A 65955-nucleotide genomic window follows, 5' to 3' on the forward strand; every position below is an offset into this window, starting at 1 on the left:
GAATTGCTTTGTTTCCTCAAGCATTCCATGCAAATGGCTGGAAATGAGAAAACATAACCATGCATTTTCAAACCCAATTGCACCCCAATATCAACTATTCAAAGTGTCCATTGACCTCATCACCATTCTCTCCCTCTCACTTCTCACACACACATTGTATTGCTAGTGCTTGTCCTTTGCCCACCAATCCCCAGTGATGGTCTCATAGATTATCTACTTGGAGAATAGTACACCACTTTTCTTCACCAATTCACATGTATGTTTGCCTTTGCTCTTGAATATTCGACAATCCATTATTTAATTGAATTAGTCCTTTGACCATACACTATAGTTATGCATAGTTTTAAGAGTAATGATTTGTGGACTCCCCCACGTGGCATACTCGAAATAATCTCCTGATGTGGCATGTGTTAGAATCATAGATCTTTTACCCTCGGGATTCACAACTGTACATATTTATGGGGATGTAAAGATGTGTATCCCAAGGCATAAAATCTATGATTCTAGCACATGACACGTTAGGAGAGTATTTTCAGTATGCCAAGTGGGGGAGTCTATCATGACTAGTTTTAAAGCATGCTAAGTCAACTCGAAACTCTGCCAAGTCACCTCGATTCTATTGGATTTCAAGGTAAATCAGCCACCAAACTCATTGGAACCAACTCAATAAATTATCAAGGTAACTCATAAATTTGGTCGACTCAGCTCAAAAATGTATCGAGTCAGGTTCAGAAACTTGATTGAGTTACATTCTTATATACAAGATTGAGGGACCGTTAAGAAAGAAAAAGTTTACTAAGTAGATTATCAACCTAGCACCCAAATGATAGGAGCTATTTAGAGAAAAACCCTTCCCACAGGGTCTACTAAGTAATTTTCCATTTTCTTAATCTAAAGGTTCAGGAAAGAAGAAAGAGAGAGACACCTGAAGAATTGGAAAATTAATTCAGAAAGTATTTCCAGATTGTATTGAGGTGGATCCATTCTAAATGCTAAATGTTAAGTCAAAAGGAATTTTTTTTTTTTTTTTTTTCACTTGGATTTCAAAGTATAGCAAAATAGTTTGGCAAATTTTTGTAAAACTTAAAAAAAAAAAAAAAAAAATCACAGAAAAGGAGGTCAGCCAATTTAAACGACAATTAATTTCATAAATAATATTTGTCGATCGATTGAAAAATTGCCAAAAATCTGCTCCTACACATAAAAATAGCTGAATTCTTTGTGAAAATTCTAAATTGAATTGATTTTAGATGATTAATTACACAATCCTAATAGGATTTATATAAAAATAAAGAAAAACCTAACTATTTTGATAAACACAATCTAATCCTTTCTAGATCTCTATTAATATGATTCGGTGTATTGCACTACACCTTATTACTCCGCCTCATATTAATACTCTAACATCCTTCCTCAAAGTTATGGTGATCAAAGAAGACTTACATTTGTTGAAAAATCAATAACTTCAAAAAGAATGATAGTCAAAGAAGAGCCTCCAATGCTAATATGAGTTGAAGAAAGGATTTTGATGCCACCGAAAATTTGCTTAACTTGCCGTGACTATCTACCAGAGTAAAATAGTGTATCCTGATGAGAGGAGAAGCTAACCGCTCAACTCAAATGGGCCTCAATTGGGCCATGATCAATTTAGGCTTAAATTGAAACCTGTCAGATTTTAATCTGAAAATGTGACTTCTAGCGGACCAGAAAAATGAGTTCAATGTCAATTTCATGGGATCAATCATTGGCAATAACCTCTATTGGGCGTTAAACATGAAAGTAGGTCTCTATGGACCATAATGAACTTTATCATAATCGATTCAATGGCTCTTGTGGATTTGGGAAACTTTGGGCAAAATATCAAAGCCAATTAACATCTTTTAAAACACAAGATGGATCTTGGATTGAATCATATGGGCAAAAGAAAAACCCTTTTTTTAAGCGTGGGAGTTAGAAAATATAGTAGATGGGACGAATAAATAGAGGACTAGCTTTGATACCATGTGAAAATTCTAAATTGAATTTATTCTCGATGATCAATTACATAGCCCTATAAAAGAGTTTATTTAGAAATAAATGAAATCCTAACTAATCTGATACACATTGTCTAATACAATCTTATCTAAATCTCTAACTAATTCTATCTAAATTTCTATCAATATGATTCAGTGTATCGTCGTATATCTTATTACATTGTTTCAAATCAATACTCTTTAACACTTTCATCCTACAATCCAACATACATCGATTTCTAACAAACAAAGATTTGTACTCAAATGAATGGCAACTTCTCTTACTGAGTTATTCTTTTTCTCTTTTCTTTTCTAGTTCTTATTCTTCTTCGATTTTACGAACCAAAATTTTATTTGAGTGTTTTACGCCATTAGATAAAAAATTTGGTCCAATTATGTAATCAAACTAACCCAATTTTGAAATACTTACATATCCAGGTAAATGTACTGTCTATGTAAAATCTTTTGTATCCAATTTGCCTTTATGCCCGTTTGATTTTTTAAAATTACACCACCAATATTTTAAAATCAAAGGGGTATAAAGGTAAATTCACTATAAAAAAATTTTACGTATCTGATTCAATTTCTATATTTGAAAAAAAAAAAAATCTTTTTGAAAACATTTTTTTTTATCAGTAAGTCTATTTTTAATGTGTTCATTAATCGATGCTAGCAGGATTTGAACACAGGTATCTACTATCATCACCCAAAAACTTTACCAACTAAGCTAGCTGGCGCCTATTAAAAACTTGTCTTATTTACTGGTGCAGTGGTCGCATGACACACCTTAACCAACTTAGCTTAATTGGCACCTTCAAAACATGATATTTTGACCCTGAGATATTGAAGCCGCACAAGGGATTTGTGGTCTTCTTCATATTTTCTGAGACTTAGGTGAACTTGATGTCAAAGTCCCAATTATATCAGTTTTCCATTCCTAAGAGAAACATGGGTCCCAATGGCAGTCTTATGACTTCTAAGCTTCCTGATTGGTAAAGTAAAATCCATGTTAAAGAGGCATACAAATACTTTGATACAGTAAGTCGTAAAAAGTTCAATCTTTTTTATTATTATTTTTTTAATTCAGTAAACCAAATACAAAACACTTGATTATAATATGGATATATAATATGGGGCGGATCATGGGACACATGTAAAAATAATGTACTAATAATAATTTTTTAAAATATGGGTTAAAAGTTTCATAATAATAATTTGTAAATCACTATCGTGTGAAGATCATCCTTAAATAATAAAAAAATAAAAAATCAGTCCAATCTGAAAATTCTAACCCCATCAAAAGTGATTTAGTATGTGGACCATTGATTTTTTACCATTAATTTGTAAATCATTTTTGATAAATTTAGAAGTTTCTGATTGAAACTTCTAACCCATATTTTGAAAAACCATTGTTCTGTCTGTGTATATATATATATAATCATTCAATTTTATTTTATTTTTCTATTTTCAGATAACCTAATGGATAATGGTATTTAAAAGTTCGGTTCTGATTTCAAGGGTATGGTTTCTCACTCAAAACTAATGTTTCAAAGGGAATTATATATGTTGAACCAAAACGATGCTGACCCATTTGACTCTCCTAGACCAAATAAATTATATAGACAAATGGAACTGGCCTCAGTCCTCAAAATCGTCTCTTTGGTACAGGTTAGGTTCAAATTCTATTCGTCACGAAATTCCATTCCATCTACTTATTCAATGTGAAAGAAAGATGTTACGAATGAATCCCAGAACACCACTACAAGCCTAAACTCGTGACGACTGAGGACTAGGGCTGAAACTTGTCGAAGGTATTTTATATTCAAAATTGTCCCAAGGCAGAACGCTATGCAACAAGTCAAAACTGAATAAGGCTTAGATCCTAAAGAACAAAACCGAGGTTCCCAAAACAGGATCAGAACCAATAGTAGTTTTGTGCAGTTGGGTTTTGAATGGTCATGGAAATAGAGTACAATTAGAAAAGTGAAGAGTTATAACAACAGATGACACCATGGTTTAAAGTTTCTTACCCTTGGGAAAGTCTAGGCCAGGAACAGAATTAAGCATTGATCCTGAAACATACAAAAATTCATTGAATGTTTCAGGATTGTATCAGAATATCTCATCAGTCAAGACAGTCTTGATTTTTCTTCAAACCGAAACAGTGCCTCACGACAATCACAACAGAGCACTTACCGTTTCTGAATTTGTCAAGCAAAATCAAAAATCAAAAATCAAAAAACGAAAACAACATAAACAAGCAAGAACTAGAAAAGAATTACCCACCCCCTATCAGACTTCAAATTAGAGGCTGCATACAAAGTTGGCCCCGTATACAATAAATAATCTTCCATAGGCATATACATGAATCAGGGACAGAGCCACAAATAAGTTCTTTTGTTTTTGTTTTTGTTTTTGTTTTTTTCTCTTTTAGCAAACAAGCACACTCCAACAACCTTCTTATATGCATATTTATTTGAGACGACAGGAACTCACCCACTATTTATAAAACTTACCTTACGAAGTTGGCTCACCAGTAGTCTCTGAATGAGTAGCGGACTATGCTTGAGATCAGCCTCTTCCAGTGTTCCCATGTCGCTGGTTTCTGAAGTAGCTAAGAAGTGACTGTGCCTACAAGGAATCAGGAATTTCTTAAGTCAAATGAGAGTTTTCTTAAATCAGTTTTGCTAGAAAATAGTCTCTGACGTAATAAATCTCACTAAGATTGGCTTATTTTCACTTAAAAGTGAATGCTTTCAATGGCTCCTACTGGTGGGTTTGAACTTAAGTATATCCAACAACTTTGCTCAAAAACTTTAAAACCTGGCCCCACATAGTCCCACAATTACACTGTGGAAGAAAAATTCCTGACTCTCCAGCTCAATATGGTCTTGCCCTCTAGGCCCTCCACATGGAATATATGTGATAAAAGTGATTTGATTATTGATCACATGGACCAAAATATCAAAGCAGTCCAATTACATCCCATATTTCTCTCTTTTTAAATGGTTCAACTTCATGTTTAGAAACCCTATCCAAAAATGGTCTTTATTGGACTGTTACAATATACAAGCAGTGACATTTAGGCCATTGGATCACCTACATAGAGCCCTGATCCAGATTAGTTCAGTCGTATAAAGTCATGAAAGTGGTCGATTATTTTCCTCCTTTCTCAAATTTTATTTTAAGACATTGTTTTGTCTGGTTCATGATAAAAAAAAAATCAAATAGCATATTCGATGCTATGGGATCGCAAGATAGCATGGCATTGCATATCAACTAAATTTTAGATCTAAATTGAATAATTAAGATTATCTGATCAATACAAAGCGTTATCCTGTGGCCCACCAATTCAACTACTAAGCTTAATGTAAAGGCAGGTGGGCTACAACATAGTTCAGCTTCAAAGACAAGATTTCCTCATGTATCAGGACTTATTTGTAATTTAAAATATTGATCAAGGGTTTTGAAGATTATATAGTAAGAAGAATAATTTTGTAATTTTGGAAACTAATTAACGTGATTAGCGACGTGGGATTGCAATTTTCACTATTTTTTACCAAAATGACCCTGATAACATTTGGTTTAAATGTGAAGATGGGGGCATTTTTGGTTATTCATATTTTGGTGTCAAACCACTTCTACTCCGCCTTCTCTCATTATAATAGTAAAGATATCCCAGCATACCTTTTCTTTAGCTCGTGGTGTGCCTGATTGTGACAGTGCCACCAAAGGCGGTACAGCTCCTTCTTGAAGAACCAGACTACAGAATCTACTACTGTTTGTGCAAAGCTGTAACAGCGCCGCAGCGGCATTTTCCTTCCCCCTCGCAGAACCCAATTCAACAACCTCAACAAGAACAGGAATCCCTCCCCCCTGACCAATCGCAGTCCGGCCCTCAGGTATCGTTGCAAGGTTAGCCAAAACTGCAACCGCTTTATCAACCATTCCAGCCGCCGGGTCCATTAGCTCAACAAGGTGTTTCACCGCACCAGCCTGCACAATTCGGGCCTTGTTCTCATGAAAAATAGACAAATTAAACAAAGCTGTAGCCGCATCTTTTTTCCCTCGAGGAGTCCCGTTGCCCAATAAATCCACCAAAGGTCTTATTGCCCTGGACCTCCCGATCCTAACCTTGTTCTCCTCAATAACTGAGAGGCTAAAAAGAGTTGCAGCCGAGTTCTCCTTAGCCTCGGGGCTACCCGTCTCAAGAACATGAATGAGAGGATCAATAGCATCAGCATTTGCAATTGCAGATTTGTTGTTATCGTTGATCGATAAGTTGAGAAGTGCTGTGACAGCATTCTCTTGGATCGTTGTGTCTGGAGAGTGAAGCAGACCAACTAACAAACTTATGGCCCCACAGTTTGCAATTACAATCCTATTATCCATATTGTGCTTGGCGAGGAAGCGGAGTTCGGCCGTGGCAGCCGTTTGTAAATCAACTGAAGTACTCTGCAAGTCCTCAACCAACTTCCGAACTTGGGTTTCAATACCAGAGAGATCCGCTCTCCTGTCAATAGCCGAAGAAGAAACTATCCTTGGGACAAACCTCTCACTTGGACGACGCCAGATGGTTTGACTTCTAGAACGTGTTTCCAATCGAGGTGAAAACTCGGGTTCTCTCTGTGGGGCTGAGGTTGCAAGAATGGGAGCCTCCGAAGTCAGTTCATCCGAAGCATCACTGCTGTAATGGGTCAGATCGTTGGACACCTGTGAGACTACATTTGCTTCTCCCGTTGTTTCTTGAAGATAATCCCTATTGGAAACCATGCTAGAAACTGAAGCACTTCGACTATGGCCCTGACATTTTTCATCATCATCTCTACTAGCTTCAGAAACTTCTTTTGTTGATGGCGTCGAGGATTGGCCACTTGAACCAAACTTTCTCTCTTCCGTGTGAGACTCCCTCTCTTCAGAACTCCCTAACGATGCATCCAACCCAAAACCATTTCCAACCCTACTACCCAAGGCACCCTCTGAGTCCGAACGAGAATGTGAAGGAGATGTATTCTCTAGGTGGTTTCCACTAGACGAGAATAAGCCTTGACGTGGTGAACTTAAGGACCTGGTCGACTCGGGTGACCTTGGAAGGTTGATTCTGGTAGGAGACTTGGCCGAATGTGAAATAATATTTGAATCTCTGCCACTAGAATCTGCATGGGCAAGAAGAGTTGCCGTCTGGTTAGAATTAATACACTTCACCGGATCAGGAATCTTCACATTGTTCGACTCACACCAGTTTGCAATTAGTGCCTTTACAGTGTAATTCGGGATTAGATTTGTGTGGCCGAGTGTCTGACGGGTTTTAGGGCAAACTGTGAGACCAAGATCTAACCATTTCCTTATGAAAGTCCGCTCATAAGTTTGTCCAGATGCAACTATTACCGGATCTGTCATCAGTTCAAGGGAGAGAGGACAGCAGAAATCAGCAGGAATTGGAACTGAGTTCGTGCTCTGGGACTGTTTTATTTTAACAAGGAGGGTGTGCATGTGTGTGACAAGATCAATCATGTCATCAATGTACTTGACCTCTCCATCTTTTTCATCTTGTTCAGCTTGCACCTTCACCTTTTCAAGAGCCACAGCCTCCATTAACAGTTCTTGGTTAGAGGTCAAGCTCAGAGTGTCTGCAAGCTTCACCATGTTCTCTGAACTGGGTATGGAATTCTCTACTTGGTCTCTTATAGCTTCTTTGATAACAGTAGATGTCTGGTCAAATCTGATACATCGAAGTTTCTGCATACATTGCTGAAGTTGATCAAGTAGAAGGGACAACGTCAGAAAGGGATGTTTTTTCATTCGATTGGTAACCATCACATCAATCCGGTCAGTTGAATTGGTGAGACAAATTCCATTCATTTTAGACATTCTTAATAAAATAAAATAAAATTTTAAAAAAAAGGCAGCCACTTTTTATTTGAAATTGAGGACTGGTATCAATCTGATGGTTAGAAACATCTGACAAATACGATTCAAGTGGAGAAGATGCACCAAATGAATAGTGGATGCATGGAAGTATGCCTTTTACATGATACACAAAACTGGAATAAATACTCAAATGTTTTTCATTTGGTACCTCAACAGATGTTAAATTCAAATCAGCTGGGAGATACTGATGCAAAGAGTTCAGTAGCCGGAAAACATCAAGGCAGGAAGCCTGAATCCTTGTTATTAATGGTTCAATTTGTATAACCTGAACAGAACATCAAACGGTGCCAGTTAGGAATTAATGTTGTAACAACAAAAACTTCTCGATAGTAAATGTTCAGCCATTAAGCATACTAAAATAAATATGCCACGTGAACAAAGACTATAAGGTGGTTTATCTGTGATGTTTATGTGGAGGAAAATGCTATTAGATGGCATCATCTCTATGATTTTCAGCATTAAGAAATTCATGTTCTTACTATCAAATAGATGACCATTTTTTATGCTGGGTAAGCCCCGGCCATCTGGAACTGTTCATTCTAGTTTCACTTAATCACTAAAATGAAGAGTACAGAAGCTAATACCATGAGCATCAATGTAATTTCACAAAATGAATATAAAAATCTTATCACAAAGAAAGGAATGGGGCAAAGATACATGATCACTAAGTTCGTCATAACGATGCACCCATTGAGAAAAGTCAACCATCACTAAGAACAACTTTCACATAACACAGGTTTCATTGTGAAAATTTGTAACTGCAAATACAAACACTTGTAGGCTGTGGTCACCCCAGCAACGGTAGTCGCCTACCTCATGCTATACTCTATCCCATATTCTTGGGCCATGTTTAAAAATGTGAGGGCATAACCCTCAAAGAATCATTATCATGCATCTCAAAATAAATAAATTGGCAAAATTTTAAATTAATCCTGACTATTTGTTTGTATCATTTACAGTAGACAAGGAACAACTATCTGAGTCACACTACCATACATAAAAAATCAGACAGTCCCAAACCGAGGGTGGCACACTACATAGGTCACCCAAGTTGTATCAAAGTCCCCTAATGCGACCGGACCACACTGGACTCTTTTAGTTCTCTAAGACTTGAAGAGTAGGGCTACTTATGGTTGAGGTGGTCAAAGTACGTAAGTTTAAACCATAGTATTAAATTCCGACATATTTCCAAGAAACATGCCAAAAATTTTGCATTTCCACGAGTTCCGACACGAAATTAACTGACAATTTCTCTTTGTATATGTTTCAGTGGAAATCACTATTCATTTCGCGAAATATTTTGATGAATAGTAAACTTCAACCTAAATATTCTTTTTTGAAAAACTTATAACTGCTTTTAGAAAGAACTTGTAAATCGCACATATCACTAATAAAAAATTGTATATAATATTTATCCATTTGTATAAATGAATTATGATTAGTTAGTTATCTATTTCATCTTATTTTAGGCATATTAGTACGTTTATATAAGCACGCATACAATCAACCAAGTGTTAATTAGTTGGATACATTAGCAATTTATCCATACTAAAGAATAAAAGAAAGATAATAAAACATGAGTGCAATACTTAACAGTTTCTTCATTTCAATGTTTTACATATTAAGTTGTATGTAGTTAACGCAACGTTATCATTGTTATTTCCATTGTCAGACTCTCAATACTTACACTTATGTGTAGCAAAATGTTGCTGACCTTGAATTTCACACTCCATATGGTACTTCATTGTATTATGATGACTTAATGAATGTGTTTTAATGCCTATTTTATCATTTCCTATGTGGTCAATGAAATGAAAACTTCTTCAATAATTCTGTCATTTCCATCATTTCCAAATATTGTATTAATTTTCACACTGGCAAAATATTTTCATTTCTAGATTAACAGATATAGACACCGAAATTGAAATTTAATACCTTGATTTAAACTATTCATTATGAGGACTAAGGTTATGGATTTTACAAGCATTGTCAGTGCAATGGAATGTGTTGCTGTCAACATTATCTGACCTTAGATTTTTGTTCCAGCAAATCACCTCCAATTTGATCAACTTTTGATATTCTATCTTAAGCTTAACCCTCTTCTCTCCTCCAATGACAAATCCAACCCCTCCTTTGTATCAATCAAGGAAATTCCTTCTATGAACAATCGATTTCTAAGATACACTCTCCCATATTCCTCCCTGTTCCAAGAAATCTTTTTATAGGTACTTGTAACTTTTCCTAAAAGAATTCCACCAATCCTTGACCCTCTCCAAAAATCCTGGAATTTAAGCAACATATACTTGAATCAATGGGAGAGGCAACAAGATATATTACCACAGTCCAGCAGAGGAGTAACAGTCAGATGATGATCCAGGAAATGCCACCTGAGATACAGTAGAAAACAGATCTCCCTAAATCCCAATGATCTAAAATCTGTCCAAGTTGCAAAGCAATAAATTTTCTTAGTTGTTAAACAATGTCAATAGTCCTCCATGAAAAAGTTTCTATGGACATTTCCAAATTCTCTCGTAATTATAGTTACTCTCAAAGGAAAATATAATAACTTTAAAATCTTCGTCAATGCACTATAAGAAGACCCACAGACCCGATACATCATCAAATTCCTTATAAAAAATAAATATGAAAATAATTCCTATCCATGCGCGAAAAACACTAGTAAGACACAAGTTGCTTCATCTCATATACAATACAAAGTACAGTGACTGGAATAGCTCCCACCAGCATTTCAACCACATAATGGATTTTTTGTTACTATGATCACTATCCCACTTGTCCAACCCATAGCCAGAAAATCACACCAACCAAATCTTTATTTCCCCAAATATTTCCAATGATTGTATCATCCATCTTTTCCATTTTGGTTTCATGAGTAACTGTAATTTTTTCTCCCAAACTCCGGATCAGGCTTTTAACAACTACTCACCATCTCAATTTCCTAGACCCATAACATTTAAAGCCATGATTTTGAGATTCATTGATTATCAATATACTTTCTCCCTCTACGACAACTGAAAGTTTTAGAATGTCCACCATAATTCAAACAATTTTCCAAGCTCTGGATCACCCAAGATAATCTCTGTTTTCCTTCTGCTAGATTGAGTGCTCTTAGGTTCTAGTGATAAATAAACCTATAAATTCACAGGACAACAGACTTCAATCTCCAAATCATTGTGCCCAACTACAAGATTCAAAACTCCATCTGACCCTAAATGCTCCTCGATGATCACTATAAAGTTTTGGACATAGGTGTAAAACGGAACAACGTGATCTAATGGATGTTTTGAACATGGGCGATGCTCAATGTGATGGTGACCTTCACATTGAAGTGTTTAAGTTTTTTTTTATTTCCCAACTGTCTGTCCTGTATCAGAAAATTGGAGAACAAAGTAAAAAAAGGACGGAAAACAAACAGCCAGAATAGAATCATATGAGATGATAAAAACATGCTTTGTTATGCAAAATAACCAATTGTTTAACGCAGTAAAAATTTTGAATGTGGAAACAAAACTGCATGCCATTTGTCCCTTTGGATGATTTCCCAACATTCAGAGCACATTTTTATAAGAACCTAAGATTACAATAAAAATTACAGAGCATCACTCCAAATATTAAAATATAAAAATCCTATGCACAGTTAAAAATAAATAAATAAATGGATAAGAAGAAAAAGATACGCAGGCCAAATTCAATGAAGCAAAAGCAGTACCAAAATCCATACTACCCACCCAATGTCATCCCACCATAAAGATATCGCATCAAACAGGATAATCCAACACAAAGGCCCATAGCAACGACTGGAGTAATGATGGGGACATCAAAGCTTCAAGAGTAGAGTTTTTTAGGCTTCTATTTTTCTGGTTTATTTCTAGCTAGGGACCTTATTGTTATTATATTTACAAACCCTAGGTTTTTCACAATTATTAGAATTTTAAGGGCATATAACTAATTTCTATTAGTTATAGGAGGTAATAGTAATTTAAGAGTTTTATTTCTGTTCTTTTAGAAACCCATGGCCAAGCATAGTTAGTGTTCTGATTTTTAGAAATCTGGTACATGGAGATCAAATCCTTGTTTGATTTGGTTTCTATTTTAGTAGTCTAATCTTGTTAGGAATCTTAGATTAGGTTTCCTTATTTGATATCTTAGTTTTATTAGGATTCTTAGATTAGATTTTACTTAAAAAAACACATGTAATAGGATTATTTGGAGAGAAATGAATGAACGAATACCGAATTTTTTTTACAGAAATTCCAATGAATGGTGTGAACCCCTGGAGCGAGACCATTATTGCCTTGGAGTGATTCCTTGCTAAGTTATTCTCCTCTCTTTTTTTTAATAAGTATAAAAATTTTAATAAATCAAGAAAGAAAAGGAGGTTGAGATAGCCCCAAACACAAGCAAAATAAAACAAAAGAAAAGAAGCAAAAGGCCGAAAGCCACACAAAATGCCCCAGACCAACTACATAGCACACAAGGAATCCCACTTGAACACAAAATCCTCAAAGGAAACTCCTTCAAAATCTTTACTTAATTTAGTCCAGTAATAAAGAAGGCCAAAAATCTCCAGGATCGCAGCTTGGGGAGGATTTTCCTTTCCCTGGAACACCCTTTTCATTCCTATCTTTCCAGAGGCCACAGCAGATGGCAAGAGGAAGAGTAGCTCAGAGGTATCTTTTTCTATTGGAGAAGACATTGTGAGTCCACCCTTCTTAGTCTTAATCTTCTTCTTTTTTATTTCTTCTTCTCCTATATCTTCTGTTTCTATTTTCTGATTTTCTTCATCCAATCAACCCTTCAAAACCCTACCCTTGCTGTCCATATCTTTCTCTTCATCTTCTTCTTCACTTTTTATTTTCTAGTTTCAACATCTAAACCTAACCAGAACAGACCCAATAACCCTTGCTGAAATTCCTAGTCCAGCCACCAAAAACTAACTGAATTACAACCAAGATCCAGTAGAACTTTGTTGCTATCCTTACCCTACTTTTCAGCCACAAAAGCATCATCAGCCATTAACTATTGACTGAACCTGCTGCTGCCCTTTTCCCAGTTCAACAAAACCACTTCACAACCCTAAACACCTCTCCAAAATCATCCATATCTTAGCCAAACCTACCCTACCCATGTTTACATCAACCAAACTACTTAGCCCATTGCCCTTTTCCCTCTCGTCCTGCATCATGTAGCCTAAACTGCTGAGGATATGATCCTGAGTATAAGTGACAATCTTTTGGATGGGTAAAAATATATCATTTTTATATTGGTAAAGGGAAAAAAAGTATATCACTATTGACACAATGGCCAATCCTCACCACCAAACAGATCATATTCTTTTGAATTAATAAAGAAATTTCATGTATATGAATTGCAATCCAGCAGATTATTAAGATCATCGAACAAGTGAATTTAGGCTGTCCAATACAAGAGCTAATTCATTGAAATGTCCAGGCCAATGAGACAGTACAAGTGATTGGTGAATGAAGGGAAGTGATTATTCCAGAAAATTATGATTGAATAACTGCAAGATATATTATAATTACACATTTAATGCATACAGAAGTTTTGCATATCTTCCAAAGATCACAAATTATCACTGCAATTGTAAATTGTGAAACATACAAAATAAAATTTACTCGTGATTGGATGCCAGCATTCAATAAGCTCCCTAGCTTCATTAACAAGCCCATCCAGTTCTTCGAATGCCTTATTAAGTTCATTTGAAACTACATCTGAATCAACAAGTACATCAAGTATTGGCCTCAACAGCTTCAATATTTCATCTATCTTTTGGTAGTACTTCTGGACAGGTTCAGAATTTATGTTGTTACAAGAAGATAAATGGTTGAATCGAGAGAGATTGTTGAGGAGAGCCTTTAACAATGATATCTCCATCACACCTGTTTCAAGAACAGAGTTAAAGAAGGGCCCCCTTAATAATGGAAAAGCAAATCAGACGAAATTTTCTTTAATGGCAGTTGGCCTAAATACCATATGTTAAAAGCAACTACAAAATTACTAGAAATTTTGTTTAACCGCTTAATGCATGTTTATCAGAGGGCATTCAACAAAGTGGATAATGATTTGAAATGCTTTCTTTAAACTGCCAGGTAAAATTAGTGATCCAACTTTTACTTATTTCATCCCAACCGTATTTAAAAATAAAAAATAAAAAATTAATAGAGTGAGAAATCATTCTCTTACTTTAGGAAAGGAAATTAGGTCCGACTATTTTCTTCTCTTTGATGGAGAGATGTCGAAGAGCGAAAAGAAGAAGATCAACATCAAGAGGTTAGAGTAGACGATCATAGTTGATGTCAACTAGTTCTTTTTGATGGGTTATTGTCGATAGTAGTCATTCATGGCGTTTTTATCTTGTGCAAGTACAACGAAGAAAATATTAATGTGAAAATGTTAATTCCTATTTTAAATGGTGTCTTAATTTTCAGTTGGGTTGTGATCATAGTATTAAATTTTGACATATTTCCACGAAATATCAAATATTTCCATTTCCACAAGGTCCGACACGAAATTTAACAGACAGTTTCTTTATGTATATATTTTGGTGGAAATCACTAATCATACCAAATATTTCTATGAATAGTGAATTTCGACCAAAATATTCAAATGGTAGTTATAAATATGCAAGATTTCAGTGGAAATATTTTGATGAATAGTAAACTTCAACCGAAATATTCATATGAGTATGTACATACAATCATTCATGTTCTAATTAGTTAGATATACTAGTAACTTATTCTACATATTTAAAAGATATATATAATGTGAGAATGTATTTTTTTAATAGATTATAATAATGTGATAATGTAGTATATATAATTTGTTCTACTTAAGAAAGTGGTACTTCTTAAAGTATTGGTAGTTACGTGGTATTACTATTCTAATTTCCTAAAAGCATATAGTTGTTTTAGGTGTCGGACTCTTAGATACTCATGTCAACGTGTAACAAAACGTTACTAATCTTCATTTCTATAATTCATATGATTGTTTATTATAGTTTGGTGTGTGTTTTCATATATGTTTTATCATTTCCTACACTTCTAATGGAAACTTCCGCAAATTTTCTATCATTTTATAATATTTTCATCACTTCCTTAAATTTGTATTGATTTCCCGAGCTGGTCAAAATATTTCCATTTCCAAGATGACCAACATAGACATCGAATTCGAAATTTAATACCTTGGTTGTGATAAATAATTGAGGTAATTGGTGGTGTAATAAGTGAAAGTTGGGGTGCCAATAGAATTTCTCTAAACTTATTACTGAGGTTGACTGTTGACCAGCTTCCTATAATGATCCAATGAATACAAGATGCACTACCTTAAGCCAATAATCAAGAAGTGACGGTCTCATATAGAAATCAACCTCTCCAAGTCAATCAAAAGCTGTACCACATACACAGGGTTGATGGTCATTATGACAAAAGCTGAAACGCTTTTCTTCAAGAACCACAAAGGAATTGTTCATCAGATAGGGAATTTGATGCAAATAAAGGAATGAGCTTGAAGTGCCAAGATTTTCAGGAAAACATAACATGAAAATTTATTCAGGATCAAGTATCAAGCCTTGAAAGGTCCTTAAATTGGCACTGATTAGTGAGGGTCAAAACTTTAGTTCGCAGCCGCTATGATGAACTGGAGACCAGAACATGGAGGAGCGATAACCTGGGAGCAATGCATTAAAATTTTGATTCATTTATCATTTGGATCAGCTGCAAAGGGAATCAGTTCCTAGAAATGTCTCAAATAATGAGAGAATCATACCATTCATCCATGGAAATGATGGATTTTTTTTTTTTTCTAAATTTTATTCTGATTCTTTAGGAAATGATAAAACTAACAAAAAGGACACAATGCTATGTTTTGTTTTCTTTGTTTTTGTAAATAAGAACACACTATGCTATGCCATCATAAGGATTGTGGGTATGAAGATCCATAGCATTTTATTACATACTGAAGCAGGCATTGAAGGGAACTTAGAAACAATTGTAACTAAACATGGAAATGGCCATAACAATCAATCAAACATTGATTCATTTATCATTTGGATCAGCTGCAAAGGGAATCAGTTCCTAGAAATGTCTCAAATAATGAGAGAATCATACCATTCATCCATGGAAATGATGGATTTTTTTTTTTTTCTAAATTTTATTCTGATTCTTTAGGAAATGATAAAACTAACAAAAAGGACACAATGCTATGTTTTGTTTTCTTTGTTTTTGTAAATAAGAACACACTATGCTATGCCATCATAAGGATTGTGGTATGAAGATCCATAGCATTTTATTACATACTGAAGCAGGCATTGAAGGGAACTTAGAAACAATTGTAACTAAACATGGAAATGGCCATAACAATCAATCAAACCATGCCCCCGCATATAGAAGTAAAATATGTGAATGACACATGAACCACAGAGATCCTCAACCTATAGTTTATAATATGGCAAGAACCCTCAAAGAAATGACTCACTACAGTATGTTGAAAATCCCAGCTTGAGGAGACAATGTTCTCCAATTCAAGAATTAAGCCTTAACTAACTAATAATAGGCCTAAACCATCCCTCAACGCTAAGGCCTCGACTAAGCAGGCACATACATAGGCTGAAGATATCAAAGCTTACTTGTTAAAAAAAATTCCTATTAATTCCTCAAAATACCCCTCCCATTTGTTTTATATGCCAAAAACAACTGTATAGAGTTAATATAAGGCATCATCTTACTTTCATTTATAATAGTAAATCTGATACACAAGATCAGGGTAGCTTTAGCTAGAAGTGTTTCCAAGTGACCACATTTCCATAGTAGGGAAGTAATTTCTCAACAACAGGTGGTATGCATCAATAATATAGACACAGAAACTAATGTGGGCATTCATTGTTTCTTTAAAAGGCTGCGGGTCCCATTCTTGGTAACTAATTTCTTGACCGGGTGGTGAGATGCCTATGTTTTGATGGTATGGATCCAGCAACTTATATCAGCACTCATTTGAGTGGAAATTGTTTCCACTTAAATTCCATTTATTTCTCTTTCTGCTTATTGCCATGTTATTTTTTTACCAATCAAGCAAAATCCATGTTCAAATACTTGGACAGTTACCACCACAGATATAGTTTTAAAAATCATTGTCAGAGCTGAAACCTTTCGATGTCGTACCTAGTCCACTCGAACAATCTGGAGCCAAATCAATGTGAGCCAAAAACTAAGGCAAAGAACAAGTCAAGACCACAAGCCAGGGATGAGATAAGCGGAGTCAAAAACCAAGCAATGCCGAATATAGACAGGGCCAAGTCAAACAGATAATGTTGCAGAATAATGATGACCCAGCTCTTAGTGATAAGAGTTGGCTCGAGCGAGTCAACTTGGTATCAAGCAACCGTGCCTAAATCATCTCTTGTTTGACAATATTGCTTGTCCTACATTAGAAGTTTCGTAGAAAGCCAGGGATAATGACAGAACAGCATGCCTATAACAAAATCGTTATATACAATTTATAAGAAGAAATGTCAAAATGCAAGGGACAATAATGCAAGATGGGAGCCCAATCCCACAAGCAATGTCAAACTGAAATGTGCAGAAATCTCTGAATGTGGGATTTGCTTGATTAAAAGTAGAGTAAAAATAAAAAGATGTAGAGAGAGAGAGAGTGTGTGTGTGCATGTGGAAAGATCTTGCACTTCAAAGAGGCACAAAATCATGTTTAAAGTAGAACCACACCACTTACATGAAAAATGAATGAGACACGCTGCACCAACTGAATGTTGCCAAACTTGATGGAGTAGCACCACTGAAGAAGTATCACTCCTCAAGTTGAGAATTCACGCTATACAAAGTGGTGATCCTACCAAAACACCAAAATTCATCATCTATGAAATAAAGGAGTAGATGGTGTACTTAAAGAAGTGTAGCATAGCATCTCTAAAGATCTAATCCTATATAAAAGAAGTGTGGCATAGCATCTCTGAAGATCTAATCCAACTTAAACTCAAAAAACAAAATCACCAACTAAAAAAATAATACCAAAAATAACAACTCGTGTCAAATGCACAAGTATTTGTATTTTGTATGGCTTCTATTGCTTAGTTTCTCTCCAACAACAATGTATTTGCCCATTCTTCACTAGTACATTTGTGATGTTTCTTCGTGAAGATGGTAGTTTAAGACTTGAAGTCATTCGATCGCACATTTATTTGAAAGATCAGCATGGAGAAAGCATATGTTCACATATGTTGCAGCTTCTTGGACAGATTAGGCATAAAAAGAAGAAGTGGATTATGAAGTTTGTAATCCGCATCTTTTTTCTGTTTTGGTGAATGGGAGCCCATCCAGACTTTTAAGAGCTCTCGAGGGTTGAAACAAGGGGACCCCCTGTTTCTATTCTTATTTCTTATGGTATGGAAGCCTTGGGTAAGTTAGCAAGGAGTGTAACCAATTTTATTCAATTCTTTCCCACTCTTTTAATCTTTCCCTAGGAACTATCATTTGTGAAGCTAGTGTTCCATCTAAATTTTCTGTTTCGTTCGCCTCTTTAGAAAAAATCTTAACGACTAATCACCTTATCATGTGGAAAAGAATCCTTGTCGACTTTGTTTTTATAAGTACAAATTTTATTTCAAAGAAAATAAGAATGTACAAAAGATAGTCGAGCTGACCGACCTAAGAAAAGGAAAAAAGGAGAACAAAAAACAAACTACTACGGGCAAATAGACTCCCATCTAAAATCAAACTCTTCGAAAAGAACAACCTTAAGCTCAAAAAAGGCTTACACCAAAAGAATAACAACCCAAGGATGTTTAATCTCAAATCCTGAAAAGAAGACTCTTCTACTTTAAAAATTCTCTTGTTTCTTTTCCAACCATAACCTCCAGCACAATGCGAATGGTAAGAAACTCCAAAGAAATCCTCTTCATACCACAAAAACAGGTTTGATCCAAACTTTGCAATAAAGACAGCAATGAATTTGGCATCACCAAAGTAATGTCAAAAGGGCTAAGAAAGGAGACCAAATGGCTGAAGAAGAAAGGCAATGTAATAATAAATGGTCCGCAGACTCCCCATTGGATTTGCAAAGAAAGCATAAATTTGGCATCAGAAAACCCCTTTAATTAGTGATGCAGGATAGTGAGGGAAGAAGATGAGATCTGGGGGTTAGGGGATTTTGTTTAGGAATTTGGGTTGGGATAAGGTAAACCCAAAAGGTAAAATGAAATTTTTTTGCAATTATTGTAGGGTGGAGAAAATGGTCAAACGTTAAGGTTTGTAGGGTAAGAAAATGATTAAAGGTTAAGGTTTATAGGGTAATGATTAAAGGCTAAGTGAATGGAGAAAAGATTAAGGGTTGAGGTTTGTAGGTCTCAAGAATCAAGATTCAAGAATTTAAGGGCCCGTGTGGATACAGGAGCCAGAAGTACTTAGAACATAAGTACTTTCATAAGTACTTTTTTAAGTACTGTCTGGAGTAAGTGGATAACTGTTGTGTGTTAGGATGCAGGTTCTGAAAAGTACTGTTAGAAGTACTTTTGATAGAGTTTTGTGTTTGGAAACTATTTTGAATTCTGTTTAAATGATCAAAATGCCCTTATAAGTATCAGTTACTATTATTAACATTATAACTTAACAAATTATTCTTCAAAAGAAATAAAAGTTATTGTTTTTATCCATAAAAACTAATATAAACACCCAACAATTATAAATAAATAGAAAATATTGTGAGCAAATATATTCAACCACTAAAAATATGAAGAAGCTTTCACCACATCAATGGATAGTAAATTTGTGTGTAATTGTTCACATCAATTTTCCAATAAGAAAATTTCAACCATAGTTGGAATGCTCATGGATAAATCATTGAGTAAGCAATTGGGGGAGTTAGAAATTCAAATTCAAATGCTATACTAAAAGACTACCACCACATCAATGGATAATAATAAAATATTATTTAATTGCATTTTTGAGGGTATGCTTGTAATTTTCAAAATTTATGATGGACATACTTGTCCCAAATGCTATACCAAAAAGCTACCACCACATCAATGGATAGTAATATAGTATTACTGCAATTGCATTTTTAAGGGTATGCTTGTAATTTTCAAAATTTATGAGGGGTATACTTGTCCCAAATGTTACACCAAAAGGCTACCACCATATCAATGGATAGTAATATAATATTATTTCAATTGCTTTTTTGAGGGTAGATTTGTAATTTTTGAAATTTATGAGGAGCATACTTGTCCTAATCTCGTCATTTTGACAATATTTGTGCTCTGCGCAAGAGTAGTTTAGAGAAGTAGCACCATCGGTACTCCGTGAAAAAGCACTAAAATGACTCCACAGTAAAGTAGTTCTTTCTAGGAGTAATTTATCCAAACACCTTTAAAGTGCTTCTGACTCCCCGCAAAAGTCAGAAGTACTTAGAAAAGTCAATCCACACAGGCCCCAAGCTTTCTTGAAAAAAAATCAAGAAAACAAAATTTATGGGTTGGGTTCTTGAAAGGATTAGAAGGTCCTTTATGGTTTCTTGATCTCTCACAAATAAATAAAAGAAGATAGAAGATAAGAAGATTAAAGGAAAAAAAAAATGATATTTACCTTGGAATCACCCCAATGATTTCCATGGCATCAACCATGTTGAATGTACCAACATCCAAACAATAAAAAAAACAAAAACTTATTTTATTACATTCATCATCTTCATAAATAAACCCTAATACAATCTATAAATAAAAAAAATCAACCAAGAGTCCTAACAAAACTAAAATACCAAATAAATAACTTAATTTTCGTACTTTTCTCTCCTAAATTTCAATCTTAATAAACTTAAATAAAAGACATCCTAAAGTTATCAAACTATCCATAAATATTATAATAAGACCGTGGACCAATAAAACATGAAAACAATCCCATAAAACATTTTTTTTTAAATCCCTAAAATAGAAAATTAAATAAAAATAAAACTACTCTTCAAGCTTTGATATCCCCATCAATTAGGACATCAATGGTGGGCAAGCGATCTAGAGAAGCTTACTTTTGATGGAACCATGGATTTTGTGTTGCGTAAAACGAATGATAAGAATGTCAACCACTTCTCCTTCATTGTCCTATAGTTAGTTCTATTTGGCTGCACTTTTCCTCCCTTCATATATATAAACTATCCTTGCCTTAGTTTTGGCTCTCTTTTGTAGTAGATTTAATGGCAAAATCCTTCAGAGTCTTTTTTCATTTGTAGATTGTTGGTCACTAGAACTTTTGAAAGGTTGGGTTGTACTATTATGGATATCAAAGAGTGAGAGGACATCTGAGATCATGGGCCTTTTCCCAATGTCAACTCAACAATAAGGCGAGTTAGACCATTGCCTAAAGCCCCGGTTGGGATGAAGGCCCCAAATATATAGGGGAATGCTAACGTCCAAGACCCCATGGGGACATCAGCATTCTCCAACACTTTTGTTTTCCAATAATACCCTTATTCATTTTGTCTTTTAGTGAAAAAGGTAGGGGTATATTGACCTTTTACATAATAAATGCTTGTTTGCATTGATTGCCAACTCATTTATTGCAAACAAGATATTTAATTCTAAAGATTAAATGCCCTTAGCATTTATTATGTGAGAGACAAGTATTTATAAAGTAAGTAAGCATTTATTGTATAAAAATAATAATTTACCCTTATCTTTTTTACTAAAAGACAAAATGAGTATATAAAGGGGAATGCTAACGTCCAAGACCTCATGGGAGGTTAGCATTCTCCAACACTTTTTTTTTCCAATAATACCCCTATCCATTTTGTCTTTTTGTGAAAAATAAGGGTATATTAGTCTTCTACAAAATAAATGGTTGTTTGCATTGATTGTTAAATCATTTATTACAAATAAGACATTTAATTCTAAATACTATATGACCCTAGCATTTATTATGTAAAAGGACAAGCATTTATTATGTAAAAAGACTAATATACCCTAGTCTCTTTTACTAAAAGAAAAAAATGGAGAGGAGTATTAGGGTATGTTTGATTGCATGGAAAGTGAATTTCCATGGAATTTGAAATCCATGAAAAAATAGTAGTGGAAAATAGGTAGGGTTGGAAAATCAAATTCCATTGTTTGATTTTACTTGGATAAAATCATGGAAAAAATATGAGAAAAGAGAAGAAGAAGAAGGAGATGAGGAGAATGAGGAAGAAGATAAGAGGAGGGGGAGAGGAAGAAGAATATGAGGAGGAAGAGGGACAGGGGAGGATGTGGCAGCGACGGCAACGGTGACGGTGGTAAGTGAGGAAGAAGAAGAGAGAACGTGGTGGTGATGGTGGCGGCGACGGCGAAGGTAAGTGAGGAAGAAGATGATGAGGAAGGTGAGAGGAGAACGTGGTGGTGGTGGCAGCGGAGGTGAGAGAGAGAAGGTGGCCGGAGATGGTGGTGATGACGACGGCAACGGTGACGATAACAACGACAACGGTGACGATGACGACAACGACGACGATGACGACGGCGACGACGACAACAACAACAAGGTTAGTGTGGTGGTGGTGGTAGGGAAGAATTGGGGATGGAAAATATGAGTGGATTTCACTTTCCCACCTATATAGGTGGGAAAGTGAAATCTATGTTTTGGTGGACTTTTTGATTGGGGTGGAAAATGAATTTCCATTCCCATGTGTAATCAAACACTTGAAAAATGTCATTTTCCATGGAAATTGATTTTCCACCCTATTTTCCATGTGCAATCAAACATATCCTTATTGGAAAAAAAATCTGCTGGAGAATGCTCGCGTCTTTTACATGGAGAATCCAACACCATGGACGTTAAAAAAAAATTATTCATAAAATTAGCTCAAACTCGAAATTAGCCAAAATCGACCCTGACATATACATGATACATAGAGGGCATACATAGCCCTTTCCCCAGGACTCTATGGCGGCTTTAACTCTGGTACCTTTCCCGGGCCACCAGATAATCCTTTCCCAGACTCAAACCCAAACCTGAGACGTGTAGCTGGATTTGGTAGCATTTGATAATTGGATGGCGTGATTATAAACAGGAACACCAAAATCAGCAAAAATTGACTAACAGATAGATGATACATAAATATCTAAATATAAAATTAAAATCCAAACATCATGTACAATATACGTAACAATTATTGAACTCATAGCATCAAATCCAGCAACGCATCAAGTAGAGCACAAACATATATGACATATAAATGTACCTTTTTATAAATTTTCAGACGAAAGACCAATTTTTCCCGTAGAGAGCGAGGAAATGACACCCAACAACAAACCACATCATGGAATCAAAATCACAAATGAATCCGTAGAAATTCGCATATAATGACCAATTCAAGCAGAATCCCAATACCAGAGCCACCTCTCTCTCTATCTTTACAAACCCTCGAATCGATCGGATCGGCAAAATTGAACAACTTGGGGCGATTGCGTGGAAAATCCGATCTTGATTTTCGATTTCTAAAACGAAAATATAACAAATTTCGAAGAAAGTAGAAACGATTACAGAGAGGAGAAATGGGTCAAAACCCCAGATCTTGTACGGAGGGAGAGAGAGGGAGAAAATGAGAATGGATCTTTTTTATTTCTCTATTTTTAATCTCCTCTCTTCTTGAGCGGGTCCGAGGACAGAGTGGTGATCCCATCAGATCACACTTACGAGAATTTTAGGTACGTTACACGCGTGTCCTGTTTGCAACCAATGGATTGAACTTCCCTTGGGCTTTGTGTGAAAGTTAAATAGAGAACCAAACGTAATAATAACCATTGTGTTTGGTAACGCCAGGAATTTGTTTGGACAATACGAGATTAGAACTTGGAATTATAGTGTTGTGATGGAAAAAAATTGTTACTATGAATTCTTGGAAAATAATCTCAATATCCCTAAAATGTATTGACATAACTAAGGCACCAAATGATATTTCTCGACTCACAAAAGAAAAAATACGGAGTCATTCTAAATTGACTTGCACTCGACATTGCGCTGACGTGGTAATACCCCAGAGCCCTAGTTTTTTTTTCCTCAAAAGACAAGGAGAAAAAACTATGATTTGAGAGACACTACCACATTAGTGTCTAGCACAATCATTTCAACATTTTCCAATAATATTAGTTTGACAAACATTTATTCGCATCCCATTATTAAAATAATATTAATAGTAATATGAGTAGAGTTCTCATGACTAGTGAGAAAACATATGATCCCGACCGTATAAACATGAAATACAATAGTTAGGATTTATGCATATATCAATAACATAAATCCCGGGGATACTTATCCAAATGATAAATTTCAACAGTTGGATTTTATCACTTATGGCATAAAGTTTATCAAGTCCATAATGAACAACAAAACAACTAATAGAACCCATATATAAATGTAAGAAGAAATACCCAACAATGTAAATAAAGTAAGGTCCCAAAACCTTGAAAATGTAATAATTTTAACAATCTCAAGAGTCAATGAAAATCTATAATAAAATTGATTGATTAAAATTGGTATTTTGGTAGATGTTTCTTTTGGAATTGAAATTTTGCTTAATATAAGTTTATCAAGGTTAATAATTGTTCGATAAACTTGAGTTTTGAATCATCAAAAGTACCAAGTCAGTTTTCCATTTTAACAATGAGATATATCATGGTATCCATGAGCTCTATCGAGAATCAACTTAAATTTAATAGGAACCTCACCCCACATTTACATAGTCCACTCTATCAAGAGTGGCAGTTCTACTCTTGAAAAAGAGTCGTGATAATCTGACTCCCCCATGTGGCATACTCAAAATACTCTCCTGATGTGGCATGTGCTAGAACCATAGATTTTATGCCTGGGGATACACATCTTCAATCCCCATAAAATATGTGCAATTGTGTATCCCGAGGCATAAAATCTATGGTTCTAACACATGCCACATCAAGAGAGTATTTTGAGTATGTCATGTGGGGGAGTCAGACAATCATTACTCGAATAGAGTCATACTAATCTAACTCCCCCACATGGCATACTCAAAATACTCTCTTAACAAGGCATGCACTAGAATTGAAGATTTTTTGCTTAAGGATACACATCCCCATAAATATGTGCAATTGTGTATCCTGAGGCAAAAAGATCTATGGTCCTAGCACATGCCACATTAGGAGAGTATTTTGAGTATGCCACTTGGGGGAATTGAAAATCATTACTCTTCAGAATATTAAGGAATGGATAGACAAACTTTCAATGGAATGGACAATCAAATTCTAGTCGGGCCAAGGCTTAATAATGCCCAAGCCCACTACTATTTTTATATAGATTAACATATATATTGATACTTGATTTTGTAACAAAATTTTGTTTTGTTATATTAAGATGTAACCTTCATTTGTAGCTGTTACAAATCTTCTAACATTTATAAACAAGAATCGTGATAATCTTTACTTTTATATAAATTAACATACATATTGATACGTGATTTTGTAACAAAATTTTGTTTTGTTACATTAATATGTAACGTTCATTTGTAGATGTTACAAATTTTCTAACGGTTATAAACAAGAATCGTGATAATCTTTACTTTTATATAGATTAACATATATATTGATATGTGATTTTGTAACAAAATTTTGTTTTATTACATTAAGGTGTAACCTTCATTTGTAGCTGTTACAGATTTTCTAATGGTTATAAACGAGAATTATGATAATCTTTACTTTTTATTTAGATTAACATATATATTGATACGTGATTTTGTAACAAAATTTTGTTCTGTTATATTAAGAACTAACCTTCATTTGTAGTTGTTACAGATTTTCTAATGGTTATAAACAAGAATGGTGATGATCTTACTACCCCACGTGGCACACTCAATCGACTTCTCGAACATGACAAGTTCAAGAATCATAGATATGTACGCCTCGAGATACATAGTTCCATCAAGACACACATTTTAATAGGGAAGTGTAGTTTTGTGTCCTAAGACATATAAATTTACAGTTCCCTAACTTATCATGTCAGGATAATCAATTGAGTGTGCCACGTAGGGTTGTTAGATTATCACGATTCTATAACAATACTCATCAAGGTTAAAGATTGACCTAGTTTGATTTCTTTTAGGTTGAAGGGTCAATTTTTGTTTGTAATTGTGGATTCTAAAACTTAAAAGATGTTTTAATATATTTAGTCTTGTTATATCATCATGTTAATGTGACTAAACCTTGTTATAAGATACTTTCTTCATTCGTGTAGCCAGACAAAGGTTGTTATGATGACTGAAAATGCACATTGATTTTAATTGGAATCATTATATTCTATAGGAATTGTGATAAATGTAATGATCTTCATCCTCATTTTATATCTCCTATGGTATTTTAACTCTAGTGTATCTGTAGATACGTGAATTTCTAATCCGAATATCACCTCTACGAGGATTTGGAGTCACCACCATTCTTTTTATAAAAAGGTATAAATGGTCACTCAAAAAATATTTTTGGAAAAAAATAATATTTTAGTATCATAGTGACTCCCGTACGGATTAAGACACCAATCCACCTAAGATCTAAGTAAATATTCTATTAGAAAGAAAGGAAGGTGTTAGGCACCCTTTCCATCAAAAGATGGTAATCTTAAAAACGTGGTCATTTTTAATATAAAAAAAACATAATGAAAAAGGTCGATTGATCGACAACTTGTACACGTAAGGGTTTTGCTATCTACCCGAATCATAAGGACCATCTTATTGAAAGAGATGATCATAATCAAAATCCTGCCTTAGGAACTTATTTTGAAAAGTGACTATGGGTCCATTCTCATTGGTTGATAAGGGTCAAATCATTGATGACTTCAAAACTAGTTGCATGGGGTGTGTGACAATCGCGTTTAGGGTTTAAAACGATTTTTATTTGAATGATTACAACCCCTACACTTTCGATTGAATCGATGTCTGATCTACCGGAGGTACGAGAGGGTATTCATGGCATCTTATGGTTTTCTAAACAAAATTAAATAAATAAGAAAGGTATTATACCCCCTTCTCTCCCCTCTCCATCCCTATGTTCTTCCTTCCTTTCTTATTTATTTAATTTTGTTTAATAAATAAGAAATGTAGAATTTGTGAGTTTCTTTTTAGATAAAACGAGGTAGTAAGAGAGAATGAGAGTTGAGTAAAGAAAAATTGAAAGTTTTTTTTTTTAAATTTCTTAAGACTTGAAAGCATGAGATTTTATTAGAAGGATTGGGGGCTTTTATTGATTTCTTGGGTTATTTTTAGGGTTAGAAATGTCAAATGTGAAGGGTTAAAGGATAATGGCATGAAGTGTAGGCATTGGAAGACTGTTATGTTAAGGTTGGAGATAAGTCACTTTTGACCCAAGTGGGTTGGATCTTTCAACTCATATAGATTTAGTGTTAAGTAGGGTTAAGGGGTGTGGGTGTTAATTAAAAGAATGGTTGTGTAAGGAGAGCAGTTGTGGATATTTTGGGAAAGTGAAGGAAATGGTAACAAGTGTCCAAAGGGATATGGGGGTATGTGTTAGATGAGTTGATCAAAGAGAATAGGTATGGGTTGGGTTCTTTTTATGGAATAAGGGAGGTAGATTATGACATGGGTATGGGTTTGTTAGCTTTTTGAAAATGATTATGAGGTTGGATAGAAAATTTTGGAAGGTGAATGGTGGTGATGACAAATGTCCCCTTTAATGATCAAGGGTTGCATAGACCTTGATTAATTGTGATCATGGGTATGAGTATGGATAAGGATATGATTTGGATTTGGATTTGGACTATTGGGTTTGATTTAAATGGGTTTTTGACTTGGTGAAGACTTAGGTTTTACAGTTGACTTGAGTTTATGGTTTGGGTTAAAGTTGGGTTGCACTGGCTTAGGATTAGGTTGGGTTAAGACATTAGCAAGAGTTAGGCTTATTTTCGGGTGAAGCTAAAATGGGTTTTAGGGGGTTGAATATTGGTGGGCCTTAGGTGGGCTTAGAATGTGTCTGAGTTCAAGGTTAGATGGGTGAAAAGTTGATGAGGTAGTGGGCTTAGAAGGCCTTATTGTGGGTCCGCATGACTTTTTATGGGTCTTAAAACCTTTTGATTTGATCAAAATGTAGATTTTCAAGGATTTTGGCTTTTTAGGCCCGTTGACGAATTTTACTAAGAGAAATGGTCTTTTTGGATCTTTTTGAATGGGGAGCCATTTAAATTAGGGTGTCTATAACTGCTTATCTTTGCAGGAGTTGCATGCAAAGAACTGTAAATAATATATTGAACCCTATTTGTACGAGTTCGAAAATTCTGTTAAAAACACAATTTCAAAACATTGAAAGGATTAATGATCTTTTATAGAAAAAGCTACCCAAGCACAGGGTCTGACATGGTGGGCCTTAGAATTCCTCAATCTCATAGCATAGAACTCATTTAAGATTTCAGACTTGATGAAAATTTAATGAGTTTTAAAATTCGGGTATTTTTTGTTGTGTTTCGACAAATCAGAATTAAATATATCTTGAAATGATTTTTTTGAATTTTTTTTTTCTTAATCTTTTTTACTTTTTTTTTGTATTTATCTTTTTTGTTTTGGTAAAAATCTTTTTTTTTTTTTTACTGATTTGTGTATGGTGTATGGATTAAACTTGGGATAATCCCTCCGTGCTTAAAACACATATCCCGCACGATAATTTTCATTCGTGCATGGAGCATGGAGCAAGTTGGTTCATTTTTTATCTGTGCTGGTAGTACAGACCAGTACGAATTTCAAACTTTTTTAAACTGGCGCGCCTCTCTACTTCGCCACTTTCCAATTTTCGCTCTGGTTTTCCCTCTTCTCTTATGATTTTTCCCTATTTTTTTTATTTTTCCTTGGCTTTTCTTCCTTTGTTAGACTTTCTTCTGATTTTGTTCTTATGCAACTTGAATTTTCTAATTATTTAGACTCTAGATTGTGAACCTTTCCTTGATTGAGGTAAGTGATTTTTTCATCTTTTCCTTACATCTTCTTTGTAGTTATACTTATATTGTTGATATTATCTCCCATTTTTTGTTATTACCCCCTTCCCTTTTTTCCTTTTTTGTAATTTTTTTGAATGCCTTGTGGTGAATATTGGTTGTGGAAAAAAATTTTGGGGTGGTAGAGATGGGTTAAACTTAGGATAGAGTGGGGGGTTAGATGTTGGTGGATTGGGTAGTGTGTGGAGTAGATTTGTGAAAATGGATTGGTTTTGTGTCGAACATAGGATGTGCTGAATGTTGATGAGGGTGGAAGGATGATCAGATTGGGTAGGATTAATGGTATCTAAGGGTTGGATGGATTTTGGGTGATGTGTAGCGCCTTCAAAACACTAACACAAACCCGCATGTCAAATCTCGAGGTACTAGGTGGCGCCTCGAAATTTCAGTATGGTTTCTTCTATTTATGTTAGCATTCTAAAGCATTCAAACACCTAATAAACCATACACATGATATCTTGCATATATATACAAAAATAACATAATAGCAGAAGCCTATATATATTTAACAATGTAAGATATATCAGAGTGCGAAATAAGTAAACAAATATGCATGATTATATTGAAACTCATCACTCTAATAAAGGTCCTAACACTCAATCCAAAATCTATAATATAACCTAGACGAAATTGACAATGTTAGTAGTTATAACTCCCAATACTCACCAGGTAAATGATTTTAGTCGTTTATCTGATTTATCAGATAATTATTGCTAACACTCCTCTACACCAACCTCGTCAAGTGCAAAACTTGAAATTTAAAAAAAAAATCGAAAAGGAAATAGTGAGTAATAATGATTATCCAGTAGGGAAGCAAACAATTCCTATTAATAACCTCTTCTAACATTAACGAGTAAGCATTCTAAGTTATTTCAATGCATATAAAGTTTTATAAAATAAACTATGATTAACTGGTACATATAATTAGGAACGAGTAACTGAATATTTTAAAACTCAAATTACATCAATCAATAATACTAACTATAATATTTTCTTTTTACATAAATCTAATTGATAAAATTGAAACATTTAACATGCATTTCATTTTATATATCAAAATAAAGCAATAGATGCATAATACATAATGGTAGAGTAGTGGAATTAGAGAGTTGGGATTGTACGACTAGATCGCACCCTATCAGGACATAATGTTCCATAATAATGTATTAGTTCCTGATTTTGTGGTTGATCGTTGTTTACTATACTTTCGAAATCATTTATCCAGCTCAGACTGCCCGTTTGGCATGACCGTAAACACTGGATCTCTTTTCAATGTGTCAGAACATTCGACTACTTTAGATTATTAGTGATCACTGACTAATCATCTTCGTCTATGCCTATCAGGCGTGCATATGATTCCCATTATATATCTTCATTCATATACAACCACCTTTACAATATAAGTTCACTGAAAAATATAGAGAGGAATAAACTTGAATTCTATTTGTGACTTCAATCTCATATGCGTCCCATACCACGTATGAGCTTGGTTGTCCCTTCTATACATCCCATGATAGTATATTACTCTAGCTAATATGACAGACTATTCCTTAAGATATTAACAAACTCTTTAACAGTTCACAAAATAACTATATATACATATATCATTTTTTTAAAACAAATAAAAAAATTAACATTTCAGAGTTAAGTTGGCCCACCGACCTAAAATAAATAATAGTACATAGCGCATAATCATAAATAAACATGAGTCACCTAGTAATAACAGAAAGTAAATTAATCGTAAATATCCATTTATCAACCCACACATAACATCATCATGTAAAATGCAGACATCACCATTCGGATGTGATTCTTATATTTTATCATTTTTTCCTCTTTTATTCAATTTTTTTCATTTTTCATCTTTTCAAACACAAAAATCATTTCTCGAAATTCATCAACTCAATATCAGTTCTGTAGACACGGGATTTCGTCATTACGATGACCACATCTACGATGATTTGGAGTCGCCACCATTCATATTATAAGTAGGTGTGAATGGTCACCCGATGTACATTTTTTTGAAAAAGTGACATTTTTGATGTTTTAGCGACTCTCGATGGATAGGAACTAATCAAACCATGAGATTCGGGGTAAGTGGCTCGATTGGAGAAAAGGGAAGGTGTTAGGCACCCTTTTCTCCCCACTAAAGAGTGGTAACCTCAACTCAACTCGGTCATTTTTTATTAAAAAAATACGAAAAATGATGTGCCACGTGTTGTGCATTTGTACCCTAGATAGGGGTTCATTTTTGGCTTGATCATAGGGTCATTCCATTAATGGAAATGACCCTTATAGACCTTTAGCCTTGGGGTCCATTCATCCTAAAAAATAAAATGAAGGGGAGAGGGGTGATAGAAGAGGGAAGAGGAGAGGATGTAGAAGAGAGGGGGGGTTGCCTTGAACCCACCTTGTATCTTCTTTCTTTTTTTCTTCTTCTTCTTTGAATCTTCTTGAGTCCTTAGTATTTTAAACAAATACAACTCTTTTTTTTTTGTTGAAGGAGTAAAGAAGAGATGATGAGTATGTGATTTTTTTTTATGAGACTTGGGGAGAATTAGTGTGAGGGAATTGATGAGGATTTTCTCAGTGAGAGGGGTGATAGTTGTTAGTAGAGAGAGAGTTGGGGAGAAACTTTGTAGTGAAAGTTGGGGGGCCATTTTTGGGAAGAGGAGGAGGGTATTTATAGATGTTGAGGAGTTATTTTAGGGATATAATGGGGTGAAGTGAAGACAAAGGGTAGAATGGTTATGAGTTTGAGAAAGAAGTGGGTGTAATTTAGAGGAGATTGGAGGGTATTTAGGGAATTGAGGTTAAATGAGTGAGTTTTGACCCAAATGGTTTGGATCCTACCCAACCCATTTGGGTGGAGTGTTTGGTGATGTGAGTTTAAGATGGTGATTGTGATTAAATGATATTTGATTTAAGAGAATGGAAGATTTAAAGAGGTGGTTGATGATATTTTGGGAGGGTGAAGGAAATGATGCCATGTGTTAAAGTGGGTGGAAATGAAGGGTTGGGATAGGTTGATGGGAGAGGTTGAGTGTTTGACTTGAAAGGATGGTGTAAGTTTAGGTTGTAGATGTAGGTTTTGTAAGGAATGATGAGGGTAGATTAGGGGAGGTATAAGTTAGGGGTGTGGGTAGATGTATTTGATTTGAGAGAAAAGGTGATGGGTTGATGTGTGGGTAGATGGGATTTAAAGCAAATTAATGGGGTTGGGTAGTTGGGTGAGGGAGGTGAGATGAGGTGATGACATGTGTCATCTTTGATTATCAAGATGGTGATTGGTGATGTGGGTAGTGGTTGATGGGTTAGGGTTGTGGGTTGGATATGAATTGGATATGGATTTGGGCTTAGAGGCTTTGGAGTGTTTTGGGCTTGGGTTATGAAATGGTTTTGGATTTAGGAATGGTGGGGGTTATTTTGGAATGGATTTTGAGGGTATAGGTTGGTTTTAGATTTTGGTTGATGTGGATTGATTTTAGGTTAGGGGTAAGGTGAGAAATTGATTTAGGAAAGTGTTGAGGGCTTGTGGGCCTTAGGTGGGCCTATGGTTTTTACGGATTCGGAGGCAGAGCGGTGGTAGTAAAGAAGGGGTAGGCATCCCAAGTCTCACATTTTTAATTTTTTAATTTTTTTTAGATTTTTGCAATCATTAGTTTGATCAAAAATGCCACGTATTGGCGAATCGGGCTTTTTAGGCCCGTTGATAAATTTATCGAAAATTTGGCGTTTTTGATTTTGGAAGCAGTGCGGTGAATATTGGGAAAGCGTAAGGTAGGCCAAGTCCTTTTGGTGGGCCTCCTAAACCATTGAGAGGTCTTAGGGGCCTCGGTTTGGTAAAAATGTCACTTTTCAATGACTTGGGCCCTTTAGGCCCTTGGCCCATTTATTTGGAAAATCAATATTTTTGGGCCCTTTCGAGAAGTGGCCCGTTCAAATTGAGGTGTCTACAGCTGCCCTTCTTTGCAGGAATTGCATGCAAAGAATAGACTAAACCCCTATTTGTACGGGCCAGAAAAATTCTGTAAAAACACGATCTTTAATTATCGATTGTACTGAAGATTTTTGTGGAAAATGGTTACTCAAGCACGGGGTCTGACAGAGTTTTGCCTTATTAATTCATTGATCTCGATGGCGCGGAGCTCGTGTGAGATCTTTGATTTTATGAAAATTTGATAAGTTTTGAAATCCGACTATTTCTTCGATCGTGTTTTGACAAATCGAAGTTGAGTGCAACTCGAAAGGTTTTTGAAATTTTTTTTTTGTTTGTTGATCTTGCTCTGTTTTTATCATAAGCTAACCCTCTCAATTCATGCATTGTCCTTTGATACCTTTGGTCCTTTCAACGGTGCAAGCAGTGAGGTTGTTAGCAGTCGCCACAAATCCAAGAGAGAGTTTTGCTGTTGGAGCACTCGCAATATGGTTGTTAACAGCTGTCACTGATCCAAGAGAGAGTTTTGCTGTTGGAGCACTCGCAATATGGTTGTTAACAGCTGTCACTGATCCAAGAGAGAGTTTTGCTGTTGGAACCGAATCGACCAAGATCTGGAATGCGACAGTCAATAGAGATCCACTAGACCCAACTTCAGTAATTCTACCCCTATTTACTGTTAGCCCATCGGGGAGTATAGCAAAACCAAGGAGAAGGAGTGCTACACAGTCTGGGTTTCCCCCATTTAGAACCACGTTCATTGCAACAATATCAACAGGAGCATAGATTACAAAAGAGCCCGTTGCATCGATGCTACTCTCTTGTAATATCAACATGTTGTTCTGACTGGAATTTGGAGTATTAACTCGCAGTAGAGAAACACAGTTACCAGGATCTCTGCCATTAGCAATATGTGTCATTTCTTGAACAGCACCGCCATTAAAAAGAATGTTCCACTCACTTCTAAAGTTCTCATCGCGAAGGAAATTGAAAACTCTCTTTGGTGGGACTGGAAGCCAGAAAGAAGTAGCTGCACTTAGCACAATACCAGGAGGCCTACCGAGATCATCTATGCTTTTTCCAATCATGGTCCTTACATCTTCAGCGCCACTTCCCGATAATGTTGTCCATGTGTGAGCAGTAGAAGTACTTACACCAGAACAAAAACTCATCACCATTCTCTCAGCTAACTTCAACATACTCTTTCGCCCTTCTTGACTTGTGATCACACCAACATCTCCAGCGGGCATGTTACTAGCCATAACACTTGCAAGGCGTTCACATTGTTGATCTAGGGTAGCAACCCAACGCTTTGCGCCAAACCCAAGGTTGGAGTTAACCAGTGTTTTTATATATACTATGAACTGCTTTATCATCCACTTCTGCGTGTTCGACATATAACCTTGGAGTAACCATTTGGCATTTCTTGGATTTAAACAACCTGATGGCCTTCTTCGACATCTCGATATCAGGCTAGGACGCAAATGATCCAAGGAAACATTGACCACCACCCAAATTCCCTCAGCATGTTGTTTACAATACCTTACAAAGAAACTCTCTCGAGTCGGAACAAGATGTAAAGGGACTTGAAATTCTGTTGTCATCACTTGGAGGGCTCCATTGTAGTTTTCTGCTATGCCTATTGATACGACTTCAAGAGTTGTTGCTTTTGAAACAATGTTAGAAAACACGGTGGACCACTGATTCACATCCATAAGGATCTCAATAAGGTTAATGTGACTCATGATAACAACGACCGTTTCTCGAGAAGCTTCTGATTTCAATCTAAATGGTTTTGACCCAACTCCCCTCGGGGATGTTCACCCGTACTCATCTTCACTTAGAATCTCATAAGCATGATCAAGGCTATGCATCCATAAGGGTTTCCCTAGTTGGGTCATTCTTATAAATTCTTCCATTGCTACAACTGCGAGTTCGATGATCAATTGTTTATCTACCTCAGTAGGCTCGGAGAGTGATCTCAAGAGGAGCTTGCTTGGGGTCCCTGCTTCGATTCCTTCGCGTCTTGTCTAGTGAGTCGTAATGCTTTGGACGTTGAAAAAGTGATGATGAGTCATGCTGCCCGGATCCGTGCTTTGGAGGAACGCCTTGACTCTTTTTTTTATGATGTTTGATCGACTGCGTTGTATTAACTCTTTTTGTATTTTACAAAATATTTGAAAGATTAAATGCAAAGAAAATAGGTTTTGTAATTACTTGGCCTCAGGTGTATCTAATGCTTTGAAAACTTGAAGTTTGAATAAGTCCTAGAATCTTCATCATCGGCCAAAATAGTAGTTTTTCTTTTTTGAAATTTTATGAAATATTTTTATCAAATGAGTACGATAAATTCAAAGTTTGTAAAACCTTTGGTTGCGACAATCTTGGTGTTTTTGCCAATCACAGAGGATATAAACGTCAATTACTCTTTTGATTCCTTTAGAGTCATTCCCAGTGCTATGGTATTGGAAGACTATTTTGGGTCTCGGGATTTTGGAAAGATTTTGCCGTTCACAGTTTATACTCTTGCGGGCCAAGAGTTTTTTTTTTTTTTTTTTTTTTTTTAACCTTTATTGCCCCTGATGCCAATTACGGTTTTCATCAGACCCGGTTTCCACATTTTTACACATCGACGTCCTTTTTGGGATTTTCATCGTGTTGGTGGCTTTGATCTTGCCATAGTCTGATTCTTTTACTCATAGCACCCTTTCAGGTTTTCACTATGCCCTTTCAGATTATGCTTGTATTTTTCTAGATTTTTCCATTACAATTCTGCTCGGAGTTTCTGTGTCTTTGTGGCTTGGTGACTTAAGTTGAGCTGCAAGATCGGCGACTTTACTCTTGTAGTGGCACTCTTTCTTGAGTAATAGATCTAGATTCCCCTCTCGAGTTTTTCAACGAGTAACAAGACTTTGAGGTTCGGACCAAGCTGCAAGATCATTGGTGTTGCCACTGTCGTTATGTTGCCCTAGAACATTTCCTGATCAAAAAGGACTTTAAGTAGGACGAAACGTTGGCTTAGGCTTATGGTAGTGGAATGTTACAAAATGGTTAAGGTCTGGATCTAAAGTGGAATAAACATAGGGTTCGTCTATTTTTGTTTCGGAAAAGTGATCTATGTCTCCTCCCAGCGTCTCTCGAACTTGTTTAGGCCTGAGATTTGGGTCGAGCGAAGATCAAGTGTTTGAGTTTTTGACTTTCTTGATTTTTTTTGTATTTTTAGCCGTTCACAGTTTATCCTCATGCGGGCCAGGAGTACTTTTGATGCTTCTGATTTTTCTATTTTTTCTGATCTCTTTTTTTTTGTGTAGTTGTTGACTTGCCCCAGTCTTAGGTAAATAAATGAACGTGATGGCTCAAAAGGGTTGACTAGGGTGTGATGGTTTGTTTGGGATAACAAAAATGGCATTTCGTCATCTCAGGGTCAGGTCTTAGGCGTAATATTTCTTAACAGTGTCAGCATTGATCGGTTGCGGGAAGACTTGTCCGTCCATTTCTATGAGAATCAGAGCTCCTCCTGTCATTACCTTCTGTAGGATGAATGGTCCCTCATAGTTTGGTCTGAACTTTCCTCTGGCGTCTTCTTGAATTGGTAGAATCTTCTTTAAGACCAGGTCTCCTGGCGAGAAATGCCTAGGCTTAACTTTCTTGTTATAGGCACGAGCTATTCGTCGTTGATAGATCTGTCCATGACAAATGGCTGCAAGGCGTTTCTCTTCAATCAGATTCAGCTGATCAAACCGAGCTTGAATCCATTCAGTCTCATCTAGCTCTGCTTCTTTTAAGATTCGGAGGGAGGGAATCTCAACCTCTACGGGTAAGACTGCTTCCATTCCGTAGACCAATGAATACGGAGTTGCCCCAGTCGAAGTTCTGAACGAAGTACGGTAGGCGTGTAGTGCAAAGGGCAACATGTCGTGCCAATCTTTGTATGTAACTGCCATCTTCTCGATTATTTTCTTGATGTTCTTGTTGGCTGCCTCGACTGCTCCATTCATCGTAGGTCTGTAGGGTACAGAGTTGTGATGAGTGATCTGGAAGTCTTCGCACATTTTGATCATATCTTTGTTCTTGAAGTTCTTGGCATTGTCAGTTACCAATCCGCTTGGAAGTCCATACCGGCAAATGATGTTGTTCTTGACAAACTTCATGACGTTGCTCTTAGTAACATTGGCGTATGATGCAGCTTCCACCCATTTGGTGAAGTAATCGATAGCAACAAGGATGAAACGATGCCCATTTGCAGCTTTTGGCGAGATCTGCCCAATGACATCAATACCCCAGAGTGAGAAAGGCCAAGGAGTAGTCATATTATGTAGTTCTGAAGGTGGGGCATTGATCTTGTTGGCATATATTTGGCATAGATGGCATTTGCGGACATGCTGATAGCAGTCACTTTCCATTGTCGACCAATAGTATCCCATCCTCATGATCTTCTTAGCAAGCATATGACCATTCATGTGAGGTCCGCAGACTCCCCCATGTATAGTCTCAATTAGTCGTTTCGCTTCTGTTTCTGCCACACACCTAAGTAAGATCTCATGGTGCGACTTCTTGTACAGAATACCGTTGCTCAAGAAAAATTGTCCTGCTAGCCTCTGAATGGTCCTTCTATCATTTGGCGTTGCGTCTGAGGGGAGTGTTCGATCTTCAAGATATGCCTTGATGTCAGAATACCATGTCTTTTCTTCAGATTCTTTTACTTCAACGGGTAAGCAATAGGTTGGCTCATCTTGAATTCCAATCTCAATAGGGTCGATGATTAAGTCTTCCGAGATGTTGATCATAGAGGCCAGTGTAGCTAGTGCATCTGCAAACTGATTCTTAGCTCTCGGCATGTACGTGAATGAAATCCTATCGAAGCGTGAGCTTAGTTCTTCCAGATACTCGTGGTAAGGGACCAGTCTTTGCTCTCGGGTCTTCCATTCTCCAGTCGTCTGATAGACTACTAAGCTTGAATCTCTGAAAACATCGATTTCATCTACCTCGAGATCCAGTGCTGCCTTCAACCCTGCTATGCATGCTTCGTATTCAGCCTCATTGTTGGAACATTGAAATTTTAGTCTGATTGCGATTGGCACGTGGGATCCATCTGGCTTGATCAGAACTGCCCCTATTCCATTTCCTTTCTGATTGGCTGCTCCGTCGAAATACATTTTCCATCCTGGTTCCTCATTATCGTCTTCAACCTCAGTGATCAGTATGGCTTCATCAGGAAAATTCGTTTTTAATGGCTCGTAGTTAGGCAACGGGTGCTTGGCTAGGTGGTCGGCGATTACTTGCCCTTTGATGGCTTTTTGAGTGACATAGGTGATGTCAAACTCAGATAACAATAGTTGCCATTTTGCAGTGCGACCTGTTAATGCTGGTTTTTCGAATAGGTATTTCAGGGGGTCCATCCTTGCTATTAGCATAGTCGAGTAACTCAGCAAATAGTGACGTAATCGTTGAGATGCCCAAACTAATGCGCAGCAAGTCTTCTCAAGCGTTGAATATTTTGCTTCGTATTCGGTAAATTTCTTGCTGAGATAGTAGATGGCATGTTCTTTCCGTCCTGATTCATCGTGTTGCCCTAGCACGCACCCCATTGACGTTTCTTGCACCGAGATGTACATCAGTAAAGGTCGCCCTAGAGTAAGAGGGACTAGGACTGGTGGATTGAGCAGATATTGCTTAATCTTGTCGAACGCTTCCTGACAGTCCTTGTTCCATTTCTTCGGTGTGTCTTTCCTGAGTAGTTTGAAGACTGGCTCACAGATAGGCGTAAGCTGTGCAATGAAACGGCTAATATACTGTATTCTTCCCAAGAATGCCTGAACATCTCTCTCTGAAACGGGTGCTTTCATCTCGAGGATATACTTGGTTTTTGCCGGATCTATCTCGATGCCTCTTCTGCTGACGATGAAACCCAGTAGTTTGCCCGATGTTGCCCCGAATACACATTTTGCAGGATTTAGCCTTAAACTGTATTTCCTCAGCCTGTCGAACAACTTCTTTAGATTTACCAGATGATCTTTTTCAATGCTGGATTTAGCAATCATGTCGTCTACGTAGACTTCCATTTCCTTGTGGATCATATCGTGGAATAGTGCGGTCATTGCCCGTTGGTAAGTCGCCCCTGCGTTCTTCAGCCCGAATGGCATGACTTTGTAGTGAAAAGTACCCCATGACGTGATAAATGCAGTCTTTTCCTGGTCTTCTTCCGCCATTTTTATTTGGTTATAGCCTGAAAAACCGTCCATGAACGAGAACATGCCATGCCCTGCTGTACTATCGACTAGAGTGTCGATGTGTGGAAGTGGGAAATCATCCTTAGGACTGGCCTTGTTTAGGTCCCGATAGTCAACACACATGCGTACCTTCCCATCTTTCTTGGGTACTGGGACGACATTAGCCAACCACTCAGGGTACGTAGAGACTGCAAGAAATCCGGCTTCGAACTGTTTCATGACTTCGTCCTTGACCTTGAGAGTCCATTCTGGCTTTAATCTTCTCAATTTCTGCTTAATCGACTTACTTCCGGAGGCAATTGGTAGCTTGTGCACGACAAGATCTGTGTCCAATCCCGGCATATCCCTGTACGACCATGCAAATACATCTTGATAATCTTGTAAGAGTTTGATAATTTCTTCCTTTTGTTGTGACGTTAATAAGGCTCCGATCTTGACAATTCGTGGGTCCTCTTCGGTACCAAGATTGATTGAATCTGTACCTCAATGTTTGGCTGAACACCTTTCTTGTGACGTTCTACCAAGTCTTTGATTTCTTTAGGCGGGTACTCCATTTCGTCCTCAGACTCTTCTTCGATCCCCATGAGGTCAAAGTCGAGTTCAAGATCGAAATCATACTCGTCCCTTTCAAATTCTGTTTTATCTGGGTACTCATTTGATTGAGACATATCCCTTGAAAACTCTTTTTTTAACTTTTGGAAAATATCTATTTTTTTGTAATTTTGAAAGCTTTTGATTTTTTTGACTTTTAAGAAATTTTTGATTTTTTTATTTTTTGAGGAATATTTATTTTTTGTTGCTTTTCGAATACCTGAAATAAGAAGAACAATCATGCGAATTCATTAATAAAGATAGGGAGCCCTCAAAACAGTCTTTACCCGAGAGCGAGGGCTCGTTATGATCCTCGGGCAAACTAGATTCGTTTAACGGCATTTTTTTTGAGGCCTCAACAACCTCAAGGGTCAATGGGAATTCCTCCCAATTGTTTAGAACTTCCCCTTCTCTGAGGGGGCGGATGAGATGTGAAAGTGATGTGTTGGGTGATTTGGTTGGTGGTTCGGAGATAACCATGATCTCCGATTGATTTTTGTCAGATGGGGGCATAGTCCCTCCCAAGCTTGGTGGGATGACGACTGATACCCAGTCGATGCCAGTGGGGAATGGTGATTTTTTCCGCAGCTTGTAGTGATTTCCACTGGGTGGATTCTAGAGTGGTCTCTGGTGGACTTTCATCGGAATCCCCATTGAATAGAACATCAATGCCTTCTATGAAGGATGATTGGGACTCGACAACTGAGTCTTCTAGAAAGTGCAGTGGTGCGATATTTACCATTTTTGCCCTTTTTGCCCGTGGTGGTTCTGATAAGTTGTCGGATCTGGCATGAGATTTTGAGAAGCTAACGCTAATGTGAGGGACTCGACCGAGGTTCCAGACATTCGATTCCCGATTTTGCTTTCTTGCTAGTCGAAGTTCTTTCTTTTTTTCGTTCATTTCTGCTATATCCTTCTTTGTGGGCCTGAACCCCAAACCAAAATAAGGAGTATGTTTGCTTGCTTCGACTGGTGTAGCTCTTCCTCTTCCCCCTGGTCCCAACCCTTGCTTGGGTCGGTAACCTCCCCTTTTCATAACCCAACCGATCATAAGGTTCGCTATTGATAGCTTTGCCCTTACCTTCTCCTTCCCCTTCTCGATGTAGTTGACAGCTGCAAATTGGTACGAATGGTAGAGTGCCTTGTCCTTCGTCATCTCTATGTCAATGAATGGCACGTCCGGAGCTCTGCCAGCCGGGATCAAGTTCTCTGCCAAAACAGATATCATCTTCTGTCCCATAATGAATTTGACTCTCTGGTGTAAAGAAGAAGGTATAGCCCCTGCTATGTGGATCCATAGCCTGACCAGTAGTAGATTGAAGGTTGTTGGTATCTCCATGACCTCAAATGTTACTTCAAAGGTGCATGGGCCTATTGTGATAGGTAAAACTACCTCCCCCAAGGAGTCTCTTCTTGAACTGTCAAAGCCTCGGACAACCTTGTTGTTGGGCTTGACGTGTGACCAATCGGCGTTCAGCTTTCGGAAGGTCTCAAGTGGACAAACGTTAAGCGCTGAGCCATAGTCAATCAGCACCCTGGCAACCATCATGCCCTTGCATATGACCATAATGTTTAGTGGCTCGACGTGCCCCTCCCTTCAAGTGTAAACTCATTTTCCGTGAAAATAATAGGATTGGGGGCCATGATTTGGCCGACTGTTTGCTCTAACTACGCCGGTGTCGTGGTCAAAAGTACATGTGATCCCCCTAGGACTTTCAACAATGCCTCTTGGTGCTCTTCCGATTTTTGTATTAGTCCTAAGATGCTGACTTGTGCTGGCTGTTTGTTCAATCTGTCTACTATGTTATGCTCTCTCTTGAGGATGAGCTTAATAAAGTCTGTGGCTTCTTTATCTGTCACTTTCGCCTTCTCTTCCATTTTGTCCTCCTTATACAGTTTACCCTTTCCCTTTGCTTTTATTTTTTTTTCATCTGTCACCTCTTTTGTAGTATCTTTTGCTTCTTCCCTGATGTTCACCCCATTTCCTGACAGTTTCTGGCACTTTCCTGCCCGGGTTATACGGCTGATATCAGCCACCATTGCTTTCTTCATTGTTTCGACCCTGTTGGTCGTGGTGATAGTGGTCTCATAGCTCCAAAGGATTGCCTGATCGGAGCTATAGGGGAATGATTTAGGTGAGTGTATGGTTATGGGGGGTGGATCGGGTTTCATATTGAGAATGAGAGGTGGTGGTGATGACTTGGATGTAGTGATAGTAGGAGTTGGTGGAGTCGATGAAGTGTATGGAATGACGAGTGGTGGACGTGGAGATGAAGTGTACGGTATATGGAGGGGGGTCGAGTTGATCATTGGGAATATGGTGGTGTGTAGGGTATAACAAGGGGAGGTCGGGTCGAATTTTGACGATGGGGTGATCCGTAAGGTATGACTAAAGGTGGTCGGGTGGTAGTATCTTGATGGGTGGGATGGATGGTGAGGTTGGCCATTCTGAGAGGAAACTGCGAATTCTGCGATGAATCTGCATAGTGGTTGACTGTGTTAACCGTTGACGTCCTTGATTCGTTTGTGAAGTGTACCCTGATTTTTGTCCCGATTGGTGCTATCAGATCCGAGGGATTGAAGTCGAGTTCTCCACAAATGACATTTACCCTATGCCCACTCCCCTCTCCATTGTGAGTAGGTAGGGGTTTTGATTGATATTCTGTTGTTGGGGTGGGTTGGCAGGCCCATCTAGGATGAGAGCCTTTTTATCGATCAGATTCTGTACTTGATGCTTGAGCTGCCAGCATTGATCTGTGGAGTGTCCTGCTGTACCCATGTGGAATTCACAGAGTAGGTTAGGATTGTACCCTGGCCCTTTCACAGCCTCAGGATTTGGTGGACGTTTTACCAGATATTCTCCTCTGAGTAAGAGTGGCAGTAATTCTGATAGTGTTATGGGCAATCTGGTAAATACTCTGTTTACCCTGTTAGGTCGTGCCTGCTGGTTTTGCCCATACTGTGGTGCTGGTTTGTTGCTTGTAGAGGAAATGTCTGAAAGGGGTTCTGCGGTGCTGGAGCCAAGCAGCCTCGGAGGTACTGGCGCCCAAGGGACTTGTGGTGCCTGCGGCCTCTGAACTGGTGCCTGAATGAAAAGAGGTTGGTTGGGTTGTACATTGTTGACTTGAGTTTCCTCTTTCTTTTTGACAAAAGGCACGAACTTCTTTTGTGCCGATGTCCCTGCCGCTGCACTTAGGGCTGTGAAGTCAAATATTAAACCAGTCCTGATCCCGTCCTCGACCCGGTCTGCCACTTGAACTAAATTTGAGAAGGTACCTGTGGTGTGTCCAACTAGATGAGTATAGAAGGCATGCCCTAGTGTTGAGATGAACGTGGTGTTCATCTCTTGTTCAGTCATTGCAGGCCTCACTTGTGAAGCAGACTCCCGCCATCTCTGGGCGTACTCTTTTACTGTTTCCCTTTGCTTTCTAGTCATCTTGGCCTTATCATTTCGATCCAGACCTACATCTGTGTTGAACCGATAATTATGCCAGAACATTTCAGCAAAGTCTTGCCAACTTTTGATAAGCGTATGGTCCAATCCGGAAAACCATTTGAGTGCAGGCCCTGTCAAGCTTCTTTGAAACAACTGCACCAGTAGCCTGTCATCCTCGCCGTATTGGCACATGGATCCGCAGTATAGTTTTAGATGTGACAGAGGACACCCCACCCCATTGTACTTCTCAAATTCCGGACATTTGATTTGGCCGGCAACTGTGCATTAGGATAAAAGCAAAAGTCCCTGAATCTTGTCCCTCCTAAAGTATTTGCACCCTTTATTCGTCTCATTTCTTCTTGGAGAGACTCTATCTGCTGGGCCATTTTGTTATCAGTGACATTTTTGGCCTCAGGCACCCTGAAGTCATACTCATCATCTGGGATTACCACCGGGGGTGGTTGATTCTGTGGGATGTAAAGTGGAGGGCCCTGATACATTGGCATTGTAGGAGGTGGGGTGGTCTGTTGATCTGGTCGTGTCTGTTCAAGGGGTTCCGAATTTGATCCAGATGCTTGGTGCTGAGCGGCTTGTGTTTGTAGAAAGTTAGTATTACTAAAAACAGCCATCAACATTTGTTCTTGTCTTTTCGTTGTTTCTATGAGCTTCGCTATCATTGCATTAGCTTCGGCAAGTTCACTTGTCGCAGGTTGTGGATCCTCTGAGTTGCTCATAGTTGATGTAGATCGAAGGAAATACGGAGGCTTCTCAGGTGTTTTATACTTCTTTCGTTTGGCCACCTTTGGGTACAGAAGACCAAGCATTACTATTTTGTTTACAAAAAAAAAATGCCTGACATTTTTTAGTAGGTCGGGTAAAAGTTATTTATTTTAAAGCGAACGAGTTTTAAAGAAAGAGTTCTTTGGTTTGGAGCCGACATTAACGCGAAGTTGGAATTAACACGGGACTAGCAAAATATTTTGAAAAAGAATTACATCAACACAGAGTTGGCATCGACACGGAGTCGGGAAAACATTTTGAAAAATGTAGTTTCATCAGGACGGAGCTGGCATCGGCACAGAGTCGGGAAAACATTTTTGAAAAAGAAATTTCATCAGCACGGAGCAGGTATCAGCACGGAGCAGGTATCGACCCGGAGTCAGTAAAATTTAAAAACGATTTCATCAGCACGGAACTAGCATCGACACGGAGTCGGTAAAAGCATTTTGAAAAAGTGAAATTTCATTAGCACGGAGCTGGCATCGACACGAAGTCGGTGAAGCATTTTGAAAAAGAAATTTCATCAGCACGGAGCTGGCATCGACACGGAGTCGGTAAAGCATTTTGAAAAAGTGAAATTTCATTAGCACGGAGCTGGCATCGACACGGAGTCGGTGAAGTATTTTGAAAAAGAAATTTCATCAGCACGGAGCTGGCATCGACACGGAGTCGGTAAAATTTAAAAACGATTTCATCAGCACGGAGCTGGCATCGACACGGAGTCGGTAAAGTATTTTGAAAAAATGAAATTTCATCAGCACGGAGCTGGCATCGACACGGAGTCGGTAAAATTTAAAAACGATTTCATTAGCATGGAGCTGGCATCGACACGGAGTCGGTAAAACATTTTAAAAGAGAAATTTCATCAGCACGGAACTGACATCGACACGGAGTCGGTAAAGCATTTTAAAAAAGATTTCATCAGCACGGAGCTGGCATAGACACGGAGTCGGTAAAATTTAAAAACGATTTCATCAGCACGGAGCTGGCATCGACACGGAGTCGGTAAAGTATTTTGAAAAAATGAAATTTCATCAGCACGGAGCTGGCATCGACACGGAGTCGGTAAAATTAAAAACGATTTCATTAGCATGGAGCTGGCATCGACACGGAGTCGGTAAAACATTTTAAAAGAGAAATTTCATCAGCACGGAACTGACATCGACACGGAGTCGGTAAAGCATTTTAAAAAAGATTTTCAGCACGGAGCTGGCATAGACACGGAGTCGGTAAAATTAAAATGATTACATCAACATGGAGCTGGCATCGAACGGAGTCGGTAAGACATTTTGAAAAAGAAGATTACATTTTGAATTTTGTACACCAACCCATTAAACAATTCATTTATGCCATGATTATCCACAAATATACTGAAAGAAATTTCATTGAACTTATTGAAAATTGTTTGACAAATAGGATTTTCATTGAATTACAACTTTCAAATAACCCTATTTTACATTCTTTTACATGGACGCTTGGATTTGTTTTGATCGTCATCAGGATTGCTGGGACAATTAGACTTGCTTCTTTTAGTTCTAACGACTGACTCTTTGAACTCTGCTGGTCCATCTGGATATCCTAAGGTGCGTTTGTTCCACGCCTTCTCAATGAGATGTACTAACTTTTCAGTCAATGGTTTGGGAGAAAAGAATTGTTTGTGTTGAGGTAGCGAAAACTCTATAGGTACTCCGTACTGTTCTGGGATCAAAGCAGGTTGGTAAAAAGATGTCTCATCTAGTCCGATCAAACGGACATAATAGGATCCTTTGGTACCTAAAACAGGGTAGTCCGTCATCCACCAAGGGCATCTCAAACCAATATGACGTGCAAGACGAGAATCCAACCATTTGCCCCAAGCCTTGACTGAGTTGTGACGCACTAACATGTTTCTCTTGGAAAAGTGCTCTGACCTATACTCGAGGGTTGAAGGAATGTCCACAATTTTGAGACGGTCGCAGAGCCACATATAAAGTAGGTGAGGGCTTCCTTTGAAATCCCTTCCCTCACCATTTTTTATGGCATCCAAACCTGAGAAGGTTTCAGCTAGAATAAGAGGTACGGGATTGGCTTTTCTAGAGAGCTGGGAAGCTATGTCTATGAAAGACTCAGGAACAGTTTGACCCTCACTTTTGGAGGTCAGTATGTATTGGGCTAAGATCCCTAAACACAATCGATAGTCTCTAGTGGCTCTCCAAGCTTCTGGTTTTACATTGATGGGATGACTACGTGAGTGGTATGGACTCAATAAGGGTACTAAATCCAATCTCCCGTTACGGACTAAGGCCTTGGCTTCTTCCTTTGAAATGTTTAGGCCTGTGGCAAGGTCACCAGAATATCCTGTCTTCAATGAAGGCCTGACTAGAGGACCTGAAGTAGATATCCCCATGATGCCACAATAGTCTTCATGAGTAGGACACAAGTGCATATGCCCAATGTGGAAGATGTGAAGATAAGGATTCCAACGCTTAGCCATAGCGTGCAAAAGGTTCCAATCTATCTCAAACTCGTGGAAGTACAGAGCGCATCTCAACATGAATTTTGCAAAGTTGAATTTCTCTATGGTATGCATCCCCGTGATGGTTGTTTTGACCAATTGGTCGATTGGATTATTGCCTGCATCCAGCATCCTGAGTTGACACAAGAGAATAGTTCAGTACATTTCCAAGGTCAATGTAAATTTACTTTTCTCTTGAAAATCTTTGTTCTTATGGAAAACACTTTCTTGAAAACACTTTTCTTTTTTAAAAATTTGATTTTCATTTTGATTTAAATGGCCCGGCCTATCCTGATCATTGGATCAAGATGGACTGGGTTATTATTGAATTTTTGCAAGAAATGGATTCTTTATTGGGTCGGTGTACCCATTTTAACAAAATTTTGACCCTTGAAGACAATCATACACTTTGATCTCATTATTTACATCATTCACATACATCAATCATCAGGTTTCATTCAACAATCCGGGAACACCCTCGATGAGCTTGAGTCGTGACTTACAGGGAAGGCTTCTAGACTCTAAGCTTACTACTGCAATGCATTTTTATCTGGCCACTCTTGCCCAAGCACACCTATATACTTCTCAAGCGTACTCAATCAGACGGTACGTGGTGATTTGGTTTGATATACCGTATAGGTAACAATCTAAAACTTCAATTCACTTCTCTGAAGCCAAAAACAGCCAGTTTGATCCCCAGTTGAGAGGTGGCACACGATGCTGAGCAAGGGCCCACTTAAGTACCTCTCGTCTAGAATAGACGTAGTCTATCCCCCTCGTACAGTAAGTTACAACGGGGCAGGATCTTGCTTAGGCAGTGATTTTGACCAAGAAGTGCAATTGATGTACTTGGATTATCTTTTAATATACCTACAGGTACGAGTCAGGAGTTGTAGCTTTCATAAATGGTTTTCGCATCCCGCGAGGGGACCCGACCACGTACTAGTACTTACGTTGGCAATCGGGACATGTGACCGTGCGGCTTATAATAGGACAAAGGCTCAGGTCGCTCCAACGTGGGTGTATCAATATACCTTTCAGAATCACCTGATCAAACGGTATTGATGCCCCAGTTTTATATACCTTACGGTACGTGATTGGAGTTGTGGTTTTCATGAATGACGTCGCATCTCCGAGGAGACCGGGCCACGCACTAGTGCCACGTTGGCTATTAGGGACGTGCAAGCGTGCAATACAGTAAAGTAAACGTGCTAGTGGTGTGTGCAAATAGGATAGGGTGTGCCCGGGGCATTTTCCAGATGAGTGGGCCCGTTGGCCAGATCATAACTTTTTAGATAATTTGTCTATAAGGGTTGCACATTCATAGTTAAGCATCAACCAATCGATTTTTTTTTTTTCAATCATTTTTTTTTTAATTTACGAATGAACTAATCATAAAAGAACTTCTCCTTTTTTATTATAATCCAACCGATGATCACCTTGAATTTTCATTTTGATCATCAAAAAAGTGGTGAGCGGTACGCCCTGAGTTTGAAAAAGATGATCCGTTTGATCTTTTGAAGCTTTAAAACTTAAAATAAAAAAATTTCCAAAAGGAAAATTTCCAAGACTGATGTAAGGAACAAGTTGAAAAAAAAAACTTTTTTTTTTTTAATTTAATTAATTTTTTTTTAATAAAAATTTTTTGTGCTCATTTTGAGGCACATTGCCTCTGGTTTTTGGCTTGGGCCAAATTTTTTTCCTTTTTTATGCTTTTTTTTCCTACTCATTTTGTATCGCGACGAGACGTCAAACGGAAATGATAGCGTAAACGATAGTAAATGAGCTCAAAAATTGATTCTGAGTTGTTAAAATGTTGCTGACTTAGTCACATTTGGTAGAAAATTTTGTTCTACCCCAAATCGATATGCACTAATAGCTAATCGGAGATCGGACGAAAAAGTTATGATCATTTTAAGTTTGACTGTCCATTCGGCCAAAAAAGAAGAAAAACGACTTTTTATTTATTTATTTATTTTTTTTATACCCATTTTGAGGCACATTGCCTCTGGTTTTTGGCTTGGGCCAAAAAAGAATTTTTTTTTTTTCATTTGTTTGATGATACGCATGCTTAAAAGGACATAATCGGAGAAATAAAGTGAAAATCAGATTTTTTGTTTTTTTTTTTTTTCTTCAAGTGAGTAAATAAATAAAGGAAACCTACCTAAAAAATAAATACAACAAACACAACACAATATTGTTAGCTTAGCAAAATAAAATAAATAAAAAAAAATTGAAACCTTTCTTTTTTTTCCCAAAATAACCGAGTTGACACGAGGGTCGAGCCTTTAGTCCCCAGTGGAGTCGCCAAGCTGTAGAATCGGGATTTCGTCATTACGATGACCACATCTACGATGATTTGGAGTCGCCACCATTCATATTATAAGTAGGTGTGAATGGTCACCCGATGTACATTTTTTTTGAAAAAGTGACATTTTTGATGTTTTAGCGACTCTCGATGGATAGGAACTAATCAAACCATGAGATTCGGGGTAAGTGGCTCGATTGGAGAAAAGGGAAGGTGTTAGGCACCCTTTTCTCCCCACTAAAGAGTGGTAACCTCAACTCAACTCGGTCATTTTTTATTAAAAAAATACGAAAAATGATGTGCCACGTGTTGTGCATTTGTACCCTAGATAGGGGTTCATTTTCGGCTTGATCATAGGGTCATTCCATTGATGGAAATGACCCTTATAGACCTTTAGCCTTGGGGTCCATTCATCCTAAAAAATAAAATGAAGGGGAGAGGGGTGATAGAAGGGGGAAGAGGAGAGGATGTAGAAGAGAGGGGGGGTTGCCTTGAACCCACCTTGTATCTTCTTTCTTCTTTTCTTCTTCGTCTTTGAGTCTTCTTGAGTCCTTAGTATTTTAAGCAAATACAACTCTTTTTTTTTGTTGAAGGAGTAAAGAAGAGATGATGAGTATGTGATTTTTTTTTTATGAGACTTGGGGAGGATTAGTGTGAGGGAATTGATGAGGATTTTCTCAGTGAGAGGGGTGATAGTTGTTAGTAGAGAGAGAGTTGGGGAGAAACTTTGTAGTGAAAGTTGGGGGCCATTTTTGGGAAGAGGAGGAGGGTATTTATAGATGTTGAGGAGTTATTTTAGGGATATAATGGGGTGAAGTGAAGACAAAGGGTAGAATGGTTATGAGTTTGAGAAAGAAGTGGGTGTAATTTAGAGGAGATTGGAGGGTATTTAGGGAATTGAGGTTAAATGGGTGAGTTTTGACCCAAATGATTTGGATCCTACCCAACCCATTTGGGTGGAGTGTTTGGTGATGTGAGTTTAAGATGGTGATTGTGAATAAATGATATTTGATTTAAGAGAATGGAGGATTTAAAGAGGTGGTTGATGATATTTTGGGAGGGTGAAGGAAATGATGTCATGTGTTAAAGTGGGTGGAAATGAAGGGTTGGGATAGGTTGATGGGAGAGGTTGAGTGTTTGACTTGAAAGGATGGTGTAAGTTTAGGTTGTAGATGTAGGTTTTGTAAGGAATGATGAGGGTAGATTAGGGGAGGTATAAGTTAGGGGTGTGGGTAGATGTATTTGATTTGAGAGAAAGGTGATGGGTTTGATGTGTGGGTAGATGGGATTTAAAGCAAATTAATGGGGTAGGTAGTTGGGTGAGGGAGGTGAGATGGGGTGATGACATGTGTCATCTTTGATTATCAAGATGGTGATTGGTTGATGTGGGTAGTGGTTGATGGGTTAGGGTTGTGGGTTGGATATGAATTGGATTATATTTGGGCTTGAGGCTTTGGAGTGTTTTGGGCTGTGGGTTTGGGTTATGAAATGTTTTGGGTTTTAGAATTGGTTGGGGGTTATTTTGGAATGGATTTTGAGGGTATAGGTTGGTTTTAGATTTTGGTGATGTGGATTGATTTTAGGTTAGGGGTAAGGTGAGAAATTGATTTAGGAAAGTGTTGAGGGCTTGTAGGCCTTAGGTGGGCCTATGGTTTTTTACGGATTCGGAGGCAGAGCGGTGGTAGTAAAGAAGGGGTAGACATCCCAAGTCTCACATTTTTAATTTTTAAATTTTTTTAGATTTTTGCAATCATTAGTTTGATCAAAAATGCCACGTGTTGGCGAATCGGGCTTTTTAGGGCCGTTGGTAAAATTTATCGAAAATTTGGCGTTTTTGATTTTGGAAGCAGTGCGGTGAATATTGGGAAAGCGTAAGGTAGGCCGAGTCCTTTTGGTGGGCCTCCTAAACCATTGAGAGGTCTTAGGGGCCTCGGTTTGGTAAAAATGTCACTTTTCAATGACTTGGGCCCTTTAGGCCCGTTGGCCCATTTATTTGGAAAATCAATATTTTTGGGCCCTTTCGAGAAGTGGCCCGTTCAAATTGAGGTGTCTACAAGTTCATTGAATATTAAATCACTTTTTCAAACTTTATAATTCATTTATATTATTTACATTGAAAAATTATAAAAATTAGATCAAAATGGGGTATGAGCAGTGCATAAGATTAAACTGACAAAAATAACCCGGTAAAATGTCCTATATATGTGTAATTTGTCATAAAGTACAATTAAACCCATCAAACATGAAGATCTTGGCGTGAATTTGAGATAATGAAAAGAATTCTACATTTTTTAAACATATTATAAATTTTCGTTAAAAATCTTAAATGCAATTTTCAAAATCTACGATTATGAATAGAAATTGAGAGTCCCCTACCAATCTCTATGCAATAGGATTAAATATTGTGAATGGAAATCAAGGTGATCAACATGAAAATTAAGGCAGATCTAATATCGAGAAGATTGGTTTTTGAATCGGGTCCGGTGGTTTCGAAGATTTCAATGACGTTGTCATTTTTCCCTTTTACGGTGGAGAATGATTTGGGCTCGAAGAAAATTAAATTTGAGGTTGAAGGGTCGAAACTCCTATTATATTTTCGATGGTATTTCGATGGAACAAGAAGAAAGAGAAGATAAAAAGAAAAGAAAATTGTTGGCATTTGTAAAGTTTGATGTTATGGACATTTTTCTTTCTCGTCAAGAGTCAACAACGTCTCGTTTGCGACGTAGCGACGATAATAAGTTGTCAAAAATCAACGTTTTCTTCCTAAAAATGTTGGTTGATTTATATACATTGGAGAGACAATGAATAGTGATTTTTATTTAAAAATTCTTTAAATAAGTTGGCGAGACGAAATCGATATTTTCAATATTGTTTCATTTGACGATAATTCGATTGTCCATACCCCAAAAGTGACGAGTGAATAGTCTATTTTCTTTAATTATTCGTTGCGAATTTAATGGTGTGGTCAAATTCTATATATTATATCTCTAACAAAAATTCATTTTTTCAGTCCGGTCAGACCCTGCAATTGACGTTGTTTCTGTTTTTTTATGATAATTCGACTTTTTAGATCCCAAAAATGACAAGCAAATACTCCATTTTCTATAACTTTTCGTTGTAGACCAATAGTATGATCAGATTTTAAAAATTCTTACTCTAACAAAAATTCATTTTTTTAGTCTGGTTTAACTCAAAAATCGAGGATTTTGTATTTTTTTGTTTGGACTCGCATTTGAGCGTGCTTATACGCTAAATTATATTGGTGAAGTCAAATTTTATTAAAAATGACTAAAAAAATTCTAAAATTTTACCTTAAATCTCACTTTTAGAATTTTTTTAAAATTCTACTATTTATTTTTTCAAGAGATACGAATAAAAAAAATCAGGGTATTACTTTCTCCTCTCCTTAATAAAAATTTTATCCTCAAAATTAAAGTTATACCTTAGTCTTGGAATATTTCTGGATACTTAGTCTACATCTTTGACTTTTTCTCCTACGTAAAATCTTCGACGTTGTAGTGTCTCCATAATACTTTTACTAAAAAGAGAGACTTAGATTTGAGTTGCTTTACTCTCTTATCAAGTATCTGCATTATACCTTCCTTGTAGGACATATCTTCGTCTACCTCTAAATCCCATAAATCAACCATGTGTAAAAGATCTAGTAAATACTTTTTCAGCATGGACACATGGAACTTGTTGTGAACCTGCTTAAGCTGTAGTGCATTCATCAAAGGCATTACTAGATACTCGAAATACCCTTGCTTGGTCCAAAATGCAATCTTCGGGATATCTACCTCCTAGATTTTCAACTATTGGTGCCCAGATCGTAAATCGATCTTAAAAAAATATTGGGCACCTTATAGTTGGTCAAACAGATTATCAATGCACAGAAGGGGGTATTCAATTCGGTATGAGTCACTTCAATTGTGCATTGATGATCAATGCACAGAATGGGATATTTATTTCTTCGATAATCAATGCACAATCGAAGTGACTCATATTTCTTCTTGACGAATTGAATCGATATTCCTTAAGGTGAGGAACTCAGTCAGATAAACCCAAAGCTCATAAGCTCATCAATCTACATTTTTCAACTCTTGCATTTTTAGCGGGGTCCTTCGATAGGGTGAAATAGAAATAAGCATCGTGCCTGGTACCAAATCAATAGAAAAATCTATTTTACGACACGGTGACAAATCCGATAATTCTTTTAGAAAAACATTATCGAAATCTCTACTAGATCTATTGGATTCTCTATCTCTAAGACTCTCAAAATTCTCAACTTTTGTATAGTGAACCACATCTTCTGTATCTGGATTCCTGAACCTTGAATCTCGACTATCATAGTCTCCTAACACTAATGGACCTCGCAAAGCAGTCGACATGGGTATGGTTTTTTATTAACTAATCCATCCCTAAGATAAAGTCAATCACCACGAATCTACTATCATGAGATTAGAAATCCTATCTTGCTCTTATACGCTAATTACACAATTTCGGCATAGTCTCTAGGCTACCTGACGGTTTCCCCACCATGTGGCTAGTTTCATTACTAAGCCTGTATCAATAATTTCTAATTCTAGTAACCGTGCAATCTAGTAGAAGTGTATGATCTAGAAGAATTAATATTCTTTCTAGATCAAAACTTTGTTGGGAATAGGTACCTCTTCTTGGGTCATAATCCTTGCTCGTGATTGTGATAATAGGCACTTTCTCCTGATATATACTACTTGACTACACACGTAACACGTCAACAATCTCAACTTCGTAGGTTTCTGTGAAGTAAGCAATTGGTAGATTGGAGTTTGTAATCTTTGAACCTATCTTGTTGGTTCCTCTTGCCTTGCTTGCACCACTGGAACCCCAATTGCTCTATGACTCAGTGATGGGGAAACCATGTAACTCGGTATTGAGGAGCTCTATATTGTGGATACACTGATATAGGGGCGATTGGCCTCGAATACATTGACTTATTGGCCAGGTTTGATCTAGAAAGAATAGAGGTTTGGGGTTAACTAGTCTGTCCCTTGGACATCTATAATTCCATTCCCTCTCATTTTGGACCACTAGTTCAATCTGTTTGGGGTGGTATAAGTACGTTATCAACCTTGTTAAAACTTGGTGACCTTATTGTTCCCTAAATTGGGTTGTCTAACATCTGTTTGAACGACACATCTTTAATCGGTTGACGTCGACCCGAATATTGTTCTCCTCCATGTCCTAATTTATCACATTCATAACATGCCACAACTTTATCTTTCGACTGATTTAATAGTATATTCCGTTATTTATTATAAAATCCTTCCATCCATTGAGTTGGTATTTTTATAATTTCGCTTTTTATGTATAATTGTTTTCTATGCGACTTTCCTAGTTTTGTAACTGTGTCTTTTATTGGATCTTAATTGCCTTCCTTATATCAGGGCCTAAGGCGGTGGTTGTACTATTTTTACTTTCTCTTGTAGTCTTTCATGTAGTAGGATACTTATCCATTAATCTCTTTGGGATTTATCCCAAAAATGGTGGTCGAGCCTTTCTTTTATCTTCTCTAATCATTTTGTTAGTTGTCCCACCAGAATCATTTAGGCTTCAAACATATCTGACTATCTCTTTTCCATGCGAACTTGACTCTAAGATAACTTGAAGACTGCTTCAGTCAATTGTTCTATCTTAGTAAGTTTACTCGACCCAGATAGATCTTTCCCACCAGTTTAATCATTTTCATGGGTCTAGTTATATCTCTATTTCTTTGTATCTTTCCTAATCTACAAGTTCAGTAATCTTTTGTATAAAAAACAGGGCATTTCTCATAACCAAATCAAAATCACTCTTAAGAAAGCATTAATTACTATTTTGACTAAGAATTTAGTAATGAATACTATTTTCATTACTAATAGAATGAACTTAGAATTTTATCCTAAGCTTAATAGGTTCTATAAACTTCTAGACATGGAAGAACTCCTAATTCCAATAAGAAATTATTAATGACCCCGGATATCGAATTCCTAATGATACTTTATGATTATCGCTATAATATTTGTGGTATCAGCAAACTCCTCAAAACATAGTAGATTTGTATCCCATATGGATCTAATGTTATGCTCTGATACCATCAGTGGCATCCCCGAAACACTAACACAAACCTGCTTATCAAATCTTGAGGTATTAAGTGGCGCCTCAAAATATGGACATGTTTCTTATATTTATGTTAGCATTCCAAGGCACTCAAACATCTGATAAACCATATTTATGTTAGCATTTTACATACCATGTAAAATGTAGACACCCCTCAGGTATGATTTTTTATATTTTACCATTTCATCCCCTTGTCTTCTTTTTTAGATTTTTTTCACTTTTTATCTTTTCAAACACAAAAATCATTTATCAAAATTCATCAACTCAACATTAGTTCATTGAATATTAAATCATTTATATTATTTAAATTGAAAAATTATAAAAATTATATCAAAACGTGGTTTGAGCAGTACGTAGGACCAAACTAACAGAAATAACCAAGTGAAATGTGCTACTTACGTTTAATTTGTTATAAAATACAATTAAACCCATCAAACATGAAGATCTTGGCATGAATTTGAAATATCAAAAAGAATTCTACATTTTTTAAGCACATTATAACTTTTCGTTAACACCATAATTGTAATTTTCACAATCTATGATTACCAATAGAAATTGAGAGTCCCCTACCAATCTCTATGCAATAAGATTGAAGATCGTACATCAAAATCAAAGTGAACAGTGTAGAAATAGAGGCATATCTAATGTCAAGATGACTGATTTTTGAATCGGGCCCAGTGATTTCGAAGATCTCGATGACGTCATCATTTTTCTCTTTAACTACGAAGGACGATTTGAAATCGAAGTAAATGAAATCTTAGGTTGAAGAGTCAAAACTTTTGTTATATTTTCGACAATTTTTTGATGAAATTGAAAGAAAGAGAAGAAAAAAATAAAAGGAAATAGTTGGGATTTGTAGAGTTTAATGCTGTAGAAAATTTTCTCTTCTTCATCGAGTGTCGATAGCGTTCCGTTTGCAACGTATCGACGATGACATGTCGTTGAAAATCAATATTTTTCTTTTTTTTTTTAAATTTGGATAGTTTTTATGCGTTAGAGAGATAATAAATAGTGATTTTCATTTTAAAAATCTTTATAGAAGTTGGCGGGACAAAATCGATATTTTTTATATTGTTTCATTTGACGATAACTTAATCGTTTGGACTCCAAAACTAACGAGTAAATACTCTATTTTCTATAATTTTCATTGTAGATCTAATGGCGTGGCTAATTCTACAAATTGTGTATCTAACATAAATTCACTTTTTTGGTTTGGTTGGACCTAAAAGTTGATGTTGTTTTCGTTTTTCACGATAATTCGACTTTCTGGACCCCAAAAATGACGAGTAAATATTTTATTTTAAATAATTTTTCACTGCGGATCAATGGTGTGATCTAATTTAAAATAATTTTACTTTAGCAAAATTCATTTTTTTAACCTAGTCCGACACGAAAATCGAAGATTTTGCAACTTTTCCTTTTAGACCAGTATTTGAGCGTGCTTATAGGGTAAAATATGTTTTCCGACCATTCTGAATGTAATGGTGTGGTCAAATTTTATTAAAAATGATCAGAAAAAATATTAAAGTTTTACTCTAAGTCCTACTTTTAGAATTTTCTCAAAATTCTACTATTTATTTTTTCTTGAGAAACAAATAAAAAACTCAAGATATTACATTCTCCTCCTTTAATAAAAATTTCATCCTCAAAATTGAAGTCATTCCTTAGTCTTGGAATAATTCTGGATACTTAGCTTGCATCTCTGACTCTTTTTTCTAGGTGACTTCTTCAACGTTATGGTGTTTTCACAATACCTTGACTAAAGGGATAGACTTAGATTTGAGTTGATTTACTTTCTTGTCAAGTATCCACATTGCACCTTCTTTGTAGGACATATCTTCATCTAATTCTAAATCCCGCAAATCTATCATGTGTGAATGATTTGGTAAATACTTCTTCAGCATGGACACGTGAAACTTGTTGTGAACCTGCTCAAGCTGTAGTACATTCATCAGAACGAAAGGCATCACTAGAAACTCGAAGTGCCTTGGCCTAGTCTAAAATGCAATCTTCAGGATATCCGCCTCCTAGATTCTCAACGATGGTACCTAGATCGTAAATCAATCTTAGAGAAATATTGGGCACCCTATAGTTGGTCAAACATAACATCAATACATGGAAGATGGTATTTATTTTTTATGGTCACTTAATTCAACTTTCGGTAATCAATACACAATCAAAGCGACCCATATTTCTTCTTGATGAACTGAACCAGTGCTCCCCTGGAGTAAAGAACTTGGTTGGATAGACTCCAAGCTTGTAAGCTCATCAATATACACTTTCAAATATCAAATTTCTACTAGGGTCATTTGGTAGGGTGTAATAGAAATAGGCCTCGTATCTGGTACAAAATCAATATAAAATTCTATCTTGCGACATGATAGCATCCGATAATTCTTCTAGAAAAATATTATCAAATTGTCAACTAGATCTATTAGATTCTATATCTCTAATACTCCTAAATTTCCTTACTTTTGTACATCGAACCATTTTTTCTATATCTAGATACTTGAACCTTGAACCTCGACTATCCTGGTTTCCTAACTAATCCATCCCCAAGATAACGTCAAAATCACCATGAATCTAGTATCATGACATTAGGAATCTCTTCCTGGTCCTCTACTCTAATTATAAAGTTTTGACATAGTTTCTAGGCTATTGACGATCTCCCCACTGTGTGGTTAGGTTCATTACTCGACCCGTATCAATAATTTCTAGTTCTAGTAACAGTGCAATCTAGAAGGAATGTAGAGGAATCAATATCAAATAAAACTCGAATTTTAACATTATAAATTAAAACTGTACCTTCCAAAACTTCGTTGAGAATAAATACCTCTTCTTGAATCACAACCTTTGCTCGTGATTGTGATAGATGGCACTTTCTCCTGATATGTCCCACCTAATTATACGTATAACACATCAATGATCTTGACTTTGTAGGTTTTTGTGAAGTAGGCATATGGTAGATTGGAATCTGTAGTCTGTGAACTTATCTTGTTGGTTCCTCTAGCCCTGTTAACATCATTGGAACCCCAATTGCTTTATGACTCGGTGATGGAGAAACCCTGTAAGGTGATATTGGAGGAGCTCTATATTGTAGATACACCAATCCAAGGGTGATTGGCCTCGAATATATCAATTTGTTGACCAGGTCTGATCTGGAAGAAAAAGAGGTATAGAGTTGACTTGTTTGTCCCTTGGACATATGTAATTTCATTCCCTCATACTTTCGATCGCTTGTTTGGTCTGTTTGGGGTGGTATGAGTACATTATCAACCTTGTTAAAACCTAGTGGCCTTATTGTTCTCTTAATAGGCTTGTCTAACATTTTTTTTAGCCATGTATCTTTAATCAATTGACGTCGACTCGAACATTGCTATCCTCTATGTCCTAATTTACCACATTCATAATATGTCATTACTCTTTTTTTGAATGATTTAGTAGTATATTCTATTGTTTCTTGTAAAATCCATCTATCCATTGAGTTGGTATTTTTATAATTTCTCTTCTTATGTATGGTTGTTTTTCCTACAACTTTTCTAGTTTAATAATTGTTTCTCTTATTGGATCCTAATTGCCTTCCTTCTATCGGGTCTTGAGGTAGTGGTTGTACTATTTCTACTTTCTCTTGTAGTCCTTCATATAGTGGAGTACTTATTCCTTGATCTTTTTGGGATTTATTCTAAGAATGGTGGTCGACCCATTCTCCTATCATATCTAATTTTTTTGTTAGTTGCCCCACCAGGATCACTTGGACTTCAAAAATTTTCGACTCTATCTTTTTTATGCGAACCTGACTTTGGGATAACTCTGAGACTATATCTATCAACTATTTTATCTTGGTAAATTTACTTGACCCATGTATATCTTCTCCACCAGTTCAACTACTTATCACAGGTTTAGTTGTACTTCTATTTCTTGAGTTTTTCATAATCTACAAGTTCAGTAATATTTTGTTTATAAAAAACAGGGCATTTCTCAAAATCAACCAAAACCACTCTTAAGAAAATATTAATTACTACTTTGACTAAATGTTTTTTAATGGATACAATTTCCATTACTAACAGAATGAACTTAGAATTCTATCATAAGCTCTACAGACTTCTATACACGGAAGAACTCATAATTCTAATAAGAAACTACTAATGAGTTCGGATATTGAATTCTTAATGACACTTTATGATTATCGCTCTAATATCTGTGATATCAGCCAATTCCTTAAAACAAAGTAACTAACTATGTATCCCATATGAATTTAATGTCATACTCTGATACCATTTGTAGCACCCCCAAAACACTAATACAAACCCCGTATTTCAAATCTTGAGGTACTAGGTGGCACCTCAAAATTTTGGCATGGTTCCTTTGTTTTTGTTAGCACTTTAAGACACTCAAATACCTGATAAATCATACACATGATATCTTGCATATATATAAATAACAAAATAGTGAAAGCTTATATACATCTAACAACGTAAGATAAATTAGAATGTGAAATAGGTAAATAATATACATGATTCTATTAAAACTCTTCACTCTAATAAAAGTCTTAATGCTAAATCCAAAATCTATAATATAATATGGACGGAACTGATGTTGCTAATGGTTATAATCCCAATACTAACCAGGTAAAGGATTCCGATCGTCTATCTGACCTACCAGATAACCCTTGCTAACGTTGTTCTATACTAATCTCGTCAAGTGCAGAATCTGAAACCAAAATAAATGGGAAGGAAAGAGTGAGTAACAATGGTTACCCAATATCAAAGCAAATGATTCCGGTCAATAACCTCCCCTAACATGAATGAATAAGCATTATGAGTCATTTCAATACATGCATATTTTTTACAAAATAAACTACGATTAATTAGTATATATAGCCAGGGATGAGCAATTAAATATTTTTAAACTCACATTACATCAATCAACATGACTCACTATAATATTTTCTTTTTACACAAATCTAATTGAGAAAATTGAAATATTAAATATGTATTTTATTTTATATATCAAAATAAAGTAAAAAATACATAATACACAATGGTAGAGTAGTGAAATTAGAGAGTTGGGATTCTACGACTGGATCGCTCCCAATCGGGACATGATGTTTCATAATAAAGTATTAGTTCTTGATTTTTTGACTGGTCATTGTCTACCACACTTGCATGATCATTTATCCAGCTCAGGTTGGCTATTTGACGTGATCGTTAGCATTGGGTTTCTTTTTGATGTGTCAGAATGTTCGACTACTTTAGATTGTTAGTGATCCCTGACTGATCATCTTCGTCTATGCCTATCAAGCGTGTATATAATTCTCATTATATATCTCTATTCATGTAAGACAACATTTACATTACAAGTTCATTGAAAAATATAGAGAGGAATAAATCCGAATTCCAATTGTGACTCCATTTTCATACATGTCCCATATCACGTATGAGCTTGGTTGTCCCTTCCGTATTTCCCATGATAATATATTATTTCGAATGATATGATAGACTATCCCTTTAGGTATTAACAAGTTCTTTAACATTTTGCAAAATAGCTATGTATACATATATCATTTTTCTTTGAAAATAAATAAGAAATTAACATTTCAGAGTTAAGAATGAATATCTAATTTTCTACCACGCAATAATGATTCACTGATATAAAATAAATAACAATAGACAATGCAGAGTCGTAAATAAACATGGGAATCACCTCGTGACAATATAAAGTAAATTAACCATAAGTATTCATTTATCAACTAATAAATAGCATCACCATGTAAAATGCAGATATCACCCTTCGGGTGTGATTTTTACATTTTACCGTTTCATATCTTTTTTCCCTTTTTTCGATTTTTTTACTCTTCGTCTTTTCAAACATAAAAATCATTTCTTGAAATTCATCAACTGAACATGCGTTTATTGAATATTAAACCATTTTTTCAAATTTTAAAATTCATTTATATTATTTAAATTGAAAAATTATAAAAATTAGATAAAAATAGTGTCTGAGCAGTACATAAGGCCAAACTGACGAAAATAACTAGGTGAAATGTCTTACCCACTATAAATTGTTATAAAACACAATTAAACTTATCAACCATGAAGATCTTAGTGTGAATTTTAAATAACAAAAAGAATTTTATATTTTTTAAACACATTACAAATTTTCGTTAAAAATCCTAAATATAATTTTCATAATCTACGATTACCAATGGAAATCAAGAGTCCCTTACTAATCTCTGTGCGATAGGATTGAATATTGTGTATGAAAATCGAGGTGTATCTAAGGTCGAGGTAGCTAATTTTTGAATTGGGCCCAATGGTTTTGAAGATCTCATTGACATCGTCTTTTTTTCTTTCTACGACGGAGGACGATTTGGGCATGAAGTAGATGGTCGAAACCCCTGTTATGTTTTCGACGAGTTTTCGATGAAATAAGAAGAAAGGGAAGAGAAAAAGAAAAGAAAATGATTGGGATTTGTAAAGTTCGGTGCTGTGGACGTTTTCCCTTCTTCGTCGAATATTGACGGCGTCCTATTTTCGACATATCGACGGTGACAAGTCATTGAATATCAACGTTTTGTTTTTAAATTGGACATACTTTGAGGAATGACTTTTAGCAGTTTGTTTATTGAGAAATCAAGGGATTCCAATGAATCCATGATGCCTATTTTCGTAGGGATTTTCCCAATAAGACAATTCTCAGACAAGTTCAAGGATATCTACCTCAAAAGATTTGTTAGCTCTTCAGGAATCTTTCCAAACAAACCATTACTTGAAAAGTCCATGCTTGCTTCAAGTCTAAGAGTATTACTATATTCAAGTAGCATTCCTTTCATTACCAACGATGTTTTTTCAACATAAAAATATATCAATTCGGTGTAAAAAATTGGTATACTTGAGTTTTTCTTGGTGGCCATATCACTTAGATAGTTGAAACGTCAAGGAATGGTTCCCAATAGATTGTTATGCGCAAGGTCCAATATTTGAAGAGAAATGAAATAATAGAGTTATAGAAGAATACCACCACTGCACTTATTTGAACGAAAGCCAGTACCAAAAAATTTGGCAAGATTTTCCCTATACATCTTGGTCGGACTCCAAAGAATCCATTTTTGTTGAGGTCACTAGTTCTCAAGTGTGTACTATTTTGTAAGAACAAATGTAGTTCTCCATAGAGATTATTGTTGCACAAGTGTAATGATTTGAACCAAATTAAAGAGCCTATGAATGACAAATATCGCCAATATATCCAACAATCAAGAATCTCTCTAGATAGATGATTTTCCAAGAGATCAAGAATTCGCAACTGATTGTTGTTGTTCCCAAAATAGCATAGTAAGTCAAAAATAGGTTTAGAAAGTGGATTGTTGGAAAGATCTTATTCAAATATGTTTGGAGAGAGTTGGGGTAATGGACCCTCAAAGGAGTTGGATTGCAAATAGACGAAGTCATAATCAAACTTAAAAAACTTGGGCAATTCCCCCTTGATGTGGTTGTGGGAGAGATTTAGAATTGTGAACTGACAATTTTTGGTGAGGATGATCTCCTCACCATAGATATCATCTTCACAAAAAAAAAAAAAGTAGTTGAATCTGAAATTTTTAAGCCACAGGACAAATGTGTTAGCTCCCTAACGTTTGCTGCCAGACACCACCCTATATATATATATATTATTTTCTTTTAAGAAGGTAAGTTCATAGGACTTTGTAAAAAAGTCCTCAAAATATGAGTCTTTCTAGTTTTTCACATTGACTCCTAACTTTTTCTTCTACTATTACTAATATGAGTTCAATTGATTTAATATAACCATTGTGTGTTGAAGAAAATGGTAACCTTCCTAGCATTGTTTTGTACCCTTTTTTTCCATAAGGACAGCCTATCAAAAATTGGATAAGTGAAGTTGATGTAATGCATTTGGGGTCCATCACTTGGAAGAACAACTAGGGTAATCCTAAAGTTGGGTTTGGGTCTCGCCCAACCTAGTTAGACACATTTAGTTATTATGTCATTAACGTGCAATTTTAAATATATCAACAATTATTTAAGAATTCTTTAAATTACTCATTTTTTCTAGAATTTTCTAATACTTTTTCATAGTTCATTTTTTAAATCAAATTCTATAAAATAAGAAAGATGTTTTAAGATATTTTTAAATTAAAAAATGATTAAGCTTTAGTTTGGGAAAAAATATCAATAACTTTGAATTCAACCTTATAGTGACATTATACTCACCTCATAAAGTGATGCTTGGGTCCAAGAGGAACCGATCTTATTTGATTTTCGCATCACTCACCTCATAGAGTCATGTTCGGGTCCAAGGAGAACCGAACTTATTGGGTTTTCACATCACTCAATTCATAGAGTCATGCTCGGGTCCAAGGGGAATCGACCTACATCTTCTTCACATCCGGTGCTGGCATTCTTGGTCTTACGCTTCACTTCCCAACCTTTCATACCTAGATCACCTCCGAGTTGATTGACTCGGTAACTGAGTTGAAAATCCTGAGTTTCGTAAATCCAGTTCCCCCAATAGTGTTGCCTTCCTCTTTGTTGAACAAGATGGATGACGCGTATTACTGGTTACTCTATCATAGTCGCAGGTGTAAAGAAACCAAGGGTATGATTATAAATACGTTCACTGATCTAGAACCCAACACGCTCAACTCAATCATGGACGATCGAACCCCATCGATCAACCTGGTTGGACCATTAATTGATCTTCAAGGTAAGAGCCATTTACGATTCGACTGGACCTATAAAATCATGAGATGATTCGATGACCAACCTCAATCATCCGTGGTGCTATTGTGCTTCAGGAGTATAAGGTACTTCGGTGTACCACAAGTCAAAGAGATAGCACGTGGGATCGAGAAAAGTGGGCCTAGGTTCTTGTGGTCGTTGCGTCAGCCACCTAATAAGGGAGGCTTGACTCTACCAATTGATGCAACGAATCTGGAGGAAGTTTTGTGTGATGGGCTCTTGATTGAACTGTCAAGAGGGGTTAGTGTGTGGGTGGGTCCCACAGGTGGAAGTATTGGCCCACAAAGCAATTGGTGGGTTTGTGTCTCACTATGGGTGGAACTCGATATTAGAGAGTGTGTGGTTTGGTATACCAATGCTGATGTGGCGATTATATGTAGAGCAACAACTCAACACGTTTGAGATGGTGAGGGAGTTGGGATTGGTTGTGGAGCTGAGATTGGATTATAGGATGCATAACGTTGATGATGTGGTGATGGCAGATGAAATAGAGTGAGGAGTGGGATGCTTGATAGACGGTGATAACAAGGTCAAGAAGAAGATCATAGAGATGGGAAAAAATAATAAGAATGATGTAATGGATGGTGGATCTTCGTTCGAATTGTTGGGACACTTTATTAATGTTGTGATACATGGAATCACTGTGGGTTCATAAGGAAACCTACACATTTCTAATCTCTGATACCATAAAAGAAACAAGTTGAAAGATTCCATAACCTAGCTCTTCACATTTGTACTCTCTATATAAATAAATGACCATTACAAATGTGCAAGTTTGTCTCTATCAAACGAACGACTAAGATGGGTGAAAAAAATACAAGTTTTGTAAGGACCATTTTCACGAGGAATCCGTAGGGAACATCTTTCCATTGCATTCATAATTTCATATATGTTACTGTTTGACACTAATTTTCCTTATTAAAACTTATTTTATATAATTTCATATATAAAAAAGTTTTCCTACATTATTTCATAAATATATATATATAGGGTCGGGTTCTTACGACCCCTATTACGACTCATATTGCGACACACCATTTTGTCTTATATGGGCAAAAATGTTTGGAATGGGCTGATATTTTGTGAGGATGATCTCTATGGTGAGGAGATCATCCTTGCCAAAAATCAGCTCATTATGAAACTTCTAGACCGTCCAATTTTTGTTGAAAAATTATAGACCGTCCAATTTTTGTAAATCAATTTTGATGGGGTTAGAAGTTTTGGAATTTGATGATTTTTTGCCAGGATGATCCTCTCATCACAGAGATCATCCTCACAAAAAATCAGCCCATTCCAAACATTTTTCCCCATATAAGACAAAATGGTGTGTCGCAATATGAGTCGTAATAGGGGTCGTAATAACGTTGTTCATATATATATATATATATATATATATATATATATATATATATATATATTTGCTACTATAGTTTTCCTAGTTAGAATAAATCTAGGATCCTTCTACCAAATATGGGTGTAAGTCGAACTCATGATGTACAATCCAAGTCATAAATTAATTAGGCCTCAATGTTCTAATCCAAGCTCAACTAGTTAAGGTCAGACCCTAGGACATAAAATGGGTCAGATTTTATCTAAAATCCGAATTTAGTGGATTTTGGTCATTGGAGTAGATCAAAATAAAAAATGAGTCGAATATGATTTGATGTCCCATGATCTAGGACGATCCAAGTCGGATATGGATCCATCAATATATCCGCCTAGCTACTCATCATGCAAAATAAGTCAAAATGTGTGTGTTTCTTTTTAATTGAGATATCTGAGCCTGTTAGAACATATGACTAATCCTCTAGCATGTGTAGTAAAACCTTCCCCACATGCATTGGGTAATTTCTAGAATAAATCCCTTGTGATACGAAGTCAAGAGATCCACTTCCTAAGACATGGTCCTAGCCATCTTGCTAATCCTTTGGAGTTAAATTAAGTTGAAATGTCAAACATTAAAAACTCAATTATTAAACAAAACTTAAAAAATCTAAAATTTTAAAATACATGATCCATCAACTTCCAAGTATTTAAGAAACAAAATCTAATAGAAGAATAAGAAGAGATATAGAGCAAAAAGAGCTCCTTTTTGTCCTAGCACCAATTATAGGCCACCTTCTTGTGAAAAAATAAATAATATAATAGAAATCATATAAACACAAGGATTTACTTGGTTCGACAGTGTGCCTACGTCCACAAAATAAAACAAGAACAATCGTTTTTTTTTTTATTTATAACTTTTACAACGCTAGAGATCTCTATTTATAAAGATAGGAGTTGTTAAAACACGCTAGTCTCCCTAAAAAATAGAAA

General features: G+C 36.5%; 1 protein-coding gene and 1 pseudogene across 3 annotated transcripts; both read right to left on the reverse strand.

Annotated features, from left to right (window-relative positions):
• Positions 1 to 4282: 4282 nt before the first annotated feature.
• PUB4 (RING/U-box superfamily protein with ARM repeat domain-containing protein) lies at positions 4283 to 23565 on the reverse strand. 3 transcript variants are annotated; one of them, XM_086440966.1, is made up of 7 exons: positions 23190 to 23565; positions 17709 to 17825; positions 17141 to 17450; positions 13587 to 13864; positions 8092 to 8208; positions 5700 to 7763; positions 4283 to 4643 (listed from the first exon to the last, which is right to left on the reverse strand). In XM_086440966.1, exons 4-7 carry the CDS (start codon positions 13857 to 13859, stop codon positions 4584 to 4586), a joined length of 2514 nt encoding a protein of 837 aa, XP_086297092.1. In that variant the 5' UTR covers positions 13860 to 13864; positions 17141 to 17450; positions 17709 to 17825; positions 23190 to 23565; the 3' UTR covers positions 4283 to 4583. The 3 variants fall into 3 exon arrangements, with proteins under 3 accessions (XP_086297092.1, XP_086297085.1, XP_086297101.1); XM_086440959.1 differs by lacking the exon at positions 17141 to 17450; XM_086440975.1 differs by lacking the exons at positions 17141 to 17450; positions 17709 to 17825.
• Positions 22890 to 41776, reverse strand: LOC147410856 (homeobox-leucine zipper protein ROC2 pseudogene; annotated as a pseudogene).
• Positions 41777 to 65955: the final 24179 nt, after the last annotated feature.

Source organism: Akebia trifoliata, chromosome 1 (assembly GCF_017979445.1).
Source record: "Akebia trifoliata isolate Shusen 1 chromosome 1, ASM1797944v1, whole genome shotgun sequence".
NCBI classification, from domain to species: Eukaryota; Viridiplantae; Streptophyta; class Magnoliopsida; order Ranunculales; family Lardizabalaceae; genus Akebia; species Akebia trifoliata.

Coding starts and splice junctions, on each gene's coding strand:
- PUB4 (XM_086440975.1), bottom strand. CDS start 13,859: ATGGAGATATCATTGTTAAAGGCTCTCCTCAACAATCTCTCTCGATTC. Junction 8,209..13,586: donor TCACGAGTAAATTTTATTTT/GTATGTTTCACA, acceptor TGTTCTGTTCAG/GTTATACAAATTGAACCATT. Junction 7,764..8,091: donor TGAATTTAACATCTGTTGAG/GTACCAAATGAA, acceptor GATCAACTTCAG/CAATGTATGCAGAAACTTCG.